The following is a 72089-nucleotide window of genomic DNA, read 5'->3' as shown; positions in this document are numbered from 1 at the left end:
CACATGATACTATTTAAGTTAACAATCTCTTTTTGTGAGCTTTCAGAATCTAATTACAACCTCCGATTCATTCTGTCTCCCTGCACCAAGAATAACCTTTACAAAATGTTCCCTGAACTGATGGTCCATTCACAATGACAGTGGTGGTATCTGCTTCAGTTTATGGGGACTTCGGGCACACTGTTTGAATACACACAACAATAAATACAAAATACAAAAAAAACATGGTGTGGAGAACTATACAGTAATTTGTAATAAGAATTACAGTGTAAAACACAAACACATACGAGGTATAACATACATTACAAAAACAACACTAGAGAAAGAAATTTAAGAAAAAAAACAAGGTTCATGGGGCATCAAGTTGTGCGTGCACATTGCACAAAGTTCACGACTGTGCTGAGAATGAGGCACTAAATCACATTGTTAGAAATATTCGAAGCACTTCACAAATTCCACAGTACTGACATCACATAGGGCTAAACGTCCGGTGTTGTTGCTACGTTGTTGCAACAGCAATAGGGTGTGCTGGAGCATCTGCAGTACTCTGTTGAGATTGCACCAAGACCTACGCATATGATCACGGCAGTACGGTAGGAAGACACAGTGATAGGCTCTCCTCACGTCGATTAATTGTCTCTGAGGTCTACTTGTTGGGATACATCACTAGTCTAGGTCTCTTCTCTGGCTGGACAGTACTTTATGTTTCCCAATGTTGCAGTTCGATGGCACGTGGAGTGACTCCACAAGTGTGTGAGTTCATCCATACAGGATCGAACTAGGAGCGACGATTGCCACACCTGCTCTCTAATAGAGAGGAGAAGTTAGAAATGAGACCATTCATTTGTTAGTGTGGCACGATACTGCTTTGTGTATGCAGATCAGCCAATGCTAGTGAGTTGTAAAAACCCAAACAGCTGAGTATATAGCGTCCCTTTCTGTCCTGAGGCACATGAGGCGCAGGTTCTGACACGATATGTGATCTTCTTCGTGTACTCACGACAACGTGGTCTGCCGCTGGGAATCCCTCCAAACGGCTGCCGCGTCCAGAGAGCTAGCAGGCTGTCACGTGTGGGTCGCATGTCAGTGTCAACGGCCAGCCTCACTTTCGCTTGTGGCCCGGCGAGGATTGTCTGCCGCCTAATCCCTCAGGTATACGGCCCGGTGACTGTCAGCTTGTAGGACCGGATGCTCTCGCGCCCTTCACGTCAGGTGGCGCGCTGACGCTCTCTTCTTGCAGGTAGCCGATGACCTCTTGCTTTTGCTCCGGCTGGCCTCTGCATTGCCACGATATCCGTCATCTGCACAATTCTTACAAAAATCTTATACCTAACTTTTCCCCATGACCTTGTATGTTATAATAAAAATACATAACGATACATTGATGGTCTGTCATTTCAGACACTTTAATTTTAATTTTATAGTTATTTATCTGTAGCTATCATAACAAAATCCTGGAAATAATTTATCTTGGTATTTGTCTAGAGACCGATCTCACTATTGTACATGGTGTGTGACGCTATATTGGATGAAGAAATAAATGTGCGGGCCCGCACTAATATTACTATTAATTATATAGATCGACAGTAGACATGCTCAAGAATTAACTACCATTTGCCAACGATCTACATTCTATGTCTTTTAATTCAATTATGTTGTTATGCAGGTCTAAGTTTTACTGTGCTATAAAGAACATGCAACTATGCTACTTTCGCTTGCCCGTCGTCCCTCCATCTCCGGTCTGTGGTTTGGTGACCTGAAAAATAGCATCTCAACAGGCGCGCGCCAAACACTTGTGGTAGAAAACCGCCACAATATTAAGGATCTAGTTATTGTAAAATCCTAAAGTTTAATTTATCCTAGTATATGGTACTCTCTCTATTATTATTATTATTTTTTATTTTATTATTTTTTTTTATACAACACTCTTACATAATTCTTGTTACGCTGAGATGTCTCGCTGCTCGCCGCTATTGACGACAGTGATGTGTGCGCCGTACGACATGGCCTCCGAGTTCTCACTACGTCTCACTGAAACTCCAGAGACTGGGTTAGCCATGGCTATACAAGACAATAAATTTATAGTTTCAACTTCTTTTTCTATGTTATGCAGTATTCGCGATCAAAGCACACCTTTCCAGAGGCAATGTAATATGACCAAGCCAGGACTGGTTCCTGTTGAGGATTCAGTCGCCCAACACACGCCAGCTACACAGTATGTCACGAATATCCAAGTATAAGTCCCCGGTTATTCATCTGTGACAGTCACGAGTAGCACGCTAAATCCCCAACCAGCACATTGGTATGGTAGGCTTTATGCCCGCATTTCTCTCGTCTAGGGCACCATTGGAGTCAAACGCTCACAGGTTCACCCCGACTTGCAAGACAACGATGCTGGCGCAGCTCTGCAAAAAACTATACTGCCCATTTTCATCCTCGAAATCACGCAATATACCACAATCTTGCAGTGCACTGACGCGTGCCTGCAAGCATTGGTATGAACGTCTCACGAACTGGTTGTGGCCGCTATAGAGCGTATCACGACTTCTCAGAACGCTTCTCAGAGCACGTTCTTGTATGCGCCCGTTTGTGCGACATCTCGTCTCTCATCTTTATCCCTTAACATGGACACCAGATAGGAAAGGACAAAAACATTGCTCATGGAAAGGTAGTGCCTCTTATCGCAACGACAGAGGAGATCCCGAACATACACTCCTGGAAATGGAAAAAAGAACACATTGACACCGGTGTGTCAGACCCACCATACTTGCTCCGGACACTGCGAGAGGGCTGTACAAGCAATGATCACACGCACGGCACAGCGGACACACCAGGAACCGCGGTGTTGGCCGTCGAATGGCGCTAGCTGCGCAGCATTTGTGCACCGCCGCCGTCAGTGTCAGCCAGTTTGCCGTGGCATACGGAGCTCCATCGCAGTCTTTAACACTGATAGCATGCCGCGACAGCGTGGACGTGAACCGTATGTGCAGCTGACGGACTTTGAGCGAGGGCGTATAGTGGGCATGCGGGACGCCGGGTGGACGTACCGCCGAATTGCTCAACACGTGGGGCGTGAGGTCTCCACAGTACATCGATGTTGTCGCCAGTGGTCGGCGGAAGGTGCACGTGCCCGTCGACCTGGGACCGGACCGCAGCGACGCACGGATGCACGCCAAGACCGTAGGATCCTACGCAGTGCCGTAGGGGACCGCACCGCCACTTCCCAGCAAATTAGGGACACTGCTGCTCCTGGGGTATCGGCGAGGACCATTCGCAACCGTCTCCATGAAGCTGGGCTACGGTCCCGCACACCATTAGGCCGTCTTCCGCTCACGCCCCAACATCGTGCAGCCCGCCTCCAGTGGTGTCGCGACAGGCGTGAATGGAGGTACGAATGGAGACGTGTCGTCTTCAGCGATGAGAGTCGCTTCTGCCTTGGTGCCAATGATGGTCGTATGCGTGTTTGGCGCCGTGCAGGTGAGCGCCACAATCAGGACTGCATACGACCGAGGCACACAGGGCCAACACCCGGCATCATGGTGTGGGGAGCGATCTCCTACACTGGCCGTACACCACTGGTGATCGTCGAGGGGACACTGAATAGTGCACGGTACATCCAAACCGTCATCGAACCCATCGTTCTACCATTCCTAGACCGGCAAGGGAACTTGCTGTTCCAACATGACAATGCACGTCCGCATGTATCCCGTGCCACCCAACGTGCTCTAGAAGGTGTAAGTCAACTACCCTGGCCAGCAAGATCTCCGGATCTGTCCCCCATTGAGCATGTTTGGGACTGGATGAAGCGTCGTCTCACGCGTTCTGCACGTCCAGCACGAACGCTGGTCCAACTGAGGCGCCAGGTGGAAATGGCATGGCAAGCCATTCCACAGGACTACATCCAGCATCTCTACGATCGTCTCCATGGGAGAATAGCAGCCTGCATTGCTGCGAAAGGTGGATATACACTGTACTAGTGCCGACATTGTGCATGCTCTGTTGCCTGTGTCTATGTGCCTGTGGTTCTGTCAGTGTGATCATGTGATGTATCTGACCCCAGGAATGTGTCAATAAAGTTTCCCCTTCCTGGGACAATGAATTCACGGTGTTCTTATTTCAATTTCCAGGAGTGTAGACAAAAAAAGTTAACAGCAGTAAATTCTTATGCGAGAAAACGCAGCGCGTTAATACTTTAACAATCTTAATCTATTAATGCAACGATTATTGTTCCCCGAAGAAAGGTTCATATATTTGCCTATTCTACTATGTACACCACTTACACTACTACTATAGCAAGGTTCATGTATTTGCCCATTCTACTATGTACATCACTTACACTACTACTATTCCACGAACTCCTTTATGTGATAGATGTGGTGGAGTCCTATGGACTTCTTTCCTTTCAGCGTCTCCAATTCATAAGCATTGTGGTGAGCTGCTCTCCTTATACGGTACGGGCCGTTGTAAACAGAATAGAATTTTTGGCATTTCATTTTTTGTTTGTTCGAAAGTCGGAAAGACTTAACGAGCACCTTTTGTCTAATTTGGAAGTGTCGTAGACGAGCTTCCCTGTCGGCACGTCTCGTCCTGACCTCTGCTGCAGCCCGTATCCTCTTGAGAGCCAAATCCACTATGGCTTGGTGCTGCGTTCGCGCCCTTGGTGGGAAGTTTACGACCTCGGTTATCAAGTCCTTAGGAATCCAGTTTTTCAGTACTGTAATGGGTGCCAATTTTGTTATCCCATGGGGTGCCTCATTGATCACCTCCTGGAAGTCTTTAAGGAAAACGTCCCATGTCGTGTGCTGTTTGTTACAGTACAACCGGCACAAGTTTCCGAGTTCCTTAATAACCAGTTCTGCAGCATTCGAGCTCGGATGGTGTGAAGATATAAAAATGGGATCAATTTTACATCCACGCAACGTCTCCTTCCATGTTTTTGACTTAAACTGTGGTCCGTTATCAGAAATAATTTTACTCACATGACCAACCTGTGGTAGGAAATCCCGGATTAGGGCTCGTGATACAGTTCGTCCTGTCGCCCTCTTCAGTGGCGTAAAGGTAACATATTTGGACGTTAGTTCAACAAACACTAATATGTAAGTATATCCTCTTCTTGTTCTTGGCAAAGGTCCCATCAAATCTGTTGCTGCTAATTGTCTTAATTTGGTCGGTACGATTGGGTATAATGGTGCCTGCATGCTCACAGTGGTGTGCTTAGCCTTTTGGCAGTCTTTACACACCGACAGTACCCTCCGTATTCGACGCTCCATGTTTCGAAAGTAACACATGGTCCTTAGCTTGAGATTGCACTTGCGTGGTCCGAAGTGTCCATAGCTGAGGTGAGTATGCCAGATAACCTTGTTTATTAGGTGTTCAGGGATGCATACCCCCCATTCAGTGTCATTGGCATAATTTCGGTGGAAAATTACGCCTTTCCGCAAGAGGTAGAACTGCCTGATGGTGGCGTGTCTTCTGTCTATCCATTTCTGTTTCAATAACACTAGGTGAGGGTCCTTGTCTTGCTCCTTCTTGATGTCCTGCATACTACAGGTAATAAAATTTTCAAAGGCTACTTTCTGCATATAGAAAAGGCAGTAGTGATTTTCCTCCAGATCTTCTTCCATGTTGTGCTAAAATCCGATCGGTAACCGTGATAAGGCGTCTGCAATAATGTTCTGACTGCCGGGGATATATTCTATCGAAAAGTTGTACTGCTGCAGATATGATGCCCACCTAATGAGCCGCCTGTGATTAAGCTTTGCAGTCATCAAGAACTCGAGTGCCTTGTGGTCTGTGTAGACCCTCGTCTTGCGACCAAACAGAAGGTATCTGAATTTTTCAAACGCCCATACAATAGCCAGCGCCTCTAACTCGGTTACTGAGTAATTCCTCTCACTCTTGGCTAGTACTCTGCTACCAAACGCAATTGTCTTCCACACCCTGTTTCCTTCATGTACATAGTCTTGGAACACCATGACACTCAGACCTGAGTATGAACTGTCCGTTACTATGCAAAGCTCTTCTGCTAAATTAGGGTGTGATAGGATGGGTGCTTGTAATAATGCGAATTTTAATGCTTTCCATTCGGATTCGGCCGCCTCATCCCATTCCCAAGGAATCTCCTTTCCTGTAAGTTGATGCAATCTAGGACTGCTCTGAGTTTTGACATGGATAAAGCGGTTGTAAAAACTTATGATCCCCAAGAACCCCCTTAACTGCTTCTTTGTCGTAGGAATGGGAAACTTTTCCATCGCTTCGATCTTTTCGGGATTTGGCGCAATGCCCTCACCCGTGATGATATGTCCTAGAAATTTGACAGAGGACGTCCCAAAATTCGATTTTTCGATATTGATAGTCACTCCGTATTCCTTGAATGTCGCAAGGAGTTCACCGAGGACCGCATTGTGCTCTCCCCAAGATTTCTCCGCGATCAGCAAATCGTCCACATAGCTGGTGACATGACGTTTCAAATTATCGCTTAGTATGCCATCCAGCCCATGAATGAATGCGGCAGATGAAACGTTCAAACCAAATGGTAGACGACGAAACCGGTAACATCTTCCAAATGCTAAAAAGGCTGTGTACTGTCTGCAATTTGTATGGAGCTCGATCTGCCAGAAACTCGATTTTAGATCAACTGATGAGAAGATTGATATTCCATGGAAGTTTTGTAAGAGTTCCTCTAATCGTTCCGGTCTGTCTGTTTCGGGTTCTATTATGGTATTAATTTGTCGCGAGTCCAAGACTAAACGAATACTACCATCTGCCTTCTCGACTACTCTTAACGGGTTATAATAGGCTGAAGCCGTAGGTTCTATTATTCCTTCACTCAGCATTCGCGTAATTTCAGCTGCTACTGTCTGTCGATATGCCAAGGGGATTGGATAGGGTGGCACACGAAACTGGTTGTGCGGACGTACACGAAATTCATATTGGAAGTTCTTTATTGATCCTGTCTTGGGCAGGAAGACCTCCGCATGTTCTACTAGTAATTTATGAGGTTCTTTGCGGTGGTCGCACCTTATATTCTTTATTGCTTCCACTTTTTCTCCTATTTTCTCCTTTATTTCTCCCATTATTCCGACTTCATTCTCATCCGTGTCCTCTCCCCTACCCGCAACGTCGACCTGTTCTTCCTTTCTGTCTTTCAGACACGCATAGTTTATCCGTACACAGTTAGACGGTAGTTGAGCTGGGATCAGCTGGTCGTCGAACTTAATGTGGACGGGATTCCCTTTCCTCAAAACCACTTCACCTCGTCCTAGATCAACTATCGCTTCATGTTCATTTAGGAAGTCCGTTCCTATTATCATGTCTATCGCCAGATTTGGCACGATCCAGAAGTTAGACTCTATTTTGTGTCCTTGGCAGGAGAATTCCAGTCTTGTTTGTTGGGCGACCTCCGTACATTTACCCGCTAATGCCCCTTTTATTTTGGTTTTCTTAACCGATAGAACAGGCCAGTCCATCTCCTGAGAGCAGCTCTTGTATGCTGCCTCAGATATTGCTGTTATGTAGCTTCCACTATCTATTATCGCATTCATACTCTTTTCAGCTATTGCTACTGTGATAAGAGGCTGCCGATCTTGTCGAGGAGTTGCTTTATGTTCCTCGAGCAGGATTTCTGATAAATCTTCGTAATGTATCATCCGTAGTTGGCCAGGTCCGAGATTACGCGCGAAATTCCGGCGGCCTGTGTTCGCACTAGTCTGGCGTCAATCCCTTGTTAAGCTCCCCCTCCTCAGACGTGCATTAGGATTTGCGGGTCTAGTTTCAATCTCCTGGTTCCACTGTTGTCCTTGGTTTCGCTCTCTCCAATTACGGTCGCTTTGCCGTTCGTTATTCCTCCTATCCCAGATTCCTTGTCTAGATTGACCCTGCTCCCTGACGTTCTGGTTTCCGTGTCTTTGGTTTCCATAACCTTGAATAGCGTAACCTTGACTTCCGTAACCCTGGTTTCCTAACTGACCAGTGCGATTATGCGATCTGTTGTCGTCTTCCCTTCCTGGCCCGTGGTATTTGTTACTTTGCCCCTTCTTCCTGTCCTTTGCGTCTTGTTTATCAAAGACTACTTCGAGTTCGCGCAATAGACTCTTGAATGCTTCTATGTCAGATCCACTCTTCCCGACAAGTGTCTGTTGGTACCTAACTGGCAATTTGGAAAAGCAAAATTTAATGAGTTCTCCGTTGCTATATGGACTATCTAAAAATTGATTCTTCTTGAGTAAATCATCAAGAAATTTGGTTGCGCTCCTATGCCCAGACACTTCCAGTTCAGGACAAAATATTATTTCCTCTTTAATCCTGTCTTGCGTTTCCTTTGACCAGTAGGTCCGCAGGAATGCACCAACAAATTCCTGATAAGTCCGACACGTCACTGCCACACCCCGCATCTTTTCCGCAGCTTGGCCTTCGATGTGTCCACACATGAATTCTAATTTTGCCTGGGTTGGCCATGATGCCGGTAATGAATTTGTAAACTGCATCACCCAGCTCTTCGGATGCATCGACCCTCCATTTTCTTTGAACTTCTGGAATTTTAGTATCGACAGGAAGTGATTGTGATCAAAATCCTGTCTGATCCTCGCACTGGTGTTGTCACTCGTTTCCGATACTTGCACGTCTGCTGAGTGTCCTGTTCTATCTTGCTGATAACTGTTATGTGCTACCTCTGTATCACAGTGGAAGTGGCACTCAGAAATCACTCTCCTAAGTGGGCTATGATTATTGGAGCTATTACTCGCTGTTTCTCCGTGTGCATTGTTAGTTCAGCACTCGGTCATTGGGCTAGAGCACGGCGGGCTTTTCCTCGGAGACACAATTCTGTGTATTCCATCATTGGTATCCGAACGCGCAGTGCTCGTGTGCCCGTTTTGCTCTAGTTTTGCTATCCGACTCTCTACTTCTTCCATTCGTTTCGTGGTGTTCGCAACCGCGATATTACCTTGAGTTTTTAAGAATGCTAGGGATTTTGAGTGGGATTGTGTTGTACGTCGCAAGCGCCCTGCGAGTTTAGAAGTTGCTTCCGCGACTTTCATTGCCCCTATTGCTGCCGTTTTGGACAGGCCTGCTACTTATTGTGCAGCCATTGACATTTGTTTTACTTCTCCACATTCTTTCTTTATTGTTAGTAATTCCCCTCGGATTTCTTCTATATGCGAAATTATTTCCTGAGTGTCCTTCTTACGCTGTTCGTCAGCTTCTTCCTTCTCCTTCTTACGTTGTTTCTCCTCTTCTTCCTTCTCCCTCTTACGCTGTTCGTCAGCTTCTTCTTTCATTGATCGTAGGAAGCTCAGTATTGGGTTTACGTCATCTTTTTGATCCTCTTCAAACGTGGGAGATGTAACTCTGGACACCTGGGCGCTCGAGCTCTGACGTGGCCGAGCTAGCCCCTGTCTGCTCTCGTTCGTTTGATTATAAACTTCTGCTACCGTCTCGACTTGTGTGCCTGTCTCTGTTTCATCCTCTACCTCACTATCATAATCATGACCGCGACGTTGCTCTAAGATCGCGTCCAAATCACCGTCCTCATCAATGACCCTGTCGTCCTGTCCTGCTAAAAATGTGCCCATCTCATCTCCTAACCTATCCCCGTCAGTAACGTGCCTCTTATCCATTATAGTATCCACTTTTGTTTTACCTTCGCTCACTAATAGTCGTGCCTTACTTCTCGTGATCATTCATGAGAAACAAAATTTATCTAAAATACACAATAAAAATAATCTACTCCCTGTATTTTTACACATAGACATAAAATTTCAACAACGCCTCTCCAACGCTGTAGTTATATGCACGATTTGTTGTGGTACAGAAACCGCACACAAACCCGACAAAGTGTGATGTGATACGGACACACCATCAAAGGAACACAAAAGCAATGAACAAAAGAATACATACACTGAAAACAAAAACTGTAATCATGCAGCGCTACTTAAAACTAAACGTGGAACTACCAGAAAAAAACTTGGGTATTAATCAATAAAAAAAAAAAAATTAAGCAAAAAAATTCCGAGTGTCCCTACTACTAATAATACTTGCTTATCAGCGATTCACAGGAAAGATCCGAGGCTAAGGGTCGCCATTTTATGCCAGGTGCTGGGGCTAGCAGTGTATTTAACACTAAATTCTAGAATCTACATATGTAAATGATGCTCTAAGCCCCCCCCCCCCCCCTATTCTAACTCCGACTTTTGCTGTTGCACAAGGATTAAAAAATATACGCGAACTGACTGTAATCAACCCTGCAAGTGGAGTAGAAAAGAGTTTGGCACCTGCAATAATTTAATTTGATAAATAAGTTAAATAAAGGAAGGTTTTACTAATGTAGTGAGAAATGATGGGTTCCTCTACCGATTAACAAAATGAAAGTTCTGTCCAAAATAACAATATGATTTATTAAGACTAAACACAAAATAATAAACAAAAACACACGAAACATTTATAATACAACAAATTGGCTCAAATTGGATACACAAACAAACGCTGTGAAGGTGAAGTTGTCCCTAAACTAGATTGTGAGGTTTATGACGAAGTGGTATGTGGAGCCAATTCCTTGCCACTCAAATCTTAAGAGAGACACACAGCCAACCCAACATTAATTGCTGCTACTCAAGACAGAACAAAGTTAGAAAAAGACGAACAAGCGCGCTCTGCTGAGCTCTGATTATCACCTAGGAAAATCCCTAACTGCCAGTGTTGCGGACATACATTACCAAACTGTCTTCTTAACTGCCAGAACACGATCTGGCGTACCAGAGGCGATGGCTGGTTGCTTCGACGTCCTCGACCGAAAGGCGAGAGCCGACCACTTCAGAGCACCCGTACAGGCCGAACACCGAACATTCTCGCCCCCACCAAAGTGGCCGTGGTTAAACGTTCCAATCAGCAACTCGAAAACCGGCGGAAAATTCCACTCCATTGCCGGAGCACTACCATTCCACCAATGGAGATTCTTGGCGCCAATTTCTGCGCTGATTTTGCTACGTCACGGAGCTATGCCCTGAGCAAGCCAATCACAGTGACTATTTTGCAGAAAGTGCGGGAATTTTCCCGCCACAACTGCCTGGGTACACAAGTCATTCCCACGCCTCGCTGGTAGCCCGCCAGAAAGTGTTTTCGCTAAGATTCTGCAAAGAAACGGAACCTCTAGCCCAGCCGCTACTTCAGACCCCTCCGGGCGTGTCTTTTGACAATTTCGGCGTCTGCAAAGCATTCACTCCACTTCCTCACACCCGTCGGCTTAACCCTCTCCAGATCAGCAGAGCCCGCCTCTCATCGGACCACCTGGGTGACGAGAGACGCTGCGTGGGAAGTCCGCGTGTGAAGGAATAGCAACTTTTCACCGCATGCAATTAGAGACGAAAATCGTAAGATAGAAATATGAGAGGGGGCTCATGCCACCTCTCAAGCGTGGTTACCCTCAAGAGTTTGTTTGTAACTACTATTGCTGCTCTAGGGTCCTCACATCTGCTGACAATCTGCCAAGTTGCGGCAGCAAAAGCTATTTTCCCAGCTTAGGAGTACAGCTTCTGTAGGCAGAGCACGTCCAGTCTCCTCTCCTCCACCTCTTTGCGGAGGTCCTGCATAACAAGTCGACTGTTGTGCGTATTTAATTCTCCAATTGTTATCTCAGTCGTCATGGAAAGTATGTGTGTATGTGGTCGTCCGGCCAGGTCTTACTCCAGTCGAAAGCAATTCGTCCGTTTGCTAGTACGGCCTGTTCGTAAATGTCCTGAAGGTCAAACTTTTCACCATGTCGCTCAAAAACTTTTTTTAGTAGGTCCCGCAGGGCTCCGAAATCAGTGGGGAGATTCACTGACTTGAGCTGAATTCTGTCCACAGCCTCCATTACCGAGAAGGTTACCATTTTACCCTCTTCGTGTCCTACACAGACCACATGTCGTAAGGCAGTGGCCAGGGTAATCGGCTCTTCCAGCCTGGCCAGTTACATCGTGTACTTGACGTTGGGATACACCCTTACCGGGTCCACAGGTGGCAATCTGACCACTGGAGTGTTCTGCGTTGTGGACTTCAGGCTTGTGCTTGTGACAGCACTGTCTTGGATGGGTTGGTTTTCTTTGAGTTTTGTCTGGGATATTGCGGTCATAGGATGCCCTTGCCGCCTCAGATGGACTGTCGGCTTCGTTTCCCGGCGTTGAGGGGCGGGATCTGTGTTCAGTACGGGAAAATCTGTTTGTGTATTTATATGTTTGTATGGCCTTGTCTATTGTTACTGTCTTAGTGGCACCCGAAAGCGCCATCAAGAAGTTCTTAAACCTGGTTGCCCTCATAGCGTCCCGCCTCCTCTTGCTTGGGGATTTACGCTTTGGCATCCAGTTTGGTGGGCTGTGATCAGCCATAATCGATTTTGGAGATGAATCGTTGTTCTAACATTCTCTATGTTGGGCAATTACGTCCCGTGGCTCCGCATGACTTTTTCCCACGGCTTTTGAAAGGAATACAGACCGCTGCTGCTTTGCAGTCTTTGTGGTTGTGTCTATTTGTGCCACACTTCTTGCAAGCCGGCTCCCTGGTACAAAGCCTTAGGATGTGATCCAGGTCACCACAATTGTGGCAGCGAGGTACCACGATGTAGTCTCTGACGTTAACCGAATGGAATCCTACATACAATCTGCCCATTGCTGTGATCTTCCTCCACATTGGTGCCATGACCTCAGCAACGTGATGAACCACATCAGCCCCCCAAGGCCCCGTCTTGAATCTCAATTTGAAGCTCTTTCGAAATTCCTCCTCATTTAGATCATCAAAATTTTGTTCTTTTATTGTGTTCGTCAGTTCGTCATCAGTCATTATAGTTGGCACGTCATAAAGGATTACTAAAGGATTTCTTTTCTTTGGTGGTTCACATTTAACTAGTGAATTTAGTTTCTGATTGTTTAATAATTTGTCTTTGTCTTCCTCTGAAGCTACTTGCACAATTACTGAGTTTCTACTAGGTTTAATTCTCTTTATTTTAATTTTGTCTTTAGCTGGGTTTATAGTTTTTGTGAACAGCTCCTGGATTTTCTTTACACTGGTATCTTGCCCAGGCAGTGTCCTGAGAAAGACCGCAGTGTCTGTTCTTTTGGCTGCTTTATCTATGGTTTCTTTGGTTGTGTGCGGCTTAGTTGGCGCTTGCGCAGCCACCGCCGCCCAGGTCTTGACCGGTTGGTTCCTCAGTCTACTGTTTTCTTTTTCTAACTCTTCCACCTGGCCTTCAAGTTTTGCATGGGCGATAGCCGATGCGGTGAGTTCATTTTTTATGATTGATAGAGCCGCTTGGCTTATTTTGCCATTTTTGACATTCTGCTCTAGGAGCAGTGAAATTCTAGCGTGTCTCTGTGTTACAGATTCGCTTTTTGCCTGTCCCAGCTCGTCCTGGGGAGAGGGATCAGGCGCAATAGAAGCGCGTTTGGACGCAGAAGAATCACTTGTTTCAGTTGCCGCCATGATGAGTAACGAGTGATAAAAGATGGGAGCCTGTCTCTTGCCCCGGACCGGCTCCTCTGGCATTGGGGGGGGGGGGGGGGGGGGGACATGAGGCAACTCGCCCACCGGCCTCGCCCCAAGGCCAAGGGCACTCTTCGAACTCTAGGGTTCAGCAGGCCATTGCCAGCGCACTGGTCCCCATCGGTGGCTCCATCATCGTCGATTTCACCCGACGCTCCTCGGCAAGTGCACCCCGCACTCCGGAGAGGCGGATGCACCAATCGCCCTTCACCGCTTACTAGCCCGAGCTTCCACCTCTCGGCCAAGGACTCACTCCTACTCAGGTGGTGGGTCGGTCACCCAGTCGTTCAGCGGTCTGAACCCATCTAACCTAGCCCAGGCGATGTCACCACCTCCTGGGTTTGGCAGAACACACCCCGGTTACCCAGAGGTGCGGCGAAGCACCCTTGCCGAATCGCGCCGCGATCCCACGCCGACGAACGAGATCTCCGGCGTGCAGAACACCTGATGGTCTGTGCCCTGCGAACAGAGAGGGACTGATGTTCGGTCCCTTGACACAGCTCCCCCTGTGCCACGCACCCTTACTTTCGCATCGGGTTGGGTCGTAGCTCTCCATTTTGTCGCAAGGCGAAATGCTGAGCTTAACATCTGGCACCACGGGAAGGCGGAAAGAGCCACTTGGGAGGGAGAGGCTATGAGAGACGCTTCACTTCCCCGAGTGAGGACTGCCGCGGCACGCTCGACTGGAAGCGATACGCCCCAGTGCGAGCTTCCGTGCCGGCAACGGGCGGGCCCGCGCCGAAACGCGCCGTCAAGCGACTGACCTCACGCCAGACAGGCACAGAACTACCAATTAACTCAAAAAACATGGAATAATAATAATAAACAGAACGTATATAAAAGCTAGAAAACACAGCGCCTCTAAAGGTTGGTCGCGGAACTACACAGACGTCGTGTACAGTAATTACGACCGCACAGCACTGCACTGACACACGCGCGCGCGCGCGCGCACACACACACACACACACACACACACACACACACCGGCGAGCTTGAATTAGCGCGCGGCAGCGTCGCTACAGGCTCATCTGAAAAGAAGCTTTCAAAACCATTTTCGTCACCGCATTACTCGTATCACATTCTGAAGAACATTATTTCTGAAATTTTATGTTAAATACTCAGATGCTATCTATAGTACACCGAAGGTACACTGGAAAGTAAGGTTAATGTCTCAACAGTTATGCTTTGGTTTTAGTTAGTCAAGATTCTGATAAGTTACAGGTGCTGTAAATGTGGCGCTTCATTTGCTGGTGCAGTACTTAATCCTGTAGCCATATTTCTACCAACGTCGAGAACAGTCGTTTCTCACTGACTGCGCCAATGCAGACACTTTTGTACTAACATAGGATTTTAATTAGGGTCAAGAGTGGGTTTAATAAAATCCCTTAAGGCACAAATAAATTTTGTACTTCTGCTTTAGCGTAAAATTTACACTCATAGGTAAAAGCAAAAATTTGTTATCATTATACAGAAATAAATACCTTCACAGTCTTGATCTTTCTGCAGTAATATGAACCAGAGAAAGTCCACAATCACAGTTACAACATTTTTTGGATCTGTAAAACATTTCAAGCAATGCTGTGTTACTTTATTACAAATGAGTGATTATACAGATTTGCTGAATGTTACAATGAGACTGCAATAGCGTGGTTTAAGAATATTATGCCATTTTACAATGTATTTATTTATTTAACTGCAGATTAAGCTCATTATTTTGTCATGACACTAACTATTTATTAACTTAAAGAAACGTTTCTAAATGTGTATAGTTAAACGAGGGCAGCATGAGAACAGACCCACCTAGTGATAGTTGCTGAAGCTTGTAGGCAATGCTGGGGGAAGCGACATTGCATAAAAAAGTTAAATGGCTTTTAACATTCCTAACCTATACATACAGTGGTATCTGTGCAAGTAGGGTGTTTCCACATATAAGTTGAGTTAACGAGTAGTGATGGGAACATACACATGTAAGTAATTCACTTCTTCAGAAACCCAGCTTTTCAACTGGTGATCTATAATATGAAGAAAATTACTTAGTTTTGCATAATTTGGAAGGAGGTTTGTAATCATTGTTGGCAGCTCAGCTAATTTACCAAACTATTTACAAATATTTGATTTTTTTCATATTTACATTCATTTTTACTCCCTTCTTATGTACTCATGTGTTATTCTGTACGTACTAGATGCACATGGTAGAGGTTGCTTCCAATTGATAGGTTTCCTTTAAATGTCTCACTGTACATAACCTACACTGTAGCACTCTACACACAGACTTCATCACATATTTTAGGACTAACTGAGGGACCCTGGAACTGTAGAGTGTGAGAGTAGAGTGGGTATTAGGATGGGGAAGGAGGGAGGGTGAGTAATGGGGCACTATGTGTGTGTGTGTGTGTGTGTGTGTGTGTGTGTGTGTGTGTGTGTGTGTGTGTGTAAGGGTGTGTGTTACGTGTGTGAAATTTTATATTTACTATTATTTATATAAGATTTAGTTTTTTTGTGGAATTATTTTGTGTGAATTATTTTGAATATTGTTCTTCTGGTATTAGTCTTTTGGTCATTGAGTATATTTTTAGTTTTGTTTATGGTCTTCTGTATGAAATATAAGAGACAATCGAAAAGTTACCAGAATTTTATTATAATTGTTTTTCTGCCCCTCATATTAATCTGAGTTATTATATAAATCGGAGGTGGAGGGGGAGCAAGGAAAGGAAAGGAAAGGGAAGAGACTATTGATATCAGCTGCATGGGGAATTTATGCAAACTCAGCAGCGATGAGTGAAAATCTGATGTTTACTAGACAACTGCATTAACGACTGCACCATCCAGACACAGTGTTTATCCTGATGCAGCTAACATCAAGAGTCCCTCCCTTTCCTTTCCTTTCCTTTCTCCCCCATTCACCTTCAATTTCCATAACATGTATCGCATCTGCAGTCTGATATCTACACATTCACATAGTCTGTATTAATGACTCTAATTTAAGTAATTATTCTTAATTACTCTCCAACAGCTTGCTTTATTGTTTGTTTACTAATTTACAGGTAAGAGTGTGTGGTGATTTGTTGGCAGGATGTCGCCGTTCGAGTAAAGGGCGAAATTAAAATTCTTTTTTAGCCTTTATAGCTTATGGGGACGCTGTTGTAAAGGAAACAGCCGGTTACAAGTGGTATTCAAGATTTAGAGATGGACAGGAATCGTTGGGAGATTAGCACTACACTGCAGCACCTCCAGAAACAAATAAAGGGCCGCATAAATGAAACAGTTAATCAGGTCAGACTGACGACTGACCATCTACAAGCTGGCACAAGAATTGCAGATCTCTCATGAATCAATTCACGCAATCCTGTTTTATGATGTGAAGATAAAACGTGACAGAGCAAAATTTTCCTGCAGATGCTTACTATGGATCAAATGGAAACTCGTTTGTTGACTGTGGCCGAATGTTTTGAAAAAAGCACAGATAACCCGACATTTCTTAAAACAATCGTTTCTGGCCATCAGACCTGGGTGTACGTGTACAACCCTTAAAAAACTGGCATCATCAGAATTGCACACAACCTCCTCTCCTTGACCAAAGAAAGCCATCATGTCAGATCCAGAACAACAGTGATGTTCATTGCATTTTTCGACAACGAAGGTGCGGCGCACCATGAATTTGTACCAGATGGACAAAATGTTAACAGCTCATTCTAAGTACAGATTTCGAAACGATTGTGTGTGTGTGTGGGGGGGGGGGGGGGAATCTGAAGAACGGAATGGCAACAGAGATGCACACGACATTGTTCTCTCCCGTATATCACTTGTTGTGGTGATACAGTTCACAGAAACGAACATTCCACTCCTTTACCAGCCTCCTTACTCACCTTGCATAACACAAGCGGATTCCCCAAGATCAAAAGGGGTCTCAAAGCTTTTGCCACTGTAGAAGACATCAAAACCAAAGTGATGGATGAACTTTGGAACATTCCAAACAGCACTTTCATCGTTGTTTCCAGCAATGGCAGGAGTAGTGGAACAAGTGTGTGTGTGCTGAAGGATCCTATTTAGAAGGCGATTAAGTAAATGTGTACTAATACTACGGTAATAAATTGAGCCATGCCCGGCTCGTGTTCATGCCGTTTATTGCTAGTCATCTTGTCTTTACGGTACTGTCGCCTCGTTTCCTATTCGATTTACTGGCGTCTCTAAGTTGCTGGTTTGCTTGTTGTGAGTGGCAGCAGCGGCACTTATCGATAAGTGCACTGTTGTACTATCTCTGGAGCGACCGCTAGTATTTCCGGGTCGTCCTCTGTCGGTGTGCAGTTGGGACAGAGCGCCAGTGAGCTCCGGACAGCCAGTACTCTCCGACCGCTGGCGACACACATGTACTATCTGATGGAAGATGACTGCAGGGGGAATGAATTAGTTGGTCGTTCGGTCGGTCGTCTTATCGGGCGACGTGTATTTGGTCTTTCGACCGTTTCTGGGCCTTGTCAGTTGGTCATCTTGCAGGACGCTATCTTAGTACTGAAGTAGGCAGTCGGGCAGTTGTGACAGAGTAGCGAGGAAGTCTCTGTGGCGCAAGGTCAGCTCAGGGCCGCTGGTGGCGTGCATGCGTGGTCGGATTTGTGAGGCACTAGCTGCGAGAGCTGCAAAGTTCGTTGCCCCCCTGGATACTGGAGTTGAGTAATCAGTTAATCTGTTATGAAACCTTAACTGCTGTGACCGTTCATTGCCGGTTGTTGCTTACTGGGCTGTTCCTGCAAGCAGCAATGTATGGTGAGCTGGAGTCTCCAAAATTTTGCAGCCGTCTTCCTGTATGGTGTTCAACTATTGAATTGATTGTAAATTATTAGTGTAGTGCACCAGCAGTGTCTTCTGCCTTGCGGCCATTAGCATTCCGTTGCCTGCCCTTGTCATTGGCATGGTTTCTTGGCAGTGTGTTTTCCTCGCCATGTGGGTGTTGTCCGGCACAGCAAGTAGTTCGACAGCCCTTGGCGTTTGTTCCTATTTTTGAGTGGTTATTGTGCCTTGGCTGTATTTGAAGACGTAGTGCTGCTGGTATCTTCGTCTTCGCTGACATTTTCTGTTCTTGTGCTGTTGGTTGGAAGGGAATTGATTAGGTTGTCGGTCGGTCCTTCAGCTTTCACTGGGTCGAGTTGCCATCCGATTGTTTAGTCTTACTCTCGGCTGCCTGTCTCACCCAAACTTATGTTACAGTTACCTCCTCAGGCCGACCTTTCGAGCACTTCTGAGCACCACTTTTCTGTTGTTTTGGATTGTGATTTTCTTTCAGTCTCAAGTACTGTGCGAGGCCATCAGATGCGTATTAATTTAGTTTGTTTTAATGTTCAGTATGTGACCTTCAGCCGAACTTCTACAAGAAATATTTTAAGATAAGGCCTTCAGCCATCTTAAGTTAAAATTTGAAAAATCATTTGAAAATTTGAGAATTTTCATTTCTATCTTAATTTTGTTATCCAGACCTTAAGCCTTGAGTTGTTCTATGTTCAGTATATGGCCTTCAGCCGAACTTTATGTGAAATATTTTAAGATAAAGCCTTCAGCCATCTTAAATTAAAATTTGAAAAGTAATTTATTTAAAACCTTTTAAAATTTTTTAAATTCTTGTTATCCAGGCCTTAAGCCCTCAGTTCTTCTATTTTGTAACTAAGGCCTTGAAACATGTGTATTCCTTAAGGCAACTTAAAGAACTTGTGTTCTGGCCTTCATCTGTATTGTTTCTGAATTCTTTTAAGGGCTTGTGTGATTAAGTGTTTTAGCAAAATAAAGTTTGTATGTTTGTGCAACTAATAGCAACTGATTTGGGCGCCCTTTCGCAACCTGATCCACTCTGTCCTGCGAAACCAGATGTCATAAATAGTTATAACAAAAGTCTGGGAACTTTTTTTACAGCTCCTCCTTGTTGTCCTGTAAAGTGAGCATTCCCTTCCTTTTCTTGTTATGGTATAAGGCTGTTGTGCCTGTTCTTATCCCAGTGTGGTAGTGATTTCCTTTTATTAGTTGTTCATGACATATGGAGTGCTTATTGTGTTCTTTATACTTGATTTTAAAATTTCTTCTTGTCATTCCTATATATTTAGACTTTTGTGCAGTTTCACATATTTCTGCACTGCTGAATTTGTCTTTCTCTTCTGTCACAGTTTTAGATTTCTTTTGTATTGAGCTATGTTTTTGAAGATGTTATAAATGTTATGTTATGATGTGAAATTTTATAGTTGTGTTGAAGGAAGAGTTTTTTGGTGTGAGTATGCATTATGTGTTATTGTTATTCATTATGTATTGTTGTTATGCACTGGTATATTTAGGTTGTTTGTAATTTTGCAGTCTTCTGCATGTATTTTCATTTTGATAGTATTACATAGCTGTTTTACTGTCTTGACTTTATGGACATTGTTTCGTGCATGTTGATGATCATGTTTAGTTCTTCTTGATAATTTTTTTTTGATTAGAGGTGTCCAGGCATTGTATCTACCACATGTCTGTTAGCTGCCACTGTTTGAGTATAAGGGTAGTTTGATTTCTTGTTTATTATCGTGTTTGTAGCTGTTCCTTTTCTATATTTTTTATATTTCCAGAGTGAACTGAATGTTGTGATATATGTTATTTACCTGCATTTGTAAACTGTTTGTATTTTCTTGTGGTTTATCTATGAGGCTTACGATATCGTCTACATAGCTGTGGCAGCATAATATTTTATATTTTTTATTTCTTTTACATCTGCAAAAATTTAGTTTTGAGTGTGATTTATTTTTTTATGAATTGTGATTTATTTGTTTCATAAGATACATCTGCTAATCATTTGATTAGAGTAAAGGAGACATGATGAAAATATATAATACAACTTCAGTGTCTTAAAACTATAGTTAATAAAGTATTAACATTAACACAACTTTTCTGTTAAACGACATTTGTATTCATATCAAAAGGCAATTGATGAATTATATCCTGCTCAGACATTCAGTTTGCCTTCATGAAACCTTCAGCTGAGCAAAAGCATCGTTGAAATAGAGTATCATGTAGCGGTTTTTTTTTTTTTTTGGTGAATCCAAGTTCACACTGAGAATGTTTGTTGTAAATTTTCATCTCCATATACTGGGAAGTCTCAGCCTGTGAGTTCAAATGGTAATAATATCTTTATTTCTCGTATCATATGAGTGATCAAAATAGACTGAGGTGAAAAAGTCGTAGGATACCTACAAATATCGTGCTAGACATCTTATTGCCCATAGTGCATCAGTTGGATGTGACGTGGACCCAAGAAGTCATTGGAAATCCCCTGCAGAAATACTGAATGGTTCAAATGGCTCTGAGCACTATGAGACTTAACATCTTAGGTCATCAGTCCCCTAGAACGTAGAACTACTTAAACCTAACTAACCTAAAGACATCACACACATCCATGCCCAAGGCAGGATTCTAACCTGCGACCGTAGCAGTCCCACGGTTCTGGACTGCAGCGCCTAGAACCGAACGGCCACCAAGGCCGGCTAGAAATACTGAGCCATGCTGGCTCTATAACCATCCATAACCGTGAAAGTGTTGCTAGGGCAGGATTTTGTGCACAAACTGACCTCTCAAGTATGTGCCGTGAATGTTCAGTGTGATTCACGTCAGGTGATCTGGGTGTCCAGATCATATGCTTGAATAGTTCTTCAAACCAGTTATGAACAACTGTGGTCTGGTGACAGCACATTATTGTTTGGATACATGAAACTCATGAATGGCTTCAAATGGTCTCCAAGTAGCTGAACATAGCTGTTTCCAATCAATGATCGGTTCAGTTTTACCAGAGGACCCTGTCCATTCCATGGAAACAAAGCTAGTACTGTATGCAGCCACCCCCAGCTTGCACAGTGCCTTGTTGACAACTTGAGTCCACAGTTTGTGGGGTCTGTACCACACTCGAACCCTACCACCAGCTCTTAACAACTGAAATCGGGGCTCCTCTGACCAGAGCACCGTTTTCCAATCGTCTAGGGTCCAACTACTATGTTCACAAGCCCAGGAGATGCGTGACAGTCGGTCCTGCTGTTAGCAAAGGTACTGATTTCGGTCATCTGCTGCCTTAGTCCATTAATGCCAAATTTCGCCACACTTTCCCAATGGATACGTTCGAGGTACGTTTTGCATTGATAATCCTGTTATTCCACGCTGTGTTGCCTGTCTGTTAGCACTGAAAACTCTATACAAATGCTGCTGCCCTTTGTCGTTAAGTGAAGGATGTTGGATACTGCATTAGCCATGGTGAGAGGTATTGCTTGAAATTTGATATCCTCCTCATACTCTTGACATTGTGGATCTTGGAGTATTGAATTCCCTAACGATTTCCAAAATAGGATGTCCCATGGAGCCAGCTCCATTTACCATTCAAGGACTGTTAATTCCTGTTATAGCCATAATAATGTCAGAAACCTTTTCATAGGAATCACTTGAGAATAAATGACAGCTAGACCACTGTGATGCTGTTTTATACCTTGTGTATGTGATACTGCCACATGTATGTGTATGTGCACATCACGGCTCCATGACTTTTGTCACCTCATTATAGTTTTCCTTGAATAATTATAAAGTGCTATGTAAAAGGATGATACTGTCACAGATAAATAGGAAAGGAATCGTTTAATAATTTCAGATCTTTAAATAATGGGTCATGTGATATCCTAGGATGTGAACATGTTTTTAATGATTGTTTTCTGCAGCTGCATTATGCACAATATGTTGCTCAAATTTATGCAAAAACAATACTATATCTAGTAACTGGTAGAAAATAGCTTTAGTGTGTTATTTTCCATGTGTTTATTTTTGTAGCACTATCTAATACTTGCACAGCAAATGGAAAGCTTCATAATTTATTTACAAAATACTAAACACATTTGTTCCAATTTAAATTCTTGTTTCATTTATTAAAAAAATCTCAGAATCCACTTCTTGAAGAACTTGATTTTTACAACTTACATTAATTTCCTGAGATTTTTGATGTTTTGTTTTTAACTGGATCATATAGGTTTTTGGGATCTTTAGGGCTAATCCATTGAGTTGAAGTCTATTGTAGTGAGGACGCATATAGAGATGTTTTCAGACTCATGGCCCTGAGTTAACATATTTGTATCATCTGCAAAAAAAAAGTTGTATGGTTTTATTTCCATTGCTGCGTTATTAACGTAGAACAGAGCCAAAATAGGTCTTAGTATGGAACCCTGAGGGAAGTCACAAAAGACCTCTGCAAATTTATTCTTATTATCTAATGGTGTGTTAGTCTTGGCAGCAAACTTGTTGATTGTATCTGTAGTGCTTTTTGCACACTGGCAGCAAACTGATTTTCAAAATAATCTCATATTTTTCGATAAAATTTCGAATCTGAATGGCAGCAGCTTTTTCAAATACTTTTGACATGATTGGAAGAAGCAAGACGGGACACTCATTTTCCGTATCCTCTCTTCGCCATTTTCTGGACACAGGTTTTGTTCTTCAAACTTTAGAATCCCTGGGAAACATCTATGTCCAAAAGATTTTTTTCCTTATTATAGACAGTGGGTGCCTATATTTTATGCAGAAATATAAGAAATTTAGCGTGTATCCCAGCACAATCTACAGTATTTTTGTTTTTCATTGTTAATACAATATTTTCTATTGTTTAAATTGTTTTAAATTAGGATGTTTGCTATTATATTACGAAATATGATAATAAACAAAAACATTAATAGACATGCACGCACGCACACACACACAAACACACATACACATACTCCATCCCCACTGCAACAACCACCCTACTATCATAGTACATAGCAGTAGTAGTAGTAGTAGTAGTAGAAGTAGTAGTTTTGTTGCCTATCGCGCCAGCAGCACCCCAAGCGGCTAGCAACTTAAACTGTGGGTTCCTCGCGTTCGTGATAGCGAATAGTAGTGGTTTACTTTGATTTCTACAATGGTTTTTACAAGGGGGAACGTTTGTAGCGCAATAAATTGCAGCAACAACAGGAAGAAGACACCACAGCTGCCTTTTTGTTAGGTATCCTAAGGATCCTGAGAGGTATATACCATCATGTTACTAAATTGTACTGTCAGGATTCACTTGCAAACTATATGTGTATTAATGATTAATGTTTCGTTTCAGGAGCGGAAAATGGCTAGTAAATAACAGACGAGAAGACCTTATGAAAAAAGACTCAGTTTACCTGTATAATAATATTAGGTTTTGTTCGTTACATTTCGAACAAAACCAGTTCATGAACGCAGACAATAATAAACTCGTGTGGAATGCAGTACCCACACTGTTTGACATCCCAAATATGCCACCTCAACTGACGATGAAGAGGAAACTGCCACAAAGATTCGACAATGCATCTAAAGCTGTAAAACAGTCCTATGACACATAAGCATCCAGTTCAGCTCTCCGTGTATCAGTGCCAGATGCGTGTGAATCGTCAACACAGACCTGCTTTGACTATGAAGTGGTTAGATTAAGTGCGGTTATTCGTGTCTTACAAAATCGTAATGTTTGGTATGTATTTCATTCACTTCTGTTGTTAGTCACATAATTTTCCTTGCTCCTTCGTGTGACGACATTATTTTGTTAGCACCTTGTTCACTGACAGATTGTTTGAAAATTATTCAAATATTTGGTTTTGCATGAAATGTAATGTTATCAGCTCATTATAATGTTTTCAACATATTTCACCCACTGTTTGGCAGTTGCTTGTCCCACTTAGGATAATGTAAAGATGAAGGTCGTACTTGTGGCAACAGGCGACAATGACAAACACAGTAGGTCTACAGAACGATAAATGAGCTGTCGATCGCTTTTGCATGTAGAGGTACATGTCTGTGCTTCTTACGTGTGAATCTGTGTGTTTATATTCTTTTGATATCAACGAGGTAAGCTGCAATACTATGTAACGTCACAAGTGTTTCTTCACGAATGTGTTGTAGCTTGCCACTCGATTCATGGTTTTTGTCCACACTTGCTCTTATTTTAGAATCATTTTTAGAGACATATATGCCTTCTGATACTACACAAATCCTTGGAGGCAATAAAATAACTCAAATATTTCGTAAATTACGTAGGAAATGGATGCAAAACAAACATTATGCCGATGCTTGGAGCGCTAGTGCCACCCCATCTGTCAAACGGTAACAACTTTTACAGCAGTGAGTGTCACGACTGTTATGTTAAACTGTGGTAGCAGTAACAGTAGTAGTGGTAATATTAGCAGTATTAGTGGTAGTACTTTTATTTTGCCATATATTTCTTTTACAAGGATATTGGAGATGTCTTGGAATTGCAGTTTAAGAACAACAAAAATAAAGTAATTCACATATACAGACATTTACAGACTTACAGGTCTAGAATGACAAGAATGGGACAGGTAGTTGTCCATAGCCTTATAGTTGGAACCATCTCAGCATTTGCCTAAAATCGCTTAGGGAAACCATGGAAAACGTAAATCAGGATTGCTGGATGAAGAGTGGAGCCTCTAACCTCCCAAACGCAAGGGCAGTCTGTTTAAAGTAGTGCTACCTCATTCGGGCTACCACTAGTCTACAATAGTGTTTTACAAATAAATGTTTTTACTAATGATAAAAGGCTAATACTACACTTCACTCAGCTCCCTGTACTGCACATAATGCAAACACATAGTTCCACAATACTACGCACACTATCAGCTGATACCAGGACCATTTTGTGAACTGCAACTTGCCATTTGTTACCTGTTCAACTGAGTCAGCATCACTCTGTAACAAATGAGATGTTGAGCTCAGAAAGATGATAAGGTTTTAGCATTATACAATATTTACCTTTAGGAGTAAATTTTATCAAAAGATGGAAAAAAGAAGGAAAAATATAGTGTTAAAGTGTTATGTGGAATGTTAAATGTTATGTTATCAGTGTTATAATTTGTGGTACATTTTTTACTCAATCCCTACTCCATGTTATCTAAGCAGTTCTTCAGTCAACAGAATATTTGTGTTAACAAGTACTTTTAACATCCTTTTTAAATAAGTTAGTTTAGCAATTTCTTTACCTTCCTTTTGTAATTTATTGTACAGTTTTATTCCTTGGTAGAAAATGCTACCTTGAGTTTTATGTTTATTCTAGCTTGATAGACGTAGGTTCAGTTTAGATCTTTTTCCATGACCAATTTAACATTATCATTTTCCATCTTCAAAGTGAAATTCATGGCTTTTGTTTCTTTATGTTCAGTACCACTTTACTGCTTACTGATCAATTGTGAACTTCCTTGGGGGTTTTATTTGCTTTCTCTTCAAAGGGTACTTTTGATAAGTATCACTAGTGCAAAAGTCATTGGTGTACATCAGCAACAGTATTTATCCTCAAATGCTATCCTGAAGAACTCCTATATTCATGTATTTTGGCTCTGGTGAATATTTTACCAAAACATTATACTTATTTGAGATGAATGTTATCTCTGCTCTTTCTATCCTATTTGCTAGGCATGATCAGAACCAGTTATTAGCTACCCATCCTATTCCAAATCCTTCCAGCTTATTTAATAGAAAGGGTCAATAGTATCAAAAGCTCTATAAAGAACTAAAAATATGCCTGTGATGCACTCACCTTTATCAAAAGCATCAAATGCCACTTTGTGACTTCTAATGTGACTGAGTTGTACTTTCGTCACTTTGGAAACCAAATTGTGATTATTCAAATAACTCGTTAATCTGTCTTTCATAACTGGTTCTATTTTTTGGGAATGATGATTCCTTCATGCTCTGTTGTTACCAGCAACATCATTATACTTAATGCATAGTGATTTACAGGTGTTATATTCGGTTTTTGAAATTTTTTCTGTAACTTCGCTATAAACCTTGAACAATATAGATTCTTATAGTTTGCTAGGTGGTGTGGATCATTTATTGCCTTCTCCCCCTGCCTTATCAGTATGTTCTTATGCCTTTGTTTGTCTCTCCCTGTTTCCTCTTTTATGCCATCCCATCTGCATTGTATATTAATTTTTCATTAAACAACTTGTTAATCAGCACCTTTCTATAAATCTTTTTATATCTGTGATAGAAATTCAAGAACTGTGGCTCATTTTAATTCTATTTTATGAAACTAAGTTATTTAAGGGTTTGGGATGAGTTCTTAAACCTTTGTACTCCATAATGCAGGGATAGGGCATCACCAAGTGCTCTTATTTAAATCGCCACCACCCAGGTGGCGTCTGTACCACAGAGAATTGTGGAAACAATGAGGCCACTGAACAACAATTGGAGTCTACATTGAAACAAGAAGTGGGTTTTCATTCAAATACATGTACATAAATACAAAACATTTCATTGTGTCATGTTTTTTGAAAGTCTTCAGGGTGGACTGTTTCCATCATCATTTCACTTGAATTGTTAACAAATAAATCACTGTCATCATAATCCTTGTCACTTTCACTTTCAGTAACACATTTCTTTAAAAGCTCTATAACCTCTTCTTCAGAAAGGATTGAGTGTGAAGTGTAGCTGCAGTGCGACACTGAGTTAACACTGGCTTTCCTATGGTCATACTATGTAGAACTGATGCCTAGTCCACTCAGTTTCTAGAAAGGAGTATGTGAGAGCTATGCAAAATCGTATTGAATGAGGCTAGACAATGTAGTGGAAAACAAAATTCGCAGTGTTGAGTGTAATTCACCATTGGAGTGGAAAGGATTAATACCTACTGTTATCTATGTGTTTTTGTGAGACATTGATAGCTTTTCAAACTGCAGTTTAAGTAATGTTGAGAATTTAACATTTATATTGGTTTCTGTATAAACTTCATTCTAGCTTTGGTTGCTAATTCTTGAAAAATCTTGTATTTTAAGACCTAATAAATTTCTCTTGTAAGCTCGCAATTTATGGAATTTGGCCATACTCGATTTTACTGTTATTATTTCACAGAATGGGCTGATAATCCCAGATCTTTTACAGATACATCACACTTTTCCCTGCCCATATTTGTGGCCACATGGTCAGTTACTGATGCAGTCATTGTAGTAAGCCTTGTTGCACTATTGTCCCAGAATGACGTGCCAAAACTCTGAAGGATATTTATGAGGAGCCTAGGACTACTAGTTCCATGTTTGCTATCTGTGTTTACGTATATGTCTCAACACAATACTATGTTGACCATTTTACTTGAAATTTTATCTAGAACTTCTGTCTATTTATTAAAAAACATGTCAACACTATCACTGTGAGGTCGAGACACACACAAAGTGGTCAATTTCTTGGTGTTATCAATGGTTCCTGCTAATTAAATACCTGATACTTGAAAGTGTTTGTCTTCACTCACTGTGCTAAGATCATGTCTTTACTTGAGCTAAACTCCTTTTCTGATATAAATTAGTTGTGATAATAATAAGCAAAACAAAAATAACTTTCTCCCATTTCATATTATGTTCAATCTCTGATTAACAAATTGCAAGAACTAAGATTAATACTAGACTCTGACCTAAAATTGATGTTATCTACATGATGGAGCATTGCGTAAAAAACAACAAACAGAAACTGTAAAGATCTCTGTTTTTTCCCCCTAGGCAGTCCATTTGGCAGATTTCATTAAAAGTGTGGTTGGGACAGCTATCTTTGCAAAGCATAATCTGAGTTATAAAGAAATCCAAACTTTTTCTGGTTTGATCAAGGTAAACGTATTTGAAATAAAAGCTACTGAACTTACTGGCACCCACTTTACCGTGGTATCCCTATCAGATCCCCCAGTGGTGGCCATGAAGACTTCCTGCATAAATTTGAAATGGTGTTAATTTAGAACCAACAAAAAAGAAAATCGTCTGTGGTGGCTCTGACACTGATTTTTTGAAACCTTCAAACTACAGAGATGTATTATGTGCCAAAGGGTTTCAATTTAATCCCCACAGTAAATGCACCAACAAGAATCTCTAGGTACTGTAATACTGCATTAGACTAAATTTTTACTCGCCGGACAATGGTAAAGCAGTAAGTGTGGACTATAGTAAACATGATACCCTGTTGTTAACACTGGATTTTTTGAAATTTATTTTGTTTTGGAAGAGCTCATACAGCCAGAGGAATATCATTTATGACGATAAGAACGTAAGGACAACACAACACTAAGTCTCCGAGTGGAGAAAATCTCCAGAGCAACTGGGAATCGAACCTTGAGCCCCTTCACTTAGCAATCCAAAGTGCTGATAATGCAGCTACCGAGGTGAACTAACATTGGAATTATGAACAGAGAAAATATCACCATTTAAATATTTGAGTGCAGGGATCTGTGATGGTAATATAGCAAACTTTTGCCCCCTATTAATCTGGGAGACATGGGATGAAGTGTTCAATGAAACACATGTAAACATAATGTTCAATATCTTTCATGGACCATGTCCATACTCTTTTTATATAGCCTTACCACTTAAGCAATGCGAATTAAAACCAACTAGAAACAAAATTTGGATTACTAAAGGTATACAAATTTCCAGTGCAAACAAAAGATTTGTGCATTCATGAAAAAAAATACTGTATCATTAGAAATGCAAAATTATATTGAGGAGTACAGTAGGATCTACCACAAAGTTATTGAAAATGCAAAAATGGAATAATCAGGAATACATTTGCAAATCAAAATACATGACATGACCCACATGCAAAATCATCATATCTAAAACAGGCACCACGTCAGTGGCAAAAAGATGAACAAGTAGCTGATACCACTTCAGTAGACAATATCTTTCATGAGTACTTTATCAAAATGCCAAATGATTTTATCCAAAGCAACTTTCAAACTCTTAATGTGCATCACACTGAACACCACAAAACTCCCAGTCGGTCTATGTTTCTCACACAGGTCAGACACAATGATCTCATACTGGTAGTTTGATCATTAAAGAAATTTTCGTATGGTTTTGATGATATTTCATTCTGTATTATAAACCAAACAGGACATTATATTGTAGAACCACTGAAGCTTATTACTAACCACTCCTTCTCAACAGTTACATCTCCAAATCTCCTAAAGTTTGGAAAGGTAACCCCCATGCACAAAAAGGGACCTACAGACAATGTTAACAATTACCGGCATGTATCTCAGCTTAATGGCTTCTCAGATATCTTCAGGAAGCTCTGTTGTAATAGGTTGCTAGAGTTTATTAAGAAAAACAATTAGCTGTCAAATCATCATCATGGTTTCAGGTAATCAAGATCCACAATCACAGTAGTCCATGAATAACTGCATGCTATCCTAAAGGCTACAGATGAAAAGGAAATGCTTACTGAAATATTTGTGGACCCATCCAAATCATTTGACAATATAGATCATGCTATTCTCTCACATAAATTGGAAAGAAAGAGAGTCAGAGGTACTCCAAATGAATAGATTAGCTCATATCTTACTAACAAACAACAAAAAGTTGTTCTTAAATAAGGTAAAGTCGCTGGAAACGTTATAAAAACAACAACATACTTATGAGAACAAGCTACAATGAAATGTGGTGTGCCACAAGGGTCGACATTGGGTCCAATACTTTTTTCATTCGTGTATAGATGACCTGTCCATGAGAAACAAAATTTTATTTCTTGATGACACAAGTATATCGACTACAGGGTTAAACCAAAAAGATCTTCAGTCACTTACAAACACATCATTGCTGGAGCTAACACACTGGTTTGAAAGAAATAAACTTGTAAAAAATACTGAAATAATGGTAGCCATGAGGTTTCATGTACCCCACTCTAAGCAACAAAATGACCACTCATTGAAAATAAATGACAAAAGTTTGAAACTGACTGATGATATGAAATTCCTGAAAATGTATCTGCAGGGCAATCTAAAACTGAACATGTAAAAGAAATACTACTTTGTGTTGTGTCATTGTCTTTGGTGGACAGTGGAATTAAGATGGCCACCAGAGTAATAAATATATGAAGTTTAAATATTTGTTGGTTTCGTTCGTTATTTATCATCAAAAACACATCAAAAACACGGCACCTCATCTTTTTACCCCTAGACAACCATATTTAGAGCCAGCATCAACATCGAGACACAGCAGCGATTCAGCAAGCAGCAGCGATTACCACAATGCCAATCTAACATCAAGTGCTAACAAGCTCCATAAATGCGAGTGAAATAGTGCGATTATAGCAATATCTACGACTAGGCGACAATTATAATAGGCAAGTGATTAACTTTGCAAGATCACATGTTAATGTCAGTGTGAGATAAGCAATTTCAAATGTGAAATGCTGGCATATTAGTAATGGGATTAAACCACCAGAGAGCAGAATGCAAGCATGCAGATGTGCATGCATTGTGTTGTGCAGGTGCTGTATGTCAGTTTGCCAGTTGGATTTACATGCCTGTTGCACTTGATCGATCAATATAGGGATGGATAATGTTGGCTGTGGATGATAATGCAGTTGTTGCCCAATGATATTCCGTATATGCTCGATTGTAGACACATCTGGTGGTTGAGCAGACCAAGGCAAAGTTTCGACACTCTGCAGAACATGTTGGGTTACAACAGTGGTATGTGGGCGAGAGTTATCCTGTCCGAAAACACACAGAGAAATGCTGTTCATGAATGGCAGCACATCAGGTCGAATCACAAAACTGACATACAAATTTCCAGTCAAGGTGCATGGGATAACCATGTGTGTGCTCCTGTTGTCATATTAAATTGCACCCCAGACCATGACTCCAGGTGTAGGTCCAGTGTGTCTAGCACACAGACAGGCTGGTTGCAGACCCTCAACTGGTCACCTTCTAACAAACACATGGCCATCACTGGCATCACAGCGGAAACAGCTTTCATCAGAAAACACAATAAACCTCCTCCATACACTCCAAAGAAGCTCAACCTTGACACCATTGAAGTCACAATTGGCGATGGTTTGGAGTCAGTAGAATGCTCGCTTCCACGTATCTGGCTCATAGTTGACCTTGAACTAACTGATTTATAAGTTAGTTGATTGCCTGTGGTGCCGTCTGCCGCTCAGACTGCTGCTTCAGATGAAGTAAGATGTGCCAGAGCCACACACTAAAATGGTTCAAATGGCTTTGAGCACTATGGGACTTAACATCTGTGGTCATCAGTCTCCTAGAACTTAGAACTACTTAAAACTAACTAACCTAAGGACATCACACACATCCATGGCCAAGGCAGGACTCGAACCTGCGACCGTAGCAGTCACGCAGTTCCAGACTGAAGCGCCTAGAACCACATGGCCACACCAGCCGGCTAGCCACACAATGAACATGATCTTTGTCCCTCTTGGTAGTAACACATTGGCATGTGGATTCTAGTTTTCTTGCGACCGAACATTCTTTTGACCACCGCCGCTGGCAATCATGTGCAGTGGCTATATTCCTTACAAGTTTTTCTGCAGTATCGGAGAAGGAACATCCATCTTCTCATAGCTGTATCACACAACCTCATTCAAAGTGGGTGGTTCTTTGATAATGGCATCTTTGTCAGCTTAAAGGCATTCTTGACTAACATCAAGTCAGCCTGTTCAGTGACAAAGGTAACTAAAGCCCACATCTGTTACATTGTGTATTTAATGAAACCCTGGTTCACTCCAACATAGTGTCCCCACTGGCACCACTGTTATATGACTGATATGAAATCTGAAGACACATAATCTATCAGACGTAGAAACACACCTACCAGCATTGCAATTTCTTTTCCATTCAGCATACATCTAATATATATGTAATAATTTGCCTTTACATCAGACTTGTCCAAAGCAGTCACTTGTGATAAATTCGATTATTGTTATTACGTAATCTTTATTTCTTCTGTATTTTTTATGGACTTGGTCTATGTCTGTACAGACTCTTGCAATGTAGAAGGTCGAAGATGAGAGTGACTAAGTTAGTTTTGCAGTAGTGAAGCTAGTTAAAATGTGGAGAATATTGGAAGCCAGAAGTCGTATGTGGGTCACATTGGGTTCAGTGCTCCATACCGTGGCGTAATTGGGTTGGTGGAGCGCCAAATTCAGCAACAGGAAGGAGAACACTGTGTCAACGACCAGGTCGGTACACAGTAGAAGACGTGCCATGGAGCAGCTCGCTGCATGCCAGGGTGTCGACATCGAGGGCGGTAATCGGGTCAGTTATGCCAGCTGAACAACACCAGAACATTCCACCGACCTACTAGGGAAGAAGAACAGCAGACATCAGCGGCAGAGAGCCCTACTTAAGAACTGGCAGCCAGCTCATCAACGTCGTCCGTCATGAGGCGTTAGAGTGATGCAGGGCCTGTGTCACTTAGCCCCACCACCAGTCCAAAGTCGTCACTGTCATTGTAATTATCGTAATAGTCATCGTCGTAATGCAGGTCCTCACCTAGAAAGCGCTAGAGGGCGCCGCCGCTGTAACTAACGTCGGACAGCATCAGCAGGCAGCCGCCTCTCAAGGGAGTCATTGCTTGGGGTGCATTGTAGTAATGCACTATCGCCAACGTCCTGCGACGTTGCCACCAAGAACGCCATGACCAGGGCAGGAGACAGGGATCCCGCCCCGCCGACGCCCTGCAACCGCCCCTGGGGATGTTCACTGAGACACAGCACTGATCTATCCCAGTCCCACACCTACAGCCGCCAGCACAAGATGCCTGTGGTGTGTGGTTCCAAATGTCGCAGTAAGTCAGTGCAAGGCTGGAGCACCACTGTCGAGGTAGTAGATTCGAGTTATGGCAGTGCAGCTTTAGACGCAACAGTGGGTACATATGAGAATGCCAAGAATATTACGAATGGAAGCAAACCTCGCCCAGGGTGCCCATAGCTAATGTATTGCAGTTGATCAATAAATGTAGTTATTCTGTCATCAGGGGCCATCCATGGACATACTCTCACCATCCTCTTCCTCACACTGAGAACCCATGTTTTAATCTGGCGACGAGCAGTGAAGTCCCATGCCTGTTACACACATACACACAGGCAAATGGTAGTGTATGTCGGGAAATCACCACAAATATGGAGCATGAAACGTGTCTACTTGTGAATCTGCTCTTGTACAGTCTATTGTTGCTCATCTTTGTGTGCACACTGAAATCTGCAGTGATTTCTTCATGTCAATTCTCTAGAGAGGTAATTGCCAAATTTATCGAAATATATAGTAGTCACAGATGTGTGTGGGAAATAAAGAGCATGGAATACAAGGAGCAGGATAAGAAGGTAGCTAACTATTATTCTAAAAGTCTCTAACATTTTGCTGGTAGAATTGAAAATCTCCAGATACTCAGAACAAAGTAGAAGATATCTCATTAACCTCTGCTATAGTTTATCACAATATTTGAAGATACGAACAAATCTAAAAATGTAAAAATGTTATATACCTTTTTACAATTGATATATCAGATAATTGATGTACCAGAACTTCATGGAACAATGTGTGTATAGCAACTTTACATCTGCTATGCACTATTTAGCTCACTGCGTACTTGGACAGTGCAGTCGAAAATTGTAACCTTCAAAACTTCGTCCTGATGTAAGGAATGGTAATTGAGCTGTCATGTGATGAATCTACTTTCCTACTATAGGCTAAGTATTTTGTCGAATTATCGGCACAGTTGCGGGCGTGAATACATGTTTCTACATCTCCATGCACATTCCGAAATAATTTCGCTATTCGTTGGGTTCTCACAGTAACTCGAAAAGTAAAATAATATTTTGACCATTTACATCACTCTTTCTGCCTGTGACACACGCACTTCTTCAGTTGCGAAGACAGGTTACAGAAGAGTTTCCTTTATTAAGCCGAGTTCACATACGCAACAAAAGTGACTCCACAGCTAGTGACACACTGTTGTTGCATCGCAGTTGCATGTGTAAAATCCACAACTTAAGAGACGCAACTTTTGTCATGCCACGTAAAGTTCAGCTTGGTTGTACTTTGTTGCGTCACTTTACTACCACCACTGCTCCCTGGTGGCAGCATTTCGAAACGCGAGCACTCTGTTGGAGTTATCGGGGTGTAATTGCTGCTGTACGCCGTTCGATTTCTGTGTGTGTGTGTGTGTTTTTTTTAATTTTATTTCTGAACAAAAGTGAAATTAATGGTCGGCAGGTACATTTTCGCAGCTTCTAGAACTACAAGAGCAGCAACCTATGTTTGAATTTCTGCAGAAGTGATTCTCTGTGTGTGTGTGTGTGTGTGTGTGTGTGTATGCGCGCGCGCGCACGTGCTATTTGCAAACCAATGACGTATCCCACAATCTTAAAAAGATCTTTGGACGAATAAAGAAACAATATATTTAACCAAAAAAAGAGAGCCGTATGAACTTCGTAATTTGTGAGACCACACATCGTATAAATTTTGTATTATACGCAGGGAATAGTTCCACAGTGTGATACGGCAGTTGTTAAACTAAAAATTAGTTATTCCAAACGCCTATAACAACGAATATAATAAGCTCTTAAAATCTGGGAAGACTGGCGTCTCTGCCGATGATATTTACATGCCAGCTGTTGGTTAGTTTGCCCTTGCAGACAGCGTTTTCGTCTATGAGTGTTATTTCTTTTATAAGTGTGTTTTTCCTCCCGATTTATCCCTGTGTGAAATCTATTTTCAGATCCAACATTTGGGTTTCGTCTTCCTTGTATTTAACTCGTGTCACAGCTCTAGGGTCACAACCTGCACTATAACATCTGACACCATATTGAAAGCTGTGCAACTAGGTAGAAATTGTGGCGTCCTGTGTGAGCGGTAGCCCACGATGCCTATATATCAAGCAGGAAGCTGTGGCGCCACATTATATGCGTGTGTGAACTTGGCTTTACTTGCTAAGTTTTCTGAAATGAAATATTCTTTGCTAGGAGGTAACCGTTTACCGATGAAACTTCTTTTCTAGTAGTAGTAGAGTCAGTAGTAGAGTGAAAGTACGTCGCAATAACGCACGAGATTTGGGGCGATATATTGCATACACAGACTTCTGCGCAGACAGGTGCTGGTCGGTATACCCATGGAGGTATGGGTATACCGGCATAGGAATCGACCTACACCGCTGTAAGGTTCCTTACGATAATCGATTTATGAGTACGATTGTTGACCTTTTTCGATTAATGATAATTCGATTGTTGAATTTGTTTTTGTTGTGATGGTCGGGATTTAAATGTCGTCTGTTACGGTACGGGGCAGAGCCGCTTATGCAATCACAGCCGCTTATGCAATTAATCGACGATGTTACGTCCTGAATAATGACGGATTAGTTAGCGACAGTATTTAGTTATGTTGAGTGCTGAAGTTAGGTCTTCCTTTTGTGCTCAGTAATGTATTTCTTTTTCAGATATGTCGGAAAGTGTTTAGGGAGATGTAAACTTGGAACTGTGCATTTTACCTGAAGGACAATGTTCACATGCGCCAGACATTGCCTCAAACGAACTTCTGTGTTGTCAACATGGCCAACGCAATTCATCAAGCAAAAGTTTCATTCATCTTCTTATAGAACTCTGAAACGTAAGGACAGTGACTCCCAAACAGCGCATCGAGGAAGGGAACAAAAGTTGAAGTCAACTTTGTACTATTTAACTGCTGCAGGTGTTTTGACCGTCGGATTTAGCTACGCTGCTGTGCCATTGTATAGAATGTTTTGTCAGGTAATTGTGCCGTTTTACATTTCACATTTGTAGAAATAATTGAAATAGTGTTTACCATGACTATTAAAATGTCAGGCGGAGAGAGTACACATCTAGCACAAGAGAGAAGAAGAAAACATAACATACAAAGGTCAGAATAAAAGGAAAAAATGTGCCATCAGTTAGCAAACTAGAAACACATCATCCGCAAGTGCCAACGAATCGTACTCCGCGTAACACACGCCTTAAGCCAGTGCAACATTCAGATTGTGCTTAAGAGTCATATTGATGCGTTGTAAGCAAATTGTACCACAGTATCCAGAAAACAATACAATTTAATCTGTATATATCTTAAAAGCACAGTAATTGCCCTAGTTGTATGGTAAGTTTCCTTTCCCATGGAAAAAGAAAAAAATGTTGTGTAACAGTGGAGATGTTTGTCGCTCTTCTATTTCCTTGAGTAGCTCATTGATAATACTATCAAACATAACGCCATATGTTATTGGATGCAATATTTTGGTTCCATTGTTTCCAATTTACAGTTAGAAGTGTTCTATACGGAATGTTAAATGTTTACTCCCTTTGTATAGTGGAAATATAACTCCCATCTTGTGCCAGCCCTACTTCCAGCTACTATTAGTTCTGTGTGATCCAACACAAAACTGTGGCTAAAGTTACATTGTAGGATGTCCCACTCCACCCCTGAAATCTTGGTTATGGTGACAAGCTGATCTGTACACAGCCCAAGGTCTAGGTTAGGGCAAAAGCTGACAATTTGGTTGAGAGTTGGTGAAGCCAGGGAATTGAAAAGCAGAAAGTCTGGTGGTGGCAACAAATTGATTGGTAGCAAAGCCTAATATTTACATCCACACCATATTGGAAAAATGTAAAAAGGGTCCAATACATAACTTTTGCCAAAACCACTACATGAAAACAAAATTTAGCTAAATCACTGTACACTGTCAGCCTTCTATTAGTACAAAAAAGGTTACCTGATTGGGGGCAACTCTGCACATGCCAAGAATATTCTTAGCCCAAAAATGGATGGTCGTATCTTTCGGGTCAGTTTGTGAACATTGTGTAAGCCATTGCTCAGGGGGGCTTAGAACGCTAACTCTGCCTTCCCTTTTATATATTCCACCATAGAATTTGTTGTTAACAATCTTGACTCATTCAGTAGACATTACAACATTCATTCTGTGAACAACAGTTAGATAAACTATATACACTTGGATAACACGTGCTTAAGTGATGCGCGGAAAGATGTGCACTATTCAACAGGTTTCATTTTCTTATGTTTGCCACTGGAACTGAAGAAATGGAATGACAAACCCCAAGTATTTAAATCCAAGTTGAAAGGTTTCTTTGTGGGACTTCATTATGATAGCTGAGAATTTTTTCTGTAATGGGTTATCTTCATAACATCATTCCTTTTCAGACAGTTTGTTGGGCACCATGACATTGATAGTTGGACAGAGATAACAAACAAACAAAGAAATGATAATGTTTTTCAAGTCTCAGGTGTAACTATGTTCATAGTAACAATTAATCATATATTGTCCACATCAGTCAGCAGAAGAGAGCTCATAGTTTGTTCACAATTTTGTTATGATGTGCTGTTTCTCCAGTCTATTTGTCAGTTACAACTAATAACATGATGATTCTAGGTTTGGACAGATAGAACAGGTTTTAAACTGACGTAAGGGAAGTTTGTTCGTAAATTGTAGGCATTGCTGTTTAATTTTTTACCTAATAATACTTCACAGAGTACAACCTCTGTCATGGAACTGACAGCTGCTTATAGGATATACATGTAGGTGAAACCACTGTTTTAAAATTTGATTAGATTTGTGAGCTTCATTTTTTGCTCTTAATCTTAGGTGGTCACTCCACCCAAATTATGCCACTCATGGACAGTTCTACATAATCTTTATGTGGGTGAGACTTGATAATTGATGCCAAGTTTATGGTACAGCTAGACCAACATATTTGAAAATTGCAGATACTGTTTATTATGAGCAATTAGTCACTGAAGCAAATTGCATCAACCCAAGACCCAGGCACTGGAGGCCAGTAAACTACCAGTTGCTGTAGAGTGGGCGGTACCCATTGTTTGAATTGTGCACAGCATATTCTCACTTTTGCAGTCACTGGCATTCTACATATCTATGCTTGCTCTACAGTGTAGTGAAACTCCATCAATTGACACTGAGAACTGGAAGTATTTGAGGTCCTGGTGCAGACACATTACACTCCTAGCTGAGGGTTAAATCCTTCCCCACCTTGTCCATAAGGAAACATAGAAAGAACTGCACTCCAGACTATGTCTTTAAGTCCATGTTGTAATATTTTAGCTTAGCATCGTAACTAAATTCACACCAGTCAGTATAAGCATTGTTGTACTGTGGTATTCTGTGAAGGTGCATCAAGATTTGCTCACTTGATGGTGTAGAATTTTGTGTGATTTTGAGGCACTGCAGCGGAAGAAGTGCTATTGTGCCTTAAAATTTCTCGTTTATACTTACTACCTGGATGCTGGAACTTGGGAACAATATTATGAAAAGAGATAAGGAAGCAGAAGAAGGTGAGAAGGGAGGTAAGTTACTTCGATAGGATTTGACAGAGCACTGAAAGACCTAAATCAAAGCAAGATTCCCTCTGAATTATTGAGATTCTTGGAAGAACATACCAAGACAAAGCTATTCTACCTCGTATGCATGATATAAGACAGGTGGAATACCATTAAAGAATGTTACAATACCAGTTTCAAAGAAGGCATGTTCTGACAAATGTGACAATATCAAACAGTCCCTTTAAAGAAGGGGAGACTCAGTCGCAGATAGGCACAACAAAAAGTCTCTCACAATTATAGCTTTTGGCCATTAAGGCCTGTAACCCCCCCCCCCCCCCCCCACACACACACACAGGCAGTAATTGAGAAGGGTGTGAAGCAGTGTTGTAGCTTCTACCTGCTGCACGTGTGCAAACGCAACTCGCACACACTACTGCAGTCTCAGGCAACTGGAACCACACTGCGGGTTCATTTGTCTGAGATGGCAGTTGTGTGCGTGCACATGCATGTGTGTCTATTGTTGACAGAGGCCTTAATGGCTGAAAGCTATAATTGTGAAAGTCCTTTTGTTGTACCTATCTGCGACTCGGCGCCTCCGCAATATGGTGAGTAGCAACTTAACTTCTCAAAATATTGTTACATTCCATTCTGGATTTTCCATTGTTTGATTCATTTTAAAAAAAGCCATGATTGCATGACACTGACATGATTATTCACAGAAAAATAGAAAGATGTAGAAGCTGACCCCAGGAGAGGTCAGTTTGGGTTCTGGAGAAATGTAGGAACACATTGACCTATACTTTACCCTATAATGTACCTCAGAAAATAGACTGGATAAAGGTAAGCCAATATTTATAGCATTTTTAGATTTAGAGGAAGCGTTTGTCAGTGTTGGCTGGAATAAATTCTTTGAAATTCTGATGGAAATGAAGACAAGATACAGCAAGTGAAAGGTTACCTACAACTTGACTAGAAACCCAACTGAAGTTACAAGACTCTTAATACAGGGTGTTACAAAAAGGTACGGCCAAACTTTCAGGAAACATTCCTCACACACAAAGAAAGAAAATATGTTGTGTGGACATGTGTCCGGAAACGCTTACTTTCCATGTTAGAGCTCATTTTATTACTTCTCTTCAGATCACATTAATCATGGAATGGAAACACACAGCAACAGAATGTACCAGCGTGACTTCAAACACTTTGTTACAGGAAATGTTCGAAATGTCCTCCGTTAGCGAGGATACATGCACCCACCCTCCGTCGCATGTAATCCCTGATGCGCTGACGCAGCCCTGGAGAATGGCGTATTGTATCACAGCCGTCCACAATACGAGCACGAAGAGTCTCTACATTTGGTACCAGGGTTGCGTAGACAAGAGCTTTCAAATGCCCCCATAAATGAAAGTCAAGAGGGTTGAGGTCAGGAGAGCGTGGGGGCCATGGAATTGGTCCGCCTTTACCAATCCATCGGTCACCGAATCTGTTGGTGAGAAGCGTGCGAACGCTTTGACTGAAATGTGCAGGAGCTCCATCGTGCATGAACCACATGTTGTGTCGTACATGTAAAGGCACATGTTCTAGCAGCACAGGTAGAGTATCCCGTATGAAATCATGGCGGTGAATCGAGGAAGTACAGTACATACTGACGAAGCTAAAATGAGCTCTAACATGGAAATTAGGCGTTTCCAGACACATGTCCACATAACATCTTTTCTTTATTTGTGTGTGAGGAATGTTTCCTGAAAGTTTGGCCGTACGTTTTTGTAACACCCTGTATATGAAAGGGAGGCAGTGTTGTAGCTTCTACCTGCTGTTTTTCAGTCTGTACCTTGAGCAAGTAGTAAATGAACCAAGAAGAAATCTGGAAAGGGAATTAAAGTTCAAGGAGCAGAAAATGAATTTTAGATTTGGGGATAACATTGTAGTTCCATCAGAGAGGACAGAGGACTTGGAAGATTATTTGAGAGAATGATAGTACATTTAAGCAATTGTAAGATGAATATCAAACAATGTAAAACAAGGTAATGGAATGTAATCAACTTCATAGGAAATTAATTACAAAATCAGGCACTAAAAGTAGTAAATGATTTTGTTGGTTTGTACCTGTAAAGAAGTTAAATATGGGTGATGAACATTCAGACTAGAAGAAAGTGGAAGTTTTTTGGATGTGGTTTTGCAGGAGAATACTGAAGATTAAACATGTAGATCAGATAGTGAATGACAAGGAGCTACAGGACTGAATTGGGAGAAAAGGAATGTAAGGTACAACCTGACTAAAAAGAAACTGATTGCTTGATCGTATACATCCTGAGGGATCAAGGAATAATCAACTTGGTAATTTAGGAGTATGTGCTGGGTTAAAATTGTAAAAGGAGACAAAGCCGTGATTATAGTTAGAGAATCAAATGGATATAAGTTGCAATAATTATACAAAAATGAAAAAAGTTTACAAAGGACAGACTAGCCTGGAGATCTTCATCAAACCAGTCTTTGGACTAAAGCCCTCAACAACAACAAAACCACCACCAACACCCGTATGCACCAGGTAAACATATTTGGGCCACCTAAGATGACATTATCCACTTACAAAGGAGGAGGGAAGGTGGTGTCATTCTGTTAGCTGCCAGGATATTTAAAGGGGAAATCCTGCAGAACTACATGTTGTCACATATCTATCATGTGCCAACAGGAGGAAGACTGACTGAAATTTAGGGAGAACAAGCTGCAGTTGATGAATCCAGCCACGGCAATCCTCCCTCCTGCACTAAGGCAGGAGGAAGTAATTTTAACCCTCTTCCAGATAGTGTACTGTCTTTTTGACACACATCAGGTCCTTCTTCTGTAAGAAAACCCACCATGTGCAGTGCTTATGCCATGCAGATTAATGGACATAATATTGTATTTTATATTTTGACAAAAGTTCCATAACTGGTTTACTTGCCCATTATCTTTTTTAACATAGCCGTGGAACATTAATACCATCAGAATATGTTTGTGTCAATTTCAGTTTATAAGCCAGTGTCCATAGTTTTAAACTGTCAATGTACATATTTTAATTTGTTTTAATCAAATTATTCCATGTTTGTTTTGGCTAAAGGTTAGATTAAATTCAGTTTTCGTTCCATAGGTCCAAAAACGTGACAGTTCTCATGTGTATGGAACAAGTCAGAAAATCTAAAATATAAAACATATGAATATAATACTCTCTACACTAATCATTTGGAACGAGATTGGCAAAATATGCAAATAGTGAATATATTACAGTGAAGTGGAACTGCTAGTATTTACAGAATTACTACCCTTTCGGAATAAAACATAGTTATGCACTTTTAATAATTTCATCATACACATCATCAACTTGCTGAGCACTCCAAATCCAGTTCTTCACCACTGCCTCCCATCCACTTCCTTACTATACTCAGATTAAAATTACTTTGCGATTACATTTTAGCTAGCTGTGTGATGGGGGGTAGTCACCATCCAATTGTAGTTCTTTCTCGAGCACCACACACTAGATGTGCTGCCTGCTTTGTTAAGTATATGCTGTGCCTTGTGAAGTGTGGCTTGCTGCACACTGGCAACATTGCTAACTGCCTCTGCATTCTATCAGTCACAAAGTAGTTTTAATCACAGTATGCCATGTGGAATCAGTATTTGGTGTTCTCATTAATTTTGCTGCACAACTTTCCAATACATTTCTCCTCTGAGTGGGCTTTGATGCACAGCCTTATAACACTATATAAGACTGAACAAATTGAGTTCTCCAAATAAAATGAATGGAATTAATGACATATTTGAAATCCATTTTGAAATTCTGAACATACGATGTAGAGAATGTTGTGTTGAAAATTAGATTTTGTGGCGAACTAGGCTTGAAACCCAGAACTCCAGCTTATTTCAAGCTGCTGGTATAAACGTCTAGGCTTTCCTTGAGACCTGAGGTAATTTTTATTGTCAGCTATATTTCTCATATTATTCATGAACATGACAATAAAAGTTCCCTCGAACAATCTAGACACCAAGTACGTGGTTGTCAAACAAATTATTTTATCTCTGAAGGTGTTACTAAGCTAGATTATGCAGTGGTTACCATACTGGACTCTTATTTGTAAGGATGAGGGTTAAAATTATGATCTAGATTTTCAGTGCTTTCTGCATAAGGCAAATATTAGAATGGTTTATTTTAAAGGACACAACTGATTTCCTTGCCTGTAGAACAGCTTGTGCATTTTTGTGTTCTTCCTTTGCTGCTGTTGACATAGGTGTTGCATATACCGATCTGCTACATTATTGAAACTCATTGTTATGAAAACTTAATTGTTGGAACTAAATTTTCTTTTCTTTTGGAGTGATTCATGATATTGACAGGCAGTATGTAATTTTGATTTGTATTAGTGTATTGTGCTGTGGTTTCACATTCAGCTACTCAAACATAGATGTTTTATCTGCAGCTTTATTTCTTAGAAATTTCATTGGAGCTCATGATATGTGAGAAACATACTGAGGGAGACTAGCTGAAAGTACATTATTACAGTTGCACACAGAAGCTTGGTTTTACTAGAATATCAATTTCTAGTTGTGTGGGATTTCCTTGTAATAGCATCAAGTCATCCATACTGTAGTATTACAGTGCAAGCAAGAGCTAATATTCTGATATCCTTCTGTGATGGTATATCTTCTAAAGGACAACAGAAATCAACAAATGTAATCATATTCTAAAATCATTATACAAATGATGCATGCAGATTCAGTGTTTCCAGCGACTGGCGGTGTTACTTGTTTAAATTTTATTTCAGCACATTGTTTGGATTACAAACATTTTCTTGTACAGACTATTAGTGTATAGCTGTCTGATTCAGCATCCACTGAAAAACTGCTGAATGAATACATAAATTTGAGAAGTACAAGTTTCCATTTTATTTCAGGCATACAGCTATGGTGGAACTGTCAGTAAACATGATGATACAGGGAAAATTGAAAATATGGAGAAGAAGTCTGACAGAGTCGTTAAAGTGAAATTCAATGCAGACTTGGGAGCAAGCATGAGGTGGAACTTCAAACCACAACAGAATGAAATAAAGGTAATATATTGCTTGTGGATATGTCTTTAAATTTAGTTTGTGATTATGTATTCTGGTCAGTTACCATGTAAGATAATTTATTGCAATACATATTCACTCTCTCGCACATACACAAACTGTAGTAACACTGTTCACGTTTATGTCGCACTGCACTTAGCGTAGACCGGGACTGTGTCCTAGGCATGCCCGATGTTAACTGACTGGGCACGGCCTGTGCTGCCGGAGTTGTTGTTGTTGTTGTTGTTGTTGTTGTTGTTGTTGTCATGCCGGCAGAGGTCGCGTCCGAATTCTCGCGTGCCCTCTGGTGGACGGGACTCTACTTGCGGCAACTACCGTCCGTGACGCGCCGTGCCAATGTGCGCCTCCCGCGATCTTTCTGGTGGCTACTACACTCCTCCTCCTCCTTCGGGGGGTGAAGCCACTGTGATCCACTGCGTCGGAAGGTGGAGCGTCAGGCCGGAGCGATGACCTCCACATCCATTGGATGGCCGGAGTCGAGGGTATCTGCCAACCCTTGAGCTGGAACCTTCGAATACGGCTGGAAGTGACCCACACGAAGAGGCCCCCGTCGTCCCACAATCGGAGCCCGCGACAGAACGGGCGACAAGCTGGCGAACTCCGGATCCTGTTCCACCCCGGGAGGAGCAAGACCCAGTGGCGGGGACGAAGGGGAAGGGACGACCACAGGTGAACCAACCTCCTGAGAAACCGGGCCCTCGATGGGGGCCGGCTCTCGCTGGGGCATCTCGAACGATGGCGATGCCGGTGCTGGAGCTACTGGAGGCTGCCAAGGCTGAGAACCATCGCAGTGCGGCAGAGGCACAGCGGGGAGAGGAGGCAACGTCCCCTGTGAAACCAACCCAGGTGTCGGCAATGGGGAAGCCGGTGTCCGAGAGGGCGGAGGGTGGGTGCCCGAACGTGGACGTAGCTGATTTTGGTGACGACGTACCACCCGGTCCCCCACCTGCAAGGTATAGAGCTGGCGGCCATTTCGGCACAGGACCACCGCTGGTAGCCAACGTGGATTGCGACCAAACCCACGGGCCCAGACTGACATACCCAGTGGACAGCCAGGTACTCCGTTTTGTGAAGACTGGCGAGGACCAGGCCGGAGGAGGTGCAGCAGAGTCCTAGGTTGACGCCCATGGAGGAGCTCTGCGGGGCTGCGGTCTCCCATTGGTGTGGTCCGGTATGCCGTCAAGAAAAACGTCAATGCTTCCTCCGCAGGAAATTCGTGCACATACTTTTTCATCTGCGTCTTAAATGTGCGCACCATGCGCTCGGCTTCCCCATTCGATTGTGGATGGAAGGGGGGAGACCAAATGTGCCGAATACCGAAGCGCCTACAAAAATCCTGGAAGGTCTGCGAAATAAACTGCGGTCCATTGTCCGAGACCAGGGTGATTGGCAGACCTTCCACAGAAAAGATTTTTGCTAGTGCCTGGATTGCAACTTCTGAAGTGGTTGAGGAGCAGCGAACCACATATGGGAATCGGGAATAAGCATCAATGACAATGAGCCAAAAACCGTTGAGAAACGGGCCCGCAAAATCGATGTGAACACGTTCCCATGCTTGGGTTGCCGGTGGCCATGAAGAGAATGCTGCCCTGGGAGATGCTTGTTGGCTCGCACACTGGGAACAGGCGGCCACCAAGTGCTCAATTTCTCTGTCAATACCGGGCCAGTACACATGTCTGCGAGCCAAGGTTTTAGTACGGGAAACACCCCAGTGCCCCGCATGTAATAACGTGAGGACCTCCCGTCATAAACTTGCAGGAACAACCACGCGAGGAGCTGTATCATCGGTAGCCAGAAGGAGAATGCCTTCCAAGACCGAGAGGCGGTCCCGTAGAAGAAAATAATTACGAAGAGGGTCCGAGGCCCGGCCCGGAGGGCGGGATGACCACCCCTGCTGAATGAGGCGAACTTCTTGCTGGAGAACTGGGTCAGCTGCTGTTTCCCTGGCGACTCGAGAACTAGTGATCGGGAAGCCATCAACTGCTTGGCGGGACGCCACATCCAAATGAAAACACATAATCTCCTCTCGATCGAACGTAGGATCCGGGCCCACCGGAAGACGGGAAAGAGCGTCGGCGTTGGCATGCTGTCCTGTAGGGCGAAAATGAATGTCATAATGGTACTTAGAGAGGAACAAGGCCCAGCGCTGTAGTCTGTGGGCCGCCCTATCCGGAATCTGAGAGGCGGGGCCAAATAACGATATTAACGGCTTACGGTCAGTGATTAACTGAAACTTTGTGCCATACGAGAAAGGGTGAAACTTGGTAACAGCGTAGACAATGGCCAAAGCCTCTTTTTCCACCTGGGAGTAATGGGCCTGTGCGGGACTAAGCGTTTTAGACGCAAACGCCAGTGGTTGCTCGGAACCATCTGCGTTGCGATGGGCCAGGACCGCCCCCACCCCATACTGCGAAGCATCTGTAGCCAGGACCAATGGCTTACGGGGATCAAAAGTAGCCAAACAAGGGGCTGACGTGAGGAGGCCCTTCAACGAGGTGAACGCTCGCTCGCGACCAATCAAAAGGAACACCCTTGTGCAGAAGGCAGTACAGGGGGTGGGCTATAGTGGAAGCCCTGGGAATGAACGGGTGGTAATAGGCTATCTTGCCTAAAAAAGCTTGTAACTCTTTCAGCGAAGCGGGCCGAGGAAGGTTTACGATACCTTGGACCAAACTTCCTAGTGGCTGGATACCGTGCCGAGAGATGGTGTAGCCCACATACTCAATGGATGGTTGAAAGAAGGTTGACTTATGCAGGTTGCAACGCAAGCCCACAGACCTGAATTTGAGAAAGAGGGTGCGAAGGTTGTGCAAGTGTTCCTTCGTGCTGCGGCCTGTGACAATTATGTCATTCAGGTAATTAATACAATGAGGAATTGTCGACGTTACATGCTCAAGATAACGCTGCAATATCGCCGGGGCACTGGATATTCCAAAGGCCAACCGCTGGTATTGGTAAAGGCCAAACGGAGTGTTGACGACCGCCAACCGTTTGGAGTCCTCATCAAGTGATATCTGATGATAAGCCTCCGACAGATTGATTTTCGAAAAATATTGGCCTCCCGCCACGGAGGAGAACAATTCATCAGCACGAGGCAAAGGATAGGTGTCCACCACCAATTGGGAATTAATGGTGGCCTTGAAATCGCCACAAAGACGTAATTTTCCCGAGGGCTTCCTTACAATAACGAGGGGCGAAGAAATGGGAAGAACGACCCCTAGGGCTGTCAGCCGGTCTAGCTCTTCCTTTATCTGAGGGCGGAGAGCCAAGGGGATCTGCCTCGCGCGTAGAAAACGCGGGCGAGCCGACGCCTTCAACGTTAAGTAAGCTTCAAAATCTGAAACACGCCCTAGGCCCTCCTCAAAAATATCTGGAAAGTCGATCAAAGATTCCAGTGATTGATAGGGAACGTCTTCGGAGACCAACTGTATGGTGTCAGCGATAGAAAAACCGAAAGCTTGAAAGGCATCCAGGCCAAAAAGGTTAGCTGAGCTCGCATCACTGACAACAATAAAAGTAATAGGCCGAGTGACTGATTTGTAAGTCACGTCGGTAGTGAATTGACCCAGTAGGGGAATGAACTGTTTACCATAACCGCGTAGACGCCGGTAAACTGGCGCCAACGGGTGCGATCCAAGGTCGGAATAAGTTTGTGCATTCAACAACGAAACTGCCGCGCCCGTATCGACTTGCAGTTGTAACTGGCGCGACCGAACCGACACCTCGATAAAGAGTTTGCGTGCCGATGCGTCGGGAGCCTGGCACGATGAAACTTCCTCAATGTCAACGTCTATGTCCTCTGTACCTGCTTCCTTCGATTCTTTTGAGGCTGAGCGGCAAACTTTAGCAATGTGACCTTTTCTATTACATTTGCGACAAACGGCCCAACGCTGGGGGCACTCTGACCGATCATGATGCATATAGCACGACGCACAGGACGGCAACAGGGGCCGGCGGCCAGAATTCTGTGTACGCGCCGTGCGGGAGCGGCCGTAACGGCCGGATTGAACCGCTCGCACGTCGTCCACCCTCGACACAGTGGACGCGGCCGCGCCGCCCTGAACCGCCACGACGTCGCAACAGCTTCCAGCTGTTGACCTGCTGCGTGAGAGACTTCATACGATTGAGCAATGGACAGGACTTCCTCGAGGGAAGGGTTTTCTAACTGCAGGGCCCGTTGCCGGACCTCCCTATCAGGGGCCGAACGAACAATGACGTCGCGTACCATAACGTGGGCGTACGACTCTTGCGACTGCTCGGTGACAAAATGACACTTGCGACTAAGACCGTGCAGGGTAGCGGCCCACGCCCGGTAAGACTGATGGGGCTGTTTCTTGCATTGATAGAACTCGACCCTAGCCGCCACAACATGCGTGCGGCGGCGATAATATGAAGACAGCAATGAACACAATGCGTCAAAAGACAAGGACGAGGGTTCCTGCAATGGCGCTAGCTGCCGCAAAACTTGATACAGCGAGGGAGATATCCAAGACAAGAAGAGAGCACGACATACCTCCGCATTGGAAACATGAAACGCCTGGAAATGCTGCCGAAGGCGATGTTCATACGCGTCCCAATCCTCCGCCGTCTCGTCATACGGGGAAAGGGAGGAGGGAATGGCACCGGAGCAGACGGCGTGGAGAGCAACGCCGGAAGCACTTGTTTCATGGTGGCCATGAGTTCCGTCTGCTGCGCAACCAAATCTCGCACCAAATCCTCCATGCCGTGGAGAAGCTGCGAAACTGGAACAACGACACAACACGCCAAAGAACGACCCTACTCGTCGCCAATTGTGTAGTAACACTATTCACGTTTACGTCGCACTGCACTTAGCGTAGACCGGAACTGTGTCCTAGGCATGCCCGATAACTGACTGGGCACGGCCCGTGCTGCCGGAGTAGTTGTTGTTGTTGTTGTTGTTTTCATGCCGGCAGAGGTCGCGTCCGAATTCTCGCGTGCCCTCTGGTGGACGGGACTCTACTTGCGGCAACTACCGTCCGTGACGCGCCGTGCCAATGTGCGCCTCCCGCGATCTTTCTGGTGGCTACTACACAAACACAGTGAAGAAGAGAATTATACAAATCACCAGCTGAATCAACAAATTTAATGATATAAAAGCACAAAACTAGACATTAAATAAACATGTTTATTTTGAAAATTTCCTTTGAAAGATTATTGAACAAAATAGTGCAAAAAGTAATGGTTATAATGAACAACAACAGAAATTACACACAAAAGATGGCAGGAAAAAATCCAGGGCCCAAGCCAACTGCAAAATAATTTCTTGGAAAATAGAAGAAAATTTCAAAATATGCTGGGCTAATGCCAATGAACTTAAACATTGTAAAGTAAAATAAAAATAACATGGTTTAGTAGGTGAAACAAGACTTTTGTATTTGGATTTTTAGTTTTCAGATAGATTCTTTTTTTCATTTAGGCAATATTTTGACAGCTTCCGTAACTACTTGTTTTGCAAATCAAACTGCCTTTTCCTGCTGCTATTTAATTTATTTAATCCATACGCGTTTTGCCTTCTACTGTTTTAAGGCATCATCAGTGGGATCTATAATGATGCAGTTTTGTTAGTTATAGATTATCAAACAGTTCACTTCGTGATTTTTTTGTAAAAATGTATTACTTACGATTTACTGATCTGCATTTCCTCACATCTGGTCTGGAGGTCGCACTACCACTGTTATCACTGTTCTATATTCACCTCTTTGTGTTTTCGCCCTCCACACACTGTTCACCATCGGCTCTATCCCGCCCCCCCCCCCCCCCCCCCCTCTCTCTCTCTCTCTCTCTCTCTCTCTCTCTCTCTCTCTCTCTCTCTCTCTCTCTCTCTCTCTCTCTCTCTCTCACACACACACACACACACACACACACACACACACACACACACACACACACGCGGTATAAACAGCATAAACAGAAGTTAGTGATGAACATATACTTCGTTAGGTTGGCGACACATAGGTAAACATACCAAAGACGATGAAACACGTAATGGAGTCGCAATATTTACGCTGTGAAAAGAAGTGTACGATGAAATAGTTGTATCGAGTGACAGAAGAACGATAGTCCACCACAAAAAAAGAGTGAGAAACATGATGAACAGTGTGTGGAGGGCAAAAACACGAAGAGGTGAATATAGAACAGTGATAAAAAGTGGTAGTGCGACCTCGAGACCACATGTGAGGAAACACAGATCAGCAAATCGTAAGTAATTACATTTTTACAAAAAATCGCAAAGTGAACTCTTTGATAATCTATAACTAACAAAACCGTATCATTATAGATCCCAATGATGATGCCTTAAAACAGAAGAAGGCGAAATGCGTATGGATTAAATAAAATAATTAGCAGCAGGAAAAGGCAGTTTAGAAGTATTTATATGCTTGCTGCGGAGGATGGCCACACAAACAGGCTTCCTTAACTGTTTGTATATAATAGAAGACTCATGATTGCTGCACCAGAGTAAGAGATCAAGATCTGCAAGAGTGTGTAATATGCAGTATGGTGGATAGATGCTTGTAATAAATTCTGCCCAACTCTCTTGGCTGAGCATCATCGGGATTTCTCTAGAATATACAAAGTAGACATTTAGATGATGTATTCAACAAGGTAATGCCAGATTAGTTTTTCTCATCCTAGTAAAGTGTGAGCATTTGTCAATTTATTGCACAGAAACTGTGTAGTGATTGGCATAAAACTAAAAATAATATAACAGGGTGTGTACACCCTAGGAAAAACCCGGGAATATTTTAGAATCCTTGGAATTTTTCATAGTTTTAATTTTCAGCTAAGTTTTTGTAATTTTGACTGGTAAGAACCAATATGATAACAAAGTATTTTGCTTTAGCCCACTACTGCAGACTAATACTGTAGCAGTAAAATGTAAACAAGAGAATAACACTAAAATAAAACATCAGTTGCAAAGAAAATGCGCCATTACGTCAACAAAACACAGTTTTCACACAGGCATTGGTCAACTGCAAAATGTATCAAAGGTTTTAGGATGAAGACTATGTTACTTTCAAAAATGAATGTCTTAAAATGCGGAGTGTTTGACTCTAATTCAAAACTTAACACTGTGACGATCAGCCACTCAGAAAAATTTCAGACCCAGAACACTAGCGATTTATGCCACTATTTAAAATTTTACTAGCACTTTAGTGTTTAGTAGATCAAGCTTCAAGCTTAGTTTTTCATATTGGTTTTAGTTCTTTCATAGATTACAAATTATGTAAGAACGGTGGCAAAAAGTATAACTATCTTAAAGGAAATGTGAGGTGAGTTCTTGAGCAATTTCACACATAATTGGCATATCTATGGAAAAGTGGGAGTGCTCGGCAGAACCTGTGTTCAGCCAGGTAACCCACGAAATGATTGGCGCATAGCAGTGACATTTATAATCGTGCTTGTCAGAAACGTTCAGCTGATGCAATTTTAGCTGTGCTTTTACGATCCTACCTAACCACACTCTTGGAAAAAAACAGCAAAAAATTTTTGATGACCAATATTATATGTGAAAATTTAGCTTTTCTTATAGGTATTCTGTGTACTTATTAATTTAAACAATTAACTTTTCCTATTTGTGTTTTCATGCAACTTAACAATGATATTGCTATTGGCTGGTTGCATCACATGTCCTATGTTCTGAAAATCTGCTGTCATAGTCTGGCGAGATCATGTGACATGTGCTATAACTGGCTGACAAAAGCCTGTCTCAATCTCAATTTCAGTGCTGTGGAAGCTCCGTGCTGTATTTGGTGGGATTCATATTTGTACTTTCGTAATATGAAAATATACAGTGTACAGTTTTTGCTGCAAATAGAAGCTCTTTCCAAAATATAAGTGTACAATACACAATTACTGGTGTGGCTATCGCCGCCTTCAGATCTCTTACAAATAGAAAAGCAATTGGGTGACAAAATAAGCTGAAGCTAAATCTACAGAAGGTCTAGGAATATATAAGATATAACAAAAAATATAACATGTTTAACAGCCATGCATACCCCCTACATACCATAAAATTATTCTGATTTAAGTATCAACGTGAGTATCTATACACCTAGGCACGTGCTCGCAGGAGGCTCACCACTCTTTAGTGGGTTCATAGTTGGCTACCATGGAGCCCCAGCCTTTGCAGCATTTATTCGCTTTCATGCTGCATGTCTATCCTCTTGCTATTCTTTTTCCCCTCCCTTGGGGAACATGTCTGGGTTCTTGGGAATGTTCTGCATTCTGTCGGTGACGTGTGAACAGTCTCACCTTTGTTTCTCGCTCCCTTTTCCTTTCTTTCTTTCCCTTCTCCTCCCATTCCTCTGCTTCGACATTTGAGGATCCTCTTTTTTTCTTCTTTCTCCTTGTGCACTCCTGACAGCCAGCCCACGCGTCTGACACACAACTGTTGACCGGGTAACGCGTAATTCCCTGCCCCAGTGTAGTGGTTAATAAAAAAAGAAAAGAGAGAAGAAAAGAAAAAGAAAAAAAGGTTGAAAATGAAGGAAGAAATCGTAAGTGAAAATGATTTTTTTTTTAAATCGTTAATGACCGTGAAAAAAGGGAAAGAAAGAAAGAAATGCAGATCGGACTTCGTATTACAGAAAAGCTATAGTTGGGGTGGTCCTTGTGGCATTTTTGAGCAAAAGTTAAACCAATTTCCACTACAAAAATTATTGAAAAGAAACAGAGAATAAGAAAATGTAACTGACAGGGGAAGTGGCGTAGATAAGAGTTCATCCTTTACCAGGCTAACTTGTCTTCTTTCGTGCGGCGTCCAGGTCTTCAAAAATCTCCTTCATTTCGGCGTGAAAAGTCTGCTCCGAAATCTTGCAATCGTCCAGGAATCACTAATTTATACCAATTATCTTGATACTGTATGCAATTTAATTTACTTTGCTATTTCCATCCTCCGAATTTCTTAACAACTTCCACAATATGTCTACACATTAAAATCAGATCAAGACTAGCTAATAAGTTTTTTTAACGTCTTCATCAGATCACGTCTGCCTTAAGCTTCGGCTATCAAGAGACAATCAAGAAACAGATAGAAAAACAAAAAAGAGTTACAATTTTAGTATTTTCTCTGCCGTCGAGCGCTCATACCACTGCGACGGCACAATTCATGTCTGAGGGAACGAGTGCAGCGCGGCGAAATTCAAAGTCCCGCTACACCAGGTTGACAGGTAGGGTTCGCGGGTACCCCTTGGTACAGGCCAGGCCCAGGGAGGGGTGATTGCCTGAGCTGTAACCTTCCCAGACGGCCGATTGGTCCCTCCATCAGGTGTTTGGGAGGTGTGACCCAAGGTGTGAACAATCACCGAAGGCGGGTGCACCCCCTTTGAAGGAGGCCCCCAGTTGGAAGGAGCGCACCATCGGAGACGATGGGGGATCTGCTCGCGATGAGTCGATCATCTTCCAAGTCAACTTCTACAAAACGTAAATGCAACGAGGCTAATGATTCAAAGACCCTTCCTGCTGCACCACGGTTCCTCGTGGTCTCACATGGTGAAGATGGTCACTCCTTCGCCACGGTAAAGCCGTTTATTATTCAGAAAGGTGTAGATGCAATTGCTGGCCCTGTGAAATCCTATTCTTGTTTATGGAATGACACTTTGCGTTTGGAGACCACTTCTGATTCTCAAGCACAACTACCGCTTGCTTGCCTCACTTCACCACGGTTACCCTGTTTGTGTCGAGGCCCACAGAACTTTTAATTCTTCCTGTGGTATAATTTCCACCAGGCTGCTCGATGATCTAACGAAGGCCGAAATGCAGTCTGACCTCTCCAATCAGGGTGTCATTGCCATTCATCATGTAATGAAAAAGGTACATTTCTCCTTAGTGCCTACCCTCACTCTCATTCTCACCTTCGATTGAGTGGTGCTTCCATTCGAGCTCAAAGCAGGCCATGAAATTATCAGCATCTGGCCATACATTCCGAACCCGATGTGTTACTACCAGTGTCATCATTTTGATCACACTAGAACATCTTGTCGACACCCAGCCAAGTGTGTCACCTGTGGTAGGGTTGCACACAGGAGTGATAGTCCACCTCCTTCTTCATGCTGTATGAACTAAACTGGCGGCCATGCCGCCTCCTTTCGAGAGTGTCCCGTGTATCTTGATGGGCGAGCTGTCCAAGAGATCCAGGTAAAGAAAAAGAAAGGTGCCTTATCCAGTTGCTCGCAAGTTACTGGCCAGTTGCAAACCCTGTGTTTTCTTGCCTGGTACCTATAGTTCTGTTGTTGTTACCCCTTGCTCCATGAAGGACATGGCCACGCAGACATGCGACCTGCAATTTACCTCTGAGGTCATGAAATCACCCAGTGTCAAGGTAGCATTGCCATCCACCCCGTCCATCTGTGCAACAAGCCATCAAACTCTCGCCTCAAGGGGTGAAACCACCAGCTACACAGCTGGTAGGCTGGAAAGGACAGAGGGAGTACTCCCGTGAAGACTTCCTCCATCCTTCCAGCCAAACAACAGCCGAGTCTTCATCTACCTGGAAAGGCTCGAAGAAGTCCTCCAAAGGCAAACAGTCTTCTCCTTTGCCACCTTGAAGATCCTCTTTGAAGGTGTCAGCACATAATACCTTCGCCTGGCCAGCCTCCATGTCTCCAGTGTACACCAACAATCGTTTTTTGGTGTTGGACTCCACAGACTGACTGCACAAGCAAGCTGATGCTTCTGTGGACCCCATGGACCAGGATCCTCCTGATTCTGTGCTCTGTAGTTGCGCCTCTTCCCCAGCTGTCACTTGGCAGCCGCAGAGGTGACACCCCCACATCTCTTCATCATGACTCTCCTCCAATGGAACGTTCGAAGCCTTCAGTCTCACAAAGAGGAATTACGACTGCTTCTAGTGTCGCAGCATCCCCTTGTATTCTGCCTTCAGGAAATGAAATTGCACCCTCACGACCACTTTGAGCTGTCATATTTCTTACCGATTCATTTTGACCTTCCCCCTGAGGTTGGCATTCCCTCTCATGGGGGCATTGTGCTGCTCATATGAGATGACATTCGTAGTCAACCCATCTCGCTGACCGCCCATCTTCAAGCTGTTCAGTTTGCCTTTTCCTTCCCCACCTGACTTTTTCCCTCTGTACCATTTATGTCCCCCCATCATTCGCTGTCACCAGGGCAGACTTTCTTCAACTTATTGGGCAGCTGCACCCCCCCCCCCCCCCAGTTTTGCCACTCAGTGACTTTAATGCACATCATCCTATTTGGGGTTCTCTCTGTCAGACAGGTGTCCTCTTGGCTGACCTTCTTAACCAACTTAACTTTTTCTGCCTTAACACTGGAGCACCCACTTTCCTTTCCGACTCCTTGCACACCTATTCGCATTTGGACCTGTACCTCTGCATTGCCGAGCTCGCCCATCATCGTGAGTGGTCTGTTCTTTCTGACACCTACTCAAGTGACCATTTCCTGTGTGCTACCCATTTGCTGACCCCTACTCCATCTGCATGCACGTCTAAATGGCAGCTTCCTAGGGCTGACTGTCAGCTTTATTCTGCCCTGGTGACCTTCGAACAAGATTTCCCCAGTTGTGATGCCCAGATCAAATATCTCACAAATGTTATCCTTACTGCTGCAGAACGTTCCATTCCCCACACTTTTTCTCTACCACGTCATGTCCCAGTCCCTTGAAGGACTGAGGCATGCCACGACATAGACGTGCTCTCCGCGTTTTTAACCATCACCCTACACTGGCAAACTGCATTCATTATAAACAGATGCATGCAGTGTGTCGTCGTGTTCTTCGGTATAGCAAAAGAACTAGTTGGATTTCATTCATTAGTTCTTTTAACAGTTCCACACCTTCCTATGTTGTGTGGGCCAGCCTCTGACGTCTCTGTGGAACCAAGATCCATTGCCAAATTTCTGGCCTGACAGTCGCTGACGATGTCATTGTGGACCCTATTGCTATCTCCAACACCTTGGGCCACCTTTTTGCGGAAGTTTCGAGCTCTTCCCACTATCACCCTGCCTTCCTCCATCGGAAACAAGTGGAGGCGGCTCAGGCGATGCCCTTCTCTTTTCAGAATTATGGGTGCTACAATGCCGTCTTTACTATGGGGGAGATATATCATGCTCTCAGTTCATCCTGATCCTCCACCCCAGGGCCAGATGCCATTCACATTTGGGTGTTGCAGCACTTTTCTCTTGCAGTCAAGCACTTCCTGCTCAACGTGTACAACCGCATCTCGGTAGAGGGCACATTTCTTGGATGCTGGCGTGAAGCCACTGTCATACCCATACCCCGGTAAGGACAAAAACCTTCCTTCTAGCTTCCACCCCATTTCTCTTACCAGCTGCATTTGCAAGGTGATGGTACGTATGATTCATGCCCGGCTGGTGTGGTGGCTCGAGTCTCGACATCTATCTATTGCAGTTCTCCACGGACCTGTCTCACTGAGCGGCGTCTTCAGCGCTGTCTTGATTGTCTTTACTCCTGGAGCATCGACAATGGCTTTCGCTTTTCCTCTGAAAAAACCATGTGTATAAATTTCTGGCAGTGCAAATGGTTTCTCCCACCATCTCTACATCTTGGGCCTGTTGCCCTTTTGTTCGTTGAAACTATGAAATTTCTGGGGCTCGTGCTCAAAAGGAAACTCTCTTGGTCCTCCCTTATGTCTTACCTGGCAGCCCGCTGTATGCGGTCCCTCAATCTCCTACGTGTCCTCAATGGTACTTCCTGGGGTGCCAATCAGACCACACTCCTTCGTTTGTACCGGTCCCTTTTCCACGAAACTCGACTATTGGTGTTTCGTTTATGTATCTGCACACTCATCCCTTTTATGCCGTCTCAACACTATTCACCATCGTGGCATCCATGTGGCCACAGGCACCTTTTACACTAGCCCGGTTGGAGTGTGTATGCTGGAGCTGCTGAACTACCACTGTGACTTTCTCCTCAGCAGGTATTCATGGCATTTGTCTGCCATGCATGGCCGCTCCTCCTATGCCTCCTCCTTTGATCATCCTTTGATTGTCAGTATGGGGCTTGTCCCTCTTCTCTGTTACCTCCTGGAATACGCTTTCGCCACTTGCTACGGTGGCTTAACTTCACACTACCTGCAACTTTCCTGGCGAGTGTGAACCCTTAACCACCTTGGCTTCGTGAAGCGGCCCATGTCAACCTTGGCCTTCATTCGCTTCCTAAGGACACTACTCCAGCCTTGGTCTATTGCCTCCAGTTTCACGACCTTCACATGGAACTTCTCTATAGTAGCTTTGTCTACACTGATGGCTCTCAGACTGACCATGGGGTCGGGTATGCCTTCGTCATTGGCACCCATGTCTTTCAATATCAGATTCCGGCACTTCCTTCAGTATTCACAGCCGAGCTCTTCACCTTGTATCAGGCCACAGAGTACATCCGGCAACACAGCCTTCCCAATTGTGTCATCTGCTCAGACTCACTCAGTGCCCTCCAAAGCCTACATGTGCTGTACACTGCTCATCCCTTAGTGCAGCGGGTCCAGGAAAACTGTCACTTGCTCACTCGTCATGGAACCAGTGTCATGTTTCTGTGGGTCCCTGGTCATGTTGGTCTGCCAGGAAATGAGGCTGCTGACACTGCTGCCAAGGCTGCAGTCCTAGTACCTCAGCCCACGAGTACATGTATTCCCTTTGATGATCTCTGCGTTTCTGTCTGTTAGGAGGTGGTGTCCCTTTGGCATCCCAATGGTCCCCCCATCATGGAAATAAGCTTCGGCTCATTAAGCCTCTCCCGGTACCTTGGACAACCTCTCGGCCCTCCCGCTGGGAGGAGATTATTTTAACTCAGTTGCATATTGGGCACTGCCTTTTTAGCCATTGTCATTTGTTAAGTGGTGCTTCCACACCACTTTGTACATACTGTGCCCAAATTTTAACTGTCAGCCACTTCCTGATGGAATGCCCCTTTTTTTATGTTCCAGCTTTGGTTTGCTGTCTGATTATCAGCCGTTTTAGCGAGTGATGCACAGGCTGTTGACCGCATTTTACTTTTTATCCTCTGAAGCAATATGGCGAAGACCATTTCATTTTTAGTTTTGGACGTCCATTTCTGCATGGTGTTTTTTTAGCCCTTTTTCCATGTGCCTGTTTTTAGGCGTCTCCTATTCTGTCCATTGGGACTAACATATAATCGTTTAACTCCTCTCGGTGTTCATGTTCTATAGTTTTGACTTGGGTGAGTATGACCCCAGTTGTTTTTTTCACCCTAAAGCAAAACAAAAACAAAAACCTAGACACGTAGTGAGTGCTGGTGATGGCTCGGGTCCTTCCTGTATTTATGCAAATAGCTGAGCCCAGTAGAGGGCACTGATGCTAGTGTAATTTAGTAACCAGTATTGTAAATTCAACAGTTAATATGCAATATATGTAGTCATTAATTAACATCAGTTCCTATGGAAAAATGAGCATCTGACAATAAAACATAAACTGACATGCAGTATGTGGGAATAAAATCCATACTTAAAATCTGCATAAAACTTGTAAAGAGTAAAAGTAAATAACATGCAAGATTGTAACAGTCATAATAAAAAGTTTAAAAGCTTAACTTCACATTATTAATTGAAACCCTTCACCATGACAAAACAATTAACTGTGATCATAAGTATAAGATAATTAACAAGACTATGACTGTTAATTAATACCTCAATTGTCAGTAACACATTCAGTGTGGAAGCTGACTGGCTCCACCTCGTAGCTTCTCTGCAAGAAATTTTTGTTTTTCTATGGTGGTGCTTGCATGAGGTGGCCCAGTCTCCTCACTGTTAGTGGCTGGTGGATATGGCTGCACACCAAGTTGCTGTGGCATGTGGCGCTGCTCAGAAGAGTAGGTTTTTCTGAATATATCGCAATAAGCATTCAAGTTAAACTCACTCTGTTCATTTAGTAGTAATCACGGTTGTTGTTTCCTATGTACGTAAATTTCCATTTCCTCCATAGGTTCAACAATTGTCTTCATGCATTCTGCAACACTTCCATATTATCCTCTATGTTTCCTGCCATATGTTTTTCATTATTCAGATGTGTATGGAATGTACTCTTAATTTTGGTTATATGTTTGCTCTCTAAAATGAGTCTTGAAATTCTAAATATTTGTTGCTGTAGATTGCCAACTGTGTGCTGTAGCTTAGAACCAACTGCTCTTTTGTTTGAAATCCAATTTTTATTTTCATTTTTCTGTAGGCTTGTTTAATTCTGTTGGAAAGTGCCCTGTTGGATGACAGCAACAAACCACTTGCTCTCTGGAGCTGCTGTCCCCTTGTTGATATGTATTTGTGACTTTAGCTTGTCATAAAGATTTGTGACGTTACAGTACTTGCATCCATTTGCCCTAGTTATGGGTGAGTGGTAGTTTTAGCAACCTTTTGATCATGGCTCTAAATAATGCATTTTCTGACAGAATTGCACAAACTTCCATGAAAATGAAAAGTACAGTTGGTTCTAGACTATGCCCCAAAGTTTGACAACAACAGCAACAAATATTTAGAATCCAGTGTCTGTAAGATCAACTGCTCGTACTGTGAAAAGTTTCATATTGGTAATGTGGGAAGGAATTTCAAGAAAGATTTTAGAGAGCATATATGTAGCCAAAATACAAGGGTGAGTCAAATGAAAACCTTAAATATTTTTCTAAATACTAATTATTGTGCAGAAGTGGTACAAAGTTGTATCACTTTTCAACATATTCTCCCTCACGCTCAATGCAAGTCCTCCAGTGCTTACAAAATGCCTAAATTCCTTTAGAAAAAAAAATTCTTTTGGTAGTCCGCGCAACCACTCGTGCACCGCATGGCGTACCTCTTCGTCAGAACGGAACTTCTTTCCTCCCATTGCATCTTTGAGTGGTCCAAACATATGGAAATCACTTGGGTTAAGGTAAGGTCTGGTGAGTATGGTGGATGAGAAAGACACTCCAAATGCAGGTCTGTGGTTATTGCAACTGTTATACGGGCAGCGTGGGGCCTTGCATTGTCATGTTGCAAAAGGACACCTGCTGACAGCAATCCACGTCGCTTTGATTTGATTGCAGGCCGCAGATGATTTTTTTAGGAGATCTGTGTATGATGCAAAGTGACAGTGGTCCCTCTAGGCATGTTAATGCTCCAAAATGACGCCTTTTTTGTCCCAAAAAGAGTCAGCATAACCTTCCCTGCTGATGGTTCTGTTCGAAACTTCTTTGGTTTTGGTGATAAGGAATGGCGCCATTCCTTGCTCGCCCTCTTCGTTTCTGGTAGGTGGAAGTGTACCCAGGTTTCGTCCCCAGTAACGATTCTTGGAAGAAAACCATCACCTTCTCGTTCAAAGCACCGAAGAAGTTCTTCACAAGCATCAACACGTCGTTCTCTCATTTCAGGAATCACCTGACGTGGCACCAATGACTAATCTATAAACATGGCGCAGTGTCATTCAGTGTCACTCGGCGGTTTTCCTTCACTATGGCTTCAGATGCTGCTATGTTCTGTGGAGTCACAACTCGTTGTGCCTGACCTGGACGAGGAGCATCTTCCACCGAAGTCACACCATTTGCGAACTTCCTACTCCATTCGTAGACTTGCTGCTGTGACAAACATGCATCACCATACTGAACGTTCATTCATCGATGAATTTCAATAGATTTCACACCTTCACTATGCAAAAACCGAATAACAGAACACTGTTCTTCCCTGGTGCAACTCGCAAGTCGGGCGGCCATCTTTATACTGATACTGTGACGATATGTGTGCATCTGCACTATGCTGCCACCTACAGGCCATTCTGCACGCTGTTTGTAGCACGCTTACCAATTTACAGGATAATGGCACGAAATTTCGATTTGTTATTACAAATTTAAGGTTTTCATTTGAATCACCCTCGTAATAGCACATTCCATACACATTTGGATAAAGGAAAACATGTGGCAGGAAATGTAGAGGATAATATGGAAGTATTGCAGAAGGCACAAAAAGGATGAGTGTTGAACCTACTGGAGGAAATGAAAATTTACATATATAGAAAATGGTGACCAGGGTTATTGCTGAATGAGCAGAATTAGTTCAACTTGAATGCTTATTGTGATGTATTCAGAAACCTATCAGTTTGAGCAATGTCACATGCTGCAGCAACTTGGCATGCAGCTGTATACGCCAGCCAACAGCAGCCTGAGCCTTCTTCTACAAGCACTGCTACAGGAAAATGAAAACTTCTTACAGAGAAGCCATATAGCAGCACCAGTCAGATTCCATTTTGAATGTGTTATTCACTATCGAGGTTTTAATTAATTGTCTTTGTCTTGTTAATTACCTCACACTTACACTTACGTTTAGTTGCTTTGTCATGGTGAAAGGTTCTGATTAATAGATGTGATGTTAATTTTAAATGTTTTATTCTGACTCTTACACAACTGTGTGTTATTTGCTTTGCCAGGTTGTGAGCTTTCTATTATCACTCTTTACATGTTTAATATGGATTTTAAGTATGGATTTTATTTCCACATATTGTATGTCAGTTAATATCTCATTGTCAGATACTCATTCCACCATATAAACTATGACTATGCATACTGCATTTGAGCTATTGATTTTACAATACTGGTTACTCATGCAAGCTAGCATTAGTGCCATCTACTGGCCTCAGTTATTTGTATAAATATGGGACACAACAAGGTCATCACCAGCACTCACTATGTACCTAGGTGTATAGATATTGACATTGATACTTACATCAGAATATTTTTGTGCTATGTGTGGCTGGTACTCATGTTATGTTTTATATTTCTTATTTGTTATATCTTATATATTCCTAGGCTTTTTCTAGATTTAGCTTTGCATGAAAGAGTCGCTGATGAAATCATTCTTGCATGTGGTCTTTTGAGTCTGACAGCAGATTATAACTATCAAATTTATTTGCAATTAACAAAAAAACTTCAATCCAGCTACACTGTAGACTTTTGTGTGTAAATCGAGTGAATGTACTAATAGGACTCATTATCATTGATAACATTAACTGCAATGAACGGAAAGAAGAAGGAAGTACAAGATGTTGTAGTAAGCAGTGATGGACATTATTGAAATAAATTTAAATCTGTATAATTATTCGAATAAGTAGATCATTCGAACAAATGTATCCCTGAATAAGTTATTTGTAACTTAAATAATGAATAACATAAAATGACATTGCATTTTCTTTGTTTATTTCTTGTACCAAATTCGATCACTGTTATTTGTTCCATTAGCTCAGTGCAATTTCTTTTTGATGAATAACTTATTAATGGACTGTATATAAATGTGGCTCAGTGGGTTAAGTTTCAGACTACAAAGCCAAAGATTATGGGTTCAGTCCCCTGTTGGTTGTGTGATTATTTTTGTTACTTGTCACATGTTCACCTCTAACAATGAGAAAAATGTAAAGTCAAGTTCTGCCGTGTTTTGCAGCACATGTTGAACTGCAGGTCCACTTCTGACTGGCTTTATAAGTAGGTTCAGAGGTGGGAGGAAGTCAAACGAACCACCATGCTTAATAAAGTATTGCAGTGATCAAACTAACCTTTGTGTTGAGCACAGCTTTACTTTCTTTACAGTTAGCAAATGCAACACAAAAATACTTCATAATCAGATGGCCTTAGCAGTTACACTATTGACACAACACAATTCAACTGACTGTTCACTTGCCAGTTCTTCCCTCCTCTCGCTGCTAACATTCAGAAGTACTCTGCACAAGTAGCCAAAGATAAGAATGCAGCCAATAGAAACTTTCAGTCTGGAGCTCCATCATCCATTGTACAAAGGCTGCTAACACTATCAAATTGGGCATATCATTGATATAGTTATGCAGTTTCCATGTATTATGTTGTGCTAGAATGTGAGTGAACAAAGTTAGGACTCAGTTGCTAACGACTAACATCAACAGACTTACATCTTTAGACCTCCTAAAACGTTTGTGGAGTGCTGCCGGATGTCCAAGTCACCCGGAAGTGTTTTAGGTTTGTCTCTGAGTAAGCTTCACATTAGAATATGGAACAGTTTTTTGTTCCCACATGGGTCTATGCAGTTATACAGAACTTTTTGAGATTCAGAAATTTTGGAAGAGTCAGTGGGTTTGAAGAGATAAAAGTTTATAATATTGCAGCACACTGGCAGTTTTTTTATGGAGAAAATGTCAAGAGATGATTGGAAAACTTTTTCATCTTTCTGCACTAACTGCAGTCATTGCAGAATGTTTTGCCCAGAATTTAAAAACAAATAGTTCACCTTTGTTACTGTTCATGATCAAAATAGACCTACAACAAACTACATGCATAAATGATGTTATGATATAAAAAATGATTGTATTTTGAATGTAATTTTAGTAGTGAAGGTAATTTGTAATCACAACAAATTATTTACCAAAACTACAGCGAAATTGATGATTTCTCAGTTTCTGCCGAAGAAGATTGTGAGTTGAAGTAAAGACGATTTCAGAAGATGTAATGCATCAATATCCTCTTTGTATATGTAGAACATATTTTCTTTAGTGTCACAATGGCAGATGGAACCTTATTTAATGAGCACCTCCCATAACATGCAATTTGCACAATGAGCAAGACAAATTGTAAAAAAATGGCTCACTTAACGAGTGATGTTTTGCATAACAAATGATGATGATTTAGTGTGATGTCATCGGCTGTTTGTGTGTGACAGGGGAAACATTCAACAATTTGAACAATTCTCACTGTCAGCAGCAGCATATGAACAATGTCTTTAGTGCATATTGGAGTCTGGGTTTAGCACTCTTTCTGCTACCATCTTACTGCAGCTTGTGATCACACATTTTTCTAAACTTGTATTCACACAGTGATTTTTTGTGTGCAAATTTTATTAACCTTTGGAGAAATGTCTCCAAAGATAAAGCCACAAGAAGACAAACATGTGAGAAAGGGAATGGCTTGTAGAAATGAAATGTAAAATCATTGAAAAACGCGAATGTGGTGCAAGTGTTGGTGATTTAGTATGCACATACAGTCGGTCAACATCAACTATTTGCAGTATCCTCAAGAAGGACGACAAAATTAAGGAGATAGATGCTTCGAAGGGAGTGACAGGATTATCTAAACAATGATTTCGTGTTCTGGAAATGTCTGGTCGATGGATTACCTCAAAATCGAAAGGTTGCTCCATTTATGGATAAATAAAAAGCAATTGCAAGGCGACACTCTTAATGAGAACATCATTTGTGAGAAGGTGAGAATGATTTTTGCCGATCTCGTAAAGGAAGCATTATGATCATTAGCAGCTGAAGAAGTCTTTAAGGGAAGCCATGGCTGGTTTGAGAAGTTTAAGAGAAGAACCGGCATCCACAGCATTGTGAGGCATGGCAAAGCAGCCAGCTCTGACACAAAGGCAGCAGAAAACTTCATCAGCAGCCTCAAGGTGCTCATAGATTCTGTGGGTTATCTGCCACAACAGGTTTCTAATTGTGACGAGATGGATCTACTCTGTAAAAAGATGCTGAAGCCTACCTTTATAACAGCAGAAGAGAATGCACTGCCAGGTCACAAGCCAATGAAAGACCGTCTCACACTGCTATTCTGTGTCAATGCAAGAAACAATTTGAAAATTAAACCACTGCTTGTTTACCATTTCAGGAAGTGTAGCAGGTTAAATACGATGTGAAGGTCCAACAACAAGGCTTGGGTGGCACGTGATCTTTGTGATGGGATCAATGAAGTATTTGGCCCTTCAGTAAAAAAATATTTGCTTGAGATGAATCTGCCACTCCATGTCTTGCTTGTTATGGACAACACTCCTACCCATTCTCCAGGTCTATAAGACCACCTCCTTGATGAATTGCAGTTCATCAAGATCCAATTTCTGCCTGCAACACCACTCCGTTACTCCAGCCTATGGGCCAGCAGATTATTTCTGACTGTAAGAAGCTCTACACTAAACCACTCTTTGAGCATTGCTTTGAGTTGACTGAAGCTACCAATCTCACTCTCAGAGAGTTTTGGAAATATCACGTCAACATCTTTTTTTGTGCTTCAACATGATTGTAGAGCTGTGGGAAGGGGTTTCTAAAAGAGCTGTCACTTCTGCTTGGAAGAAGCTTTGGCTGGAATGCATTGTCGATTGTGTCTCTGAGGCATTTGAGTCAGTACCTGTGGAACTTGTAGTCAACGAGATTGCGTCTTTGTGGACGAGTATGGGACTAGAAGTGGATATCAGTGATACCGATGAGCTTGTGGAAGATCACAGCCAAGAAATGACCACTGAAGAGCTTGTGGAACCGCAGTGTCTTTCACAGCAAGAAGCCGTGTAGAGGAGTTCTTTAGAGGAGGAGGAGGAGGCAGTAACAGCAAAGCAGCAATCGTCTGGTGTAAGAACAGAAAAACCATAGTAGTCAGTTGCATCTTACACTGGAAATCATCGCCGCAATAATGCAGTGGCTATACACACTACAAATTTGTTTGACGATCATGCTGTGTTGCATTTTTGCCAAGTGTTGAAGCGTCGGCAGGAACAAATGGTTATAGATAGCTTTCTAGTAAAAAAAGAATTAGTTATGTATCATGAATAACAAAGTACATAATACTGTGTGTATAATTTTCTTGAATAAGTGGCATGAACAAGATAAACTTCTAGTACTTTTTCTGTGTGGAACCCATTAGTGTGTTTTACATTAATGTATATGGGATAAATTGTTTCGCTTAATGAGTGTCTCGCACTATGAGTGATATTCTGAATGAATTCTGCTCGCTATGCAATGTTCCACTGTATCCGATTATATGTTTGACAAAAAGAATTGTTCTGAAAAATAATTTAAAAGCCACATCAGCATGGCTGTGAAAAAGTGCTCATTTGGCTGTGCCATCCATGTGGCTGAGTACAAGTGCTCTCTCTACTGTCATTAGGCAAGACAGCATTGGTAATCTTTGGCAACTTCCACCAAAGTATGCAAAGTATACGAGAAGTGTAAGAGAGCAAGTGCGAGGTTGCACGAACTTTGCTGATGTAAGATAGGCAAGTCTGACGGACAGCGGGCTCATGCTGCAGTGGCTGTGAAGAGCAGGCCAGGGACACGGATACCCACCCCAGAATTGACGACCTGGAGCCTCCTGGAGTGCCAGATGAAGACACTCTAGAGTGGTCTTTCTTTAGTGGCACTTGCTCAGAACCCAGAACTACCTTGTCTATACTCCAATGAAAATTACTTTGTGATTGGCAGATTGCCGTGGTAGAAGGCAGTGCTGCCAGCGCACAGCCATCTATGCTTCACTAGTTGCTGTTCGTAACTACAAAATAGGCAACAGTGAGAGCATGTGGTGCCACTATTATGGGATGGCGACTGATCCCTACCATTTGATTCACTGAAACATCAATCTGAAAGTAATTTTAATCAGAGTTTAGCAGTGGCTTGTACACCAGCTGCTATTTGGTGACAATGCTAGGGTAAGCTGAAACTGCATTCTGCTCCCATTGAACATTCCTGCTCATAGCAAGTGGTGATACAACTGGGTCATATGTGGGCTATATCCAATGAGGCCCTGTCTTCTGGAAATATGGTTGTATTATGAGGATGTTCCATGAGCATTCTCCCACACCTGTCTACCCAAGACACAGCTCTGTCTTATAAGTCTCTGTCACAGTTTGTACTACTATGGAATGAACATCATGAGCAAAAATCACTGCACACCAAGATTACCGTAATTTCTCTTAAAAAATGTAGTTATTACACTTACAAGACACCAGAATCAACTTAAATACACAGCCCACATGATATCCCCAATTAACTGTTAACACCTATAGAATTTTTAATAAGCTATCCCTTTCTTTTTATATTGCCTTAACCATAGTTCCTAATACATAAAGTATTGTGCAGGTACCTATCCCCGTCATGCCTCCTTCAACCTTTCTTCGGACTGTCACCTGTAATGGTTAAGAGTTTGGTGCGCCCTGAAAGGGATGTATACACTCAACTTGGACAACTGTTGTACACTGGCGAGGTCATCTTGGTCACTTGGTACGGCCCTTGATAATGAGTGAAGAATTTTTTTGTCTTACCCTTCAGGGTATACATGCTCTTTAACACCACCCTCCATCTTGGTATTCAGTTTTTGTTTTGAGAGGTTGTGCCTACTCTGCAAACTTTCCAGAATAATCCCAAAAATGGCTGCAGTTCCTTCTTCAAACATGATACTGGAAAAACCTTCACAGCTTTTACCAACCTTGGGTCTGTTTGGAGTCCTTCATGACCCAAATATTGTACTTCCTGTAGCTAAAAGTGATACTTCTTTGTACTGAATGTTAGGTGCACTGCCCACAGCTACATAATACCTCTCTTAGCTGTATCACATGTTCTTCAGTACCCTTCACAAAAGGCAATTATGTCATCCAGATATACCATTCATTGCCTTGGTTTTAACCCTTGTAAAACTGTGTAACAAATGCTGAAACATGGCTTCAATCCAAACAGCATATGACGATATTGGTAGTGTCCCAGAGGAACCGTTAAGTTCCATCTTCAGCCAGTCCTTGGATGCTACTTGTATCTGGTGATAGGCACCTCTTAGATACTAGGTGGAAAAATACCTGCACTGCCCCAAATTATCCAAAGTTTCCATTATATTTGCAATTGGATAAGCATCTATAGTCATAAGATTATTGTGGTATCTACAATGATAACAAAATTGATATGTTTTCATGCCATTCATACAATATTTTTTTGGAACTGTCACCACTGGTACTCCCCAAGGGCTGGTACTTTCTTTAATAATACTGCCTTACAACTGTTGGTTAATGAGCTCGTCCATCACCAGCTGCAGATGATGTGGTATTCGGTATGACAATATATAGGCAGGTCATTCCCAGTCAGAATTTAGTGCAATGGTTAGACAGGTCTTCAAACTCCATTGTGAATCTCTGCTCCTTCCAAGTGTTTCGCTTTCTCCCATAATGAAGCTAAACTGGTGATTTGCTTATGGTTATGGTCCAATTTATCTGATCCAGAACACTTCCTCTAAAATCTCCTAATTGGCAACCATCAATACCTTAAACAAGTACATGTCTTTGGCCCCAAAGTTACGTGCTCACTCGCTACCTCCTGTACACATACCACACTCCGTACAAAATGCTGTGCCATGTCTAACTTGTCATTCTCTTTTAATGGATTAATAACACACCACTGGCAAATGAGCTCCTACACTCACCCATAGTAATTTCCCTACACCTTATGGTACTTTTAACATGCAAATTAATCCTTACAGGCATCTAATTGGTCCCATGAACATTGCAGCAGTGTGGCATGGACAGCAGTTTCCCTCAGATGAAGCAATGTTCTGTTGGGTTCCACTATGCACTGTAAAGGTCAATTTTAGCATGATGTTCCTGTAGGAAACCTAACCTTAAAATTGTACAATAACCAATGCCTATATAGGCAAAATTTACATACATCCTGGGAAATGTTTTGCCATCACCTGAAAATTCAGTATTGCTGACCCCAGGGAATAAACATCACTACCACCCACTGCATATGGTTATATATTGGTGGTCTCAACCTCCTCTTTTCCATGAGGCCAATACTTCCCAAAAACACTTGAGAAACTTATTCTCTTCTATACACTAAGCCAATTAAGCAAAATTATGCCTCTGCACACGTTTTAGTAGTGCTAAAATGTACTGGGGGAGAGCCGTTCATTGGCCCTGGGGCTCCCACTGAATTAACAGTTGGTTACCATTTTCATTCCATGTTTGTGTCATGACCGTTATTCTATCTACACTGCAGATGACAGCACCCTCGCCATGTGAGACTGACCTTCCACAATGGTAACACTTCACACCAGTGGAATATATCCCCCTTCCATAGAAGAGGTGGGTCACTGCATCCATTTCCTCGAATGCTGTTGCTGTTGCTATGAATCCAGCTAACTCTTTAAGAAATCCTGTCCATACTTTTCATGATACTTCTGGTGGCAACCCCCACAACAGTGTGTTTGGTGCTCTGTTCTTTGTCTTGCAGAGGGACTATGTTGGTGTTATCACCTGTCCACCTGTCAGTGGGTTCTGAAATCTGAAATGGCAGCATGTTACCTTGAGCCCAATTTCTAGAACTGTTTACCATATCTCTTTTGAGTTTTGCCTTGCACTATTTGAACTGAACTATTGCTTTTATACATGATTTCTTCTCAATTGCCTGAAAATGAAATTTCACAGTGGTAGATCTGCGGGGAGAGTTTTTAAATGCAAAATGGGTCCCACTTGTAGACATTCATCATCAATTGTGTGAAGTTCATTGAAAAAAGTGTATGGCCTTTCAACACATCTGTAAACAGTGTAGGAAGTTCACTGCTGGTGAGACCAGTCTTCCACCTCATAGAGACCTTTATTGACCCTTTCCACCTATCTGCTCTCTCCTCTGCATTTAACAGTGGAATTCCCATTGCATTCTTAATGTTACCACCCTTGCTTTTAATTTCACCATAGTTTGTTTTGACTTTTCTGTATGTATCCAACAATCATCCCTTTTTCAATTTCTCCTCATTTTTCATGCAGCCATTTTCCCTTGGCTTCCCTGCACTTCCTGTTTATTTCATTCCTGTATTTCCCTGAACATTTTTGTAGTTCCTTCTTTTGTCAGTCTGTTACCCATGGTTTCTTGCAGGTACCTTCCTTGTACGTATGTTTTTCCTTCCAACTTCTGTGAGTGCCCCTTTTTAGATGTGTCCTTTCCTCTTAAACTGAACTGCCTACTGAACTATTAATTATTGCAGTACCTATAGCCTCAGAAACTTCGAGCATATCACTTCATTCCTTATATTTTCCAATTTCTTTGCCCATTGATTCTTCTTGATTAGTCTCTTAAACTTCATACTGCTCATTATCATTACTAAAGTGTGATCTTAATCTATATCTGCTCCTGGGTATTCCTTAAAAGCCAGTATGTGATTTCGAAATTTCTGTCTGACCTTTTCCAAGTGTACCTACTCCTCTTGTCATTCTTGAACAAAGTATTTGCTGTTAGTACCTGGAACTGATAGCAGAACTCAGTTTTTCTCCTCTCTCATTCCTACTACCAAGCCCATAGTCTCTTGTAACCCTTTCTTCTACTCTTTCCCCTACAACTGCATTCCAATCCCCCATAGCTATTAGGTTTTCATCTCCATTTACTTACTGAATTACCCATTCAGTACCAGAAGCCTTCTTTTGGCCAGGAACATCTGTTTGCCTGCCCTAATCTACTTTTTATGCCCTCCTTGATTTGTTCGTCACACTATTTTGCTACCAAGATAGCAGAATTCCTTGAGTTCATGTTCTTTGTGGTCACCAATTTCAGAGTTAAGTGTATTACTAATCTTATTTGTGCTACTCCCCAACACATTTGTTTTTCTTTGGTTTAGTCTCAATCCCTAGCTGACAAAAAAAAGGTAAATCAAAATGTTATTTATCAACAATAAAAAGGCTTTTGAAAGGATTCAGTATCCTCATATACTTTCTCTCTCTCATCATCTTCTGCTTGCAGTGTCCGCATATATACCTAAACTATTGTTGTCAGTTTGTTTTGCTGTTGATTCTGATGAAAATGACCCTATCACTGAACTGTCACTGTAGCTCACTCTCTGCCCTACCTTCCTATTTGTAATGAATCCTACTCTTGTCACACAATTTTCTTCTGCTGTTGATATTACCCTTTACTCATCTGATCAGAAATACATGTCTTCTTTCGATTTCACTTTATTGACAATCTGTGCCACACATTAATAAAATAAAGAACATCAGTGTTGATACCAGAACAAAAGGTTGTTACCTAGGAATAATGTTATAATAAGATTAATAAATGAAACTGATCATCACACAACTAACATATATCTGAGGAAGAAATTTCTGAGAACCTGCATTTGCAGCATGGACTGTGAGCAAAATGGAAAAGAAGTGAGTTGAAGCATTTGAGATGTAGTTATCAGTAGAATTGACAAAGAAATGAATATATGGAAAACACAGACAAAAAATGGACAGGCTCATAGGATACATGTTAAGGCATCATGGAATAACTTACATGGTACCAGAGAGAGCTGTAGAGCATAAATACTGCAGGGAAAGACAGAGACTGGAATAAATCCACCAAATAATTGAGGATGTAGGTAAGGTGCAAGTGCTGTTCTGTGGTGAAGAGGTTGGCACGAGAGAAGAATTCATGGCAGAATGCATCAAACCAGTCAGTAGACTGCTGACTTAAAACAGGTGGAAGGAGGGCTGGGGGGGGGGGGGGGGGGCAATTTTACAAACATATGAATAACCATATACTTTCATAAGGTTATTGTTATAATGTAAAAACTATTTTGTAATTCTCTGTCTGTCATCTTACAATGATATTACCTGTATGTTTACATTAATGACTGATGTCATGCTTACATAAATTTTTATTTCCATTTTTGTGATCTGTCATTAATCAAGCAACATATGTTGGAGAGTTGTTTACTGTGGTACTAAAGATTTCAGATTGGTTTAAAATTTATGTATTGGTTTCTTGTGGTAGTTGATAAAAGCTCAGTAAATTAGTTGTGTGTGTTTTAAATACGTAATTTTGTTTTCTTACTTTTGCAGGTGCCAGTGGGTGAAACTGCATTAGCATTTTACACAGCAAGAAACCCAACTGACACGCCTGTTATTGGAATTAGTACTTACAATGTGGTACCATATGAAGCAGGGCAGTATTTTAATAAAATTCAGTGCTTCTGTTTTGAGGAGCAGCAGCTGAATCCACATGAAGAGGTTATAAGAATTTCTTTTTGTTGATGTTATTTTATATCTTAATCTACAGTGTAATTTTACTCTTTTTCAACTTTCAGGTGGACATGCCAGTATTTTTCTACATTGATCCAGAATTTTCTGAAGATCCAAAAATGGAATTGGTTGACACAATTGTATTGTCCTATACATTTTTTGAAGCAAAAGAAGGTCTTACATTACCAGTGCCATCATTTGTACGAAAGTGATAAACTGCTCTTATAGTGTACAGAGAAGAAAATCAGATATATCAATAAAAGTGGAATGATTTGTGACAAAACAGTGTGAATTTCTTTTGAATTAATTGCTGGTATTAACAAAAATTTGTTTGGGTATATAATTGTAGGCTTCTGTGGCCATTGTTACAGTCAGTAAAATTTTTCTGGGTTGTTGACCACATTGTCAATATGTAAAATACTGACGTTTCCATCACTGTTGCTAGTGACCTCCTTCAGGGTGTTTTTATTTACTCAATGTGGTCATAAACTCAGAAAAAATTTAATGATTGTGTGGGTATCATCAGATATATAAATTGCAAAGTAGCATGTACATCATGAAGTAGTGTTGATCAGAAATGAGTACTGGAAGACAACTGTTAAATATTTG

The 72089-nt window shown here is 42.2% G+C and overlaps 1 protein-coding gene across 1 annotated transcript; it reads left to right on the top strand.

Annotated features, from left to right (window-relative positions):
- Positions 1-35556: 35556 nt before the first annotated feature.
- On the top strand, positions 35557-71763 carry LOC124789543 (cytochrome c oxidase assembly protein COX11, mitochondrial). Its single transcript, XM_047256940.1, has 5 exons — positions 35557-35615; positions 35775-36084; positions 43564-43719; positions 71301-71468; positions 71546-71763. The coding sequence occupies exons 2-5, from the start codon at positions 35836-35838 to the stop codon at positions 71690-71692; spliced, it is 720 nt and encodes a 239-aa protein (XP_047112896.1). The 5' UTR covers positions 35557-35615; positions 35775-35835; the 3' UTR covers positions 71693-71763.
- Positions 71764-72089: the final 326 nt, after the last annotated feature.

The sequence above is a fragment of the Schistocerca piceifrons genome, chromosome 3 (assembly GCF_021461385.2).
Source record: "Schistocerca piceifrons isolate TAMUIC-IGC-003096 chromosome 3, iqSchPice1.1, whole genome shotgun sequence".
NCBI lineage: Eukaryota > Metazoa > Arthropoda > Insecta > Orthoptera > Acrididae > Schistocerca > Schistocerca piceifrons.
The sequence above is the reverse complement of the archived record's forward strand: the minus strand, read 5'-3'. Positions and strand labels throughout refer to the sequence as shown.

Coding starts and splice junctions, on each gene's coding strand:
- LOC124789543 (XM_047256940.1), top strand. CDS start 35,836: ATGTTCACATGCGCCAGACATTGCCTCAAACGAACTTCTGTGTTGTCA. Junction 36,085..43,563: donor TGTATAGAATGTTTTGTCAG/GTAATTGTGCCG, acceptor ATTTTATTTCAG/GCATACAGCTATGGTGGAAC. Junction 43,720..71,300: donor CACAACAGAATGAAATAAAG/GTAATATATTGC, acceptor TTACTTTTGCAG/GTGCCAGTGGGTGAAACTGC.